Source organism: Chenopodium quinoa, unplaced genomic scaffold (assembly GCF_001683475.1).
Source record: "Chenopodium quinoa cultivar QQ74 unplaced genomic scaffold, ASM168347v1, whole genome shotgun sequence".
Lineage (NCBI taxonomy): Eukaryota > Viridiplantae > Streptophyta > Magnoliopsida > Caryophyllales > Amaranthaceae > Chenopodium > Chenopodium quinoa.
In genome coordinates this window covers 1,275,442-1,347,530 of record NW_018744093.1, presented here as the reverse complement: position 1 = coordinate 1,347,530, position 72,089 = coordinate 1,275,442, and the positions used below count along the sequence as shown (strand labels likewise).

Genomic DNA, 72,089 nt, shown 5'->3' with positions numbered 1-72,089 from the left:
TAAGGATTCCAATAAACTTCCTGATCCACACCCAAAATCAATCTGCAGCCATGAAAGGTCAATTTTTTAAAATAAATTAGTATTTCATACAATGTCAAATAGTTTTGTATAAATAATAAATTTTATAATCTGTATAATATTGATTGAATAATTGAATATTCAGCTACAAATCATGAAATTAGAGGGGAAACCATTGAGAAATATGTACCAAAGAAGTAGCAGAATATTCTTTAATGCACTGCAATGCAAATTCTACACGCTGCTTTGACAGCGGAGGGCTGAACAGAGCCTGCTCCATTCTATCTTCAAATGGTTCTGCTACTCGCAATACAGTGATGGAATATTCCAAGCAACAAGGTTCTGGAGGGAGAATAAACAAAGGAAAAATGATGAGAATCTTTGAATAATTGAACGCACCTAAAAAGATCGTAATTATAGATAATTTACTAAAAAAGTTGAGCAAAATCCAATCACATACAGGCATTACACATACCTAATTTCATTGAAATCTAACACCAGACATATATTTTAGCACAAACACTGTTTGCATAACAATAATCAAAGGAAATGAAGGGAAAATATAGAAGAGTAAAGGAAGAATGCAGAGGGAAGAGTGACCTTCCATTTTCCTTCAAATTTCTCCAGCAATGGAGATTTTTGGTTTATTTTAAAAGGGCAAGGAAAATATATACCATCATTTCATTTCCTTTCCCTTGAGTAATATCCAAAAATGCAAAAATGTATCTTTCACTTTCCCACTAAATATCTCTATCCAAACATAGTGTGAAGTCTGGTATGCTAGAAAACGTTTATAAACCAACTATTTGTTAATAGTGCACAGTGATTCTGAAGCTTGAACTATTTGTGGCGCGTGATGAAAGGCGTTATAAAATCATACATCCTCAAATAAAGCTAGTGCAAAAGAAAAAAAGAAAACTTACTTGAGGACAAAAAGGATAGAATTTTTTTTACAATCCACAGATGCAGCCATAACCATTTCAGTTTGTGGCATGTCCGTGAGGAAGCAGACAGATTGTCCAGCTGTCATACGAAGAATAGCCGCTTCAATACATGAAATTACTGCTCCTGTGCCAATCTCAAACTCAAAATCATCATTCTTCTCCAGAATTTCTAGGATTTCTTTTCCTTCTGATACCAGGAATACACCATAACTTATAGAGACAATATATCCATTGGAAGGTAATGATCCACAAGCTGTTCCTTGTAGACTTAATCGTTTATTCTCCATGCTGGTCAAACCATTAAATCGATTTATATGGTTAAAGTTTGATTTGTGGCCTCCTAGTAAATTTCTTGGCTGTTGAACCTTATGCATCAGTTGACAGAGAGAAAACTCCTTCAAGAAGCATGTGAAGTGGCAGTCAATGTTATATTTAGCACCAAGTGAAGAAAGCTCTTCTAAAGGCATATTTGGTTGCTTGAAGTAAAATTTCAAAAAGTTTAGGACTTTCAAAGAAGCATCCTGCACTGCATCCCCCTGTTTCGTGAAAGTATCTACTGGAGATCTTTGAAGGAGTAAATTGTGATTCTTCGAGACCACTTTTATTTCACAACTAAAGGATTCTGTTTCAACTTGATTTGGACTAACTGTGGCCAGAACCCCTCCAGGTTTAGAAATATATACCGAGCTTGACCTTTCATCTGACAGGTGTCTGCATGATCCAGGCAAGTCTTGGTCTGACTTGGTGTTACAGAGTACATTAAAAACAGGTTCAGAGAGTCTATGATGACGGCAAAATGAACAGAGTAGATCCTTTGGCAAAGAGCCTCTCCAATTAGTTTTTCCCGTGAATACTCCAGGCAAATCTGCTGTAAGTAATGCATCTCTAGATATCTTAAAAAGCCCATCAGGCATTCTTCCAATAAGCATCCTGTCATTTATTATCTTTGTCAAAGAACTCACCATAGAGGTATCAAATATTTTCATATTCGTTAAATGTAAAGCAAGTCAAACATCATTTTAAAAATAATTAAGGCCAAATATAAAAAAAAAAAAAAATAACATGCCTTTATATACTTAGCATACAAATAAAGACTTTTGAACTGACAACATAATATGCAGGAATCCAAGACAAAAGTATAATCATATACTTTGTATTCCACAGCAGTACAGCTTGGAAGAAAATCTACAATAGTATGGCTGAGGCCGGTGAGTCGCTGACAGAGCCCTCACAGAACGAAAAAGAGTCACCAGCAGCAAAGTTAAAAATTCTTCAAGGAATAATAGAAACATACACATCCTAGAAAAAATACATGACAATCTAACTTAAAATTTGCAAGTCAATTATAGCATCCTGTTGACAAATAAACCCTCACCATCTGATTTTGATGCTCTAACTAGCCACTAATATGAAAAACAAGATTATAGCCACCTATACACCGACTCACTGAGTAATTAGTAAGTCTCCAAAAAGTGCACAAACTTCCATTTTAGGTTTAAATCAATGTTATTGCAGGATATAACAATGCATATCATAAAAAAGGTTCTGCTGACACAATTAATAAATACATATGGTTAAAAACTTCAACTATCAGGGTCAAAAGTTGGTGAACTTCAGGAATCAAGTCATTTAGTAGCAAGTCCAGTACAAGTAGTAACAAATACTTCCTCTGTTCCACAAATATTGCAACAATTACCATTTCAAGAAGTTTCACAAATGTTGCAACATTTCCCTATTTGCATATGTTTTCATTCTTTCTCTCCCCTCATCACATGCGTTCCTATCTTTATTCCTCTCTATCTCTCTTCTTAAAAACAGTGTCCCATCCCCACGTTGCATTATTTAAGGATCGGATGAAGTAGTAATTAAAGGCCACTAAATTGATATTGCCTGGATTCATATTTGACAAATGTAATCAGATTTGTGACAATCAAAAAGGGAAAGTGGCCTATCTATTAACCGACAATGCCCAGAAGAAAGACTAAACAGGGTTCTGTAGATGTTTAAGGAAGCAACAATTAAAGATCCCCTATTTACAAAGCTTAAATCCGACTTCAGCAATAAAGTTCTTTGCTTGAAAATTGCATTTGAATATTACAGTCGGTAAACAATTTCAACAAAGTCTTTATTGACAGAACTTTGTGACATAATCCATTCTCAAAGTATCCTCAAATGTGGGTTTGGCAAGGAGAACAAGTGTAGTGAAACAAGTAGAATAAATTATTTAAGATAAAAGGAAGTTGAGAAAGAAAAAGAGAGAGAAACCTAAAATAGGTACGCAATGACACATCTTCATTAAACAACTCTGCCCCTCTCCATGTGTATCCAACTGATGCTAAAATTGCATTATCGTATACATGTTGTCCCAGCAAGTAACTAGCACGGATGTTGAAAGAGCTATCAAAATCGGGTTGCTCTATTGCACAAATAAATTCCGAGTCTGAATTCAAATTATGTGTCTCTAAAGCAGAAAAATACAGTCTTGACTCAGAAGAAGTTTTACCAATGGTCCTGCAAAGAAAAAGATGTAATAAACTCAATTCTAGGTTTTTTACGCTCAGATTCAGATATAAGAAAACTCTCTAGCCAACTGGATCAAAGATTTCATTAGGAAAAACAAATCAAGCTAGAACAAGAACTGATAGATCTACAATTACTCACCTAGAGATAAGGACCTTTGAAGCATCAACAACACCAAGCTCTGCAGCAATAACATCCAGGTAATAGCCTTTCAATGACAGATTCATATTGATAGAACTTACATCCTTATCAAGTGAAAATGGAATATATACAGCCTCAGTCAAAGATCCTTGTGTTAAGTCTGACTGTTGGTTGTCTAATACTGGTATAGCATTTGAGGGGAAAGGATACTTCCTCCTGATCCAAAGATCTTCCTCTGACATAACAAGTAATTCTGATAATTTGACTGCAGCTCTCATCACAACAGGTATAGATAAGAAAGGATTTGACTCAATCCTTGCGTCAATGGATCTGCATAAATTACTAAGCTTGGGATCACAACCAATTAAAACAGATACAGGAATAGATCCACTAAGTTCACCCTCTCTGAAATAAACTGCTTTCAGGTGACTGCTAAGCGGATGATGTGATGACTGGAACTACAAACAAATAAGCAACGGTCAGAACTAAAAATGTTCAACACACCCGTTAAAAGGTATAAAGCAAAAGTAGTATAGGTTTACGCCAAACTTAGATTTACTGATTACAAAGAGCAGAGCTATCAGTCCCCATAGGACAAAAATGTATACAATCTCACAATCAAAATGTCTTGACGATGACCTGTATTTTTGTGTCCTGTGCATTAATGCTCTCATAAAAGTGAGCAAGCATATCCTAAAAACTACAAAATTGAATAGAAAGGACATAGCTGAATTCAAGCTGTACGTTCAATGTTGCAAGTAATGAATTCAGGAGATCTGATAAACAAACTCAACAATTTTTGGAAAGAGCAAGGTGAAATTTTGTTAATAGAATATGTCATCTTATCTTCGAATTTTGGTACATAAACTTATATTCAGCTTTGCAAGCACAGAAATCAAATTGAAACCGTGGTGGTCCTAAAGCATATTATGTACATTAACTTAAAAAATGAGAATTGCCATAATGCCAATTAAGAGAAAGAGGGCAAGGGGGATGGGACTCAAGGGAGCACAACCTCACTTGAGAATATATGTGAAAGACGAGAGACCAACTCCTCTTCTGCATCAGATTCTGTGAGGCAGCTTTCAAGGGAATCAATACCAAGCTGCAACAACAAGATCAAAGGGAGAAGTTATTTAACAGAAATACTATCGCAACAATAATGATGAGAGTCCTCTCTTATCTAATAACAATTCATTGGACATTTTGTAGTTTTCACGGAAGAAAATGTACATATGACAAACTCAAATTCTACCACTTCAAAAGAGATAACTGTTGTTTCTAACAGTGTTTCCCGCTTGAGGCGTTAGGGGTTAAGCACTTTTTGTGGTTTAGCAATCTAGGCAAGACGATTTTGATGAGGCGCAACTTAAAAACATTTTCTCTTTGCCTCTCAAAATTTACTTCACGTGTCTTATCTAAATATCATAAATCAAACATTACCTAAGCCCTTATAGGTAAATAATGTTGCAATCCCTTGCATGTTACAGCCCCCATCTTGGACCTCAAATGCAAGATACATATTGGATATATAGATGCTGACCTTCACTTCATGTGAAATTAATGATTGAAAAAATAAAATAAAAACTGGTTTAATCAATTAAAGAACAGGCCACCAATCACAATGAGTGCATCAGTTTTACCTACATTGGCTCCATTCACTTACAACAATCAATACACAGATAAAAAATTCTTTTAAAATCTTATTATCCTTAATCACACATATAGCATTAACTCTTTTAACACTATAATAAATTTTGAGAGGTGAACCAAACTGCCTACAACCTCCAGCTTGGAAACATCCCAAAAGAGGCAACGAAAAGAAATGTTACTCATTGTGATCCTAGTTAATCCTAGTTGTCAACATTGTACGTGGCATTATTTGTAATTCATGTAAACAAGAATTTGCGTACAGAAATATTGATTTGTTCATGATTTTCAACATTTTTGCTAGCTCATATGAAGTTGGAGGCTAAGTTTTTATGCTTCCAAATTTACAAAACTGTTTGGCTTTGCTTACTGGTGCATCAACTTTAGAAAATATAGGGTATACAAAAGAATTTTACACCCTGTATGGCTTTTCCTAAAATCTAAGCCAATATCCTCTATTAATTCTTACCAAATCTGACTGAAACATATATTCTTATAAAAACACCAATTTATAATCACATGATATCACATCCATCAAAGCATTTCTTAATAGAAAACTAAAAATCACTTTATCTCTCTACCTTCAATTCATTTTCTTATTAAGTAAAAATAGTATAATATATAATATATAATATAATGCCTCAACAATAGACTAAGATTCCTCAAAACACATCACCGCCACAGGAGGAAGGTGTTATGATTTGTATTTGTGAAGGGACAATCAAATTTAATTGTATGATTAATATTCAACAAACCTTCATGGCATTTCTAGATTAAGCCTCCCCTCCATTCCATTTTACGAATTCTCCCATGTGCAACAATTGACATGTGTATACATACATGAGGTCTCATCAATCTCTTGATCAAGATTAACAAATCAATAATCCTCTTAACCGTGATATATGAAATTCGAGTTACTCAACAATGCAAATAAGCCGAAAAAAGTACACTATAAACTTCCAAATCATTAAATAAAAACCCAGAAGTAGCTACCAATCAAAGAAACCATTGTAAGCATAATATCATCCAAATTATAATCTAAACTATAACAATCCAAACAAATTATCTTCCCATAAAAAACTGACATACAATAGCAACAGATTACACAGTATATTACAAAATCAAATTCAGTTTAAAGGGTACAATGGAAAACAACCCAACAATTATATCATATCAAAAATGAAATTAAGCAAATGAAAGAAAGGACCTTCTGTAAAGCCATTAATGCAGCAGATTGCTCAGCTTCCTTCTTTTTCTTACAGGGTTCTGAAACAACCGAGAATTCAGGGAGTTCCAAGGAACATCGGAAAAGGGAAGGACCCTTTTGAGGAATAACCAAACCAGGGCATCCATTTTGAGAAGATTCTTCTTGAATTTCCTCAGTTTTATAGCATGCTTTATTCCCGAATTTCTGGTAAATTTTGGCTTTTGGAGTTAGCGTTGGTTTCTTGGTATTAACAAGAGAAGAAGGAGATGATGATGATTTCGCAGTTTCCATTGCAATGAAAGAGGGTTTCTCTGGTCTTTGGAAATGAAGACTGAGGGAAGACTACAAGTCTTTAATAGAGAAAGACATGAAGGAGGTGGGGGTCTGAGTGACTGTGTGAGGGAATTTTCAGGGGTTTCGAATTTTCGATATTCGGTCTCATGTTCTCAACAAAATGGGCCACCAAGATTCTTATAATTGTAAATCAAGTTTTTTAATTACTACTTATCACAAATTTCTCCAAAAAATGCGGATGTAGATTAATTTATCGTAAAAAGGTTAAAGTTATCATAAAAGTATTTAAAGTTATCTTTTATACTACAAAAGTTATTATATTTCTATTAATAAATTTTATCTAAATTTTTTTTATAATGTATTAGACTAATCATATTAGTATTTATATTATGTAATCATGTATCTATAAGAAATTACACATTAAAATAAAAATTCAAACCAACGATAAAATAAAAGTTATCCTTTAAGTGATTAAAATTACCATAAAAATAGCTAAAGTTATGCTCAAACTGACCGTTTTACAATAAAATTAACGTACATTTGTTGTACACAAGACTTATTCTTTAATTATAACTCCCTCTATGCCACTTTTGGCCTCCCGTCCCGATCGAAAGTGCAATGATGATACTCCCTTCGTTTTCAAATGATGTTCCTATTTACGTAAATCAATGCAAATTTTTACCCAACTTTGACCGCAAATATCTTTAAAATCACACTTGCAAAAATTATAAAAATTAGATATTAATAATGTACTCACCAAGAAAAATCAAACTAGATCCCACATGACTATATTAGTTCTTATAGATTGGGAGAAATTTAAAAGATTATCTCTTATATTTTAAAAGTCAAAGATTCCAAACAAGAACATCATTGTGAAACTGAATGAGTATAAAATTATGTCTTTGATGTTGGATCGAAGTGAAGAATGGTAATGGACTACTAATTGAATCCTAAACATATAAAACAACTATCTAAGCCTGAAACAAAGTAAAAATAATAAAATAATAATAATAATAAATAAATAAATAAACCTTGAAGCACTAAGCCTGATCAGAAATTAGGCTTAATCCATATTTAACAAAAAAATTGATGGAATTAGGGCGCCTAGGTTAAATTTTAGAGCTGCCGCTGAAAATTCTGCGCGCAACTCACTGATGTTTTTATTTTATATAGTGTTTTATCCACATCCCTCTGCTATAATTAGGAGTATTTTTGACTTTTCGGAGCTATTTTAATTACTAAGATGCATTTTCTAGTATTTTCGTAGGTTTGGTATTATTTTATAGGAAATTGTGGATTTTGAGGCATTTCGCAAGATTACTTAGCCGATACGAGCATTGGACATGGAGCGCACACATATGACCGGATTCCGAAGCCCATTACTAAGCTATGAGTTACGAGCCCGGTGATTAAGGGCTCGGCAAAGAAGGAGAACCCGAGACTTATGAACATCTTTAGTAAGTCGGGTTAGCTTTAGTAGCATTGAACCAAAATTCTAAGTCCAGGGGAAAAGTTGAGATTGGGCTAGGTTTATTGCAAGCCCAATAGACGAAAAGAGGAGAAAAGGAAGCCCAAGGCAAGCTTGGCTCTTACCAGTGCACTCGCCCGCCCGGGCGAGAAAAGCATCCCAGCATTAGAAAACCCAAAGCCAGACGCACGTATTTTAGCACTTTTATTAGCTTGTTTTATTAATTCTTATTTTAGAAACTTTTACTTAGTATAAATACGTTTTTACTAAGTGTAATTTAGGACGTCCTTTCATTAGCTTAATTCCATATTTTAGTTTTAAGGCTTTCTAGTTAATCATTCTCTCAACATTTTTCTTCCTTCGTTTATGCAATTCATAGTTCCTTTCCTTTCGGTAATTAAATTTGCACTTTTATTTCTCATAATTTTATTTCTTGATTTAATTATGTTTTCTTTAATTGCTTTGATTAGTTTAGATATAATTATTATGCGTGAGTAGTTTTCTATCTAGGGTCTTGGGAATCCATGAATAATATGAAGGAATGATGTATTATTGTTAATTGTTAATGTTTTATGTTAATTTCCTATTGATTTCTTATTGACAGGGTTCTTACTATAGCCAAAACTTGGACCTCTAGATTCTTGTCTTATGCTGGAAGACTCCAACTGGTCAAAATGATTTTGCTTAGTCCTCAATCGTTTTGGTGTTAAATCTTTATTATCCCTAAAAAGGCTATTAAGGAAATTCAAAGATATTGCAGACTCTTTTTATGGACTGGTAATACTGATGCTTCAAAGAAAGCCTTGGTCTCTTGGCAGCATCTTTGCTTGCCAAAGGTGGCAGGTGGCTAGAATGTGAAAGTTATGGAGTTGTGGAATAAAACTTATGTGTGTAAGCTCTTATGGGCTATTTCATGAAAAAAGGATAAGCTTTGGGTAAGGTGGGTTGATGCTTATTATGTTAGAGGCAAAAATCTGAATGAGGTTAACTATCAGACTATGTCTTGGGCTTTGAGGAAAATTTTTTACTGTCTGCATATGATTACCAGTGCTAGGGGCTGGGACTGTTTTATTAAAGGTAGTTCATTCTCTATTAAGAGTATGTATCAGTTTCATCAAGGCACTCGTGCCAAAGTCAGTTGGAGTAGGGTAATTAGTAACAATCAGGCTTCTCCCCGAAGCTTATTTATTACTTAGTTAGTTGTATGCAACACATTGCCTACCTTGGATAGGCTTTCTCCCTAGGGCATCACTTTTGATACTTTATGTAAACTCTGTGGTTCTTGTGCTGAATCTATTGAACACCTGTTTTTTCAGTGTAATTTCTCTGCTCAGGTATGGTCTGTTGTGTTACAGAAATTGAATTTTCAGAGAGGGCCTGGTCCCTTACTTCAGAGTTACAATGGGCTGTTAAATGTGGGAAGAGAGGCATTGCTAAACACAAGCTTTTTCTGATGTATTTTGCTGAGAGCTTGTATGTTATTTGGATCCAGAGGAATTAAGTTGTGTTCAATCAGCATCATATGACTGCTGATTCTTTGATGAGGGATATTTCCTTTAGAGTGACTTGCAAATGTAATGAAAGGCAGCGAGATATACTTATTGTAAAGTGATTTGCTAGGTTTGTTTTCTTGTTTGGATGCTAGCTTTTGCTAGTTTTTGGGTGTAATGTTTTTTTTCTCTTGGTGATTAATAAAATTTCTCATTTTAACTGCCAAAAATTCCTATTGATTGTTACAATGCTATGCAATTAGATTCGGCCAGATTTAACTGTATGAGTTATGCATATTAATTCAAAAGTCGAAAGATGAGTTGTAATATTAAGGCTGGTTTCAATAGGTTGAATTAATTGATGTTTTAACAAGTCAAAATTCGGGAGATGTGATTTAATACCGCTTAGATTAATTATGTGATTATGATAAGTTGCGGAAGCCCGTTATATTCTGGTTAATTCATGCATTGGTAGTTGATTGTTGTTTGTTATCCCGAAATATTACTCATTGGTGAACCAATGCCCTAGGCTTTTATTTAATTGCTATTCGCTTAGTTTTAATCGCTTTAGTTAATTATTCACCTTAGATTACAAATCACATACTTATTTCTTGTTAACAGTTTGGATTATAATATTTGATTAGAGTAAAAAGAACGAATCGTTTCTCTGTGGATTCAACCCTACTTCCCTATCTACTTTAGTTAGAGGACTTAAGTATTCTTTTGATTAGAGGATATGACTTTAGCCTATCAAAATTTGGCACCGTTGCCAGGGAAACATTTTTATTTTTATTTCTAACTGTTTTTGTAGTCTAGATTATTACTCATTGTCTCAGAGAACGCACGTTCTTTGGGACAAATTCTCATAATTGTTTGTTTTGTCGTATGTTTATGTCAAGGGATTTGAGATCAGGTTACATTCTATTCGATCCTAAAATCGAACGATCCTTTCATAAACAGAAGAATTATTATAGACAATTGAGATCCGATTATGAGAGAGACATACCCTTGAAATTAAATTTTTATTCTAATTCAGAATTTGTGTCTACTACACTAGAGCTAGAGATGAATAAGAAACTTAGTGATTACTCACAGCCGACTCTAATAGAGCTCCCTAAGAGCAATGCAACACCAAATATTGAAGTAGAAACTTTCGAGATTAAACCTACATTATTAAATTTGAACAAAAGGAAGAAATTTAGCGGTAGTCCAACGGAAGATCCCAATATGCATCATCATGATTTCTACCAATATTGCTCCACAATTATGCAGCAGGGAGTCACGCAAGACCAACTTCAGGAGTGTGAGGAGGGTGTGCCCATCGTAGGGGATCCTTCTCCATAAGACTTTACACTTTTTAGGGTATGTTAGGATTTGAATTCCTTACTGTGTTGGGGGACCTTGAATTAGAATTGATTCTATCATAACACCTTTTTATAAGAAACTAATAAGGGTCGCCAATGAGTTTTAGGAAAACTCATAAACCTCGTTCATGCCTTTCTCCCAAGTAGGGTTCAAGTGATATTTAGCATGAATCATAAGTTTACCCTTGCCCAAATTGGTCTACTTGTACCAGAAATGAGTTTGGGAGCGAGGATACTAAAATAACGTTTCTTTTAGGGAGGAATCGCTATTCTAGCCCAAGTGCGGCCTCTACTAACTCTTCCTTTTTCACAATTTTATCACCAAACAATATATGCAACGTGATACCTAAAACTAAGTTAGTTGATTTTATTTACATGTTAATCACATAAAGATTACATTAGTTAATGTCGTTATTCTTATTTAATTCAATTTCGTGAAAGAAACAAAAATAAACAAGATTCGCCTTGGCTTAGGTGATAAAACAAATCAATTAATTATTCAAATTCTAGTCTTGGTTAACGCAAGAATACTATGTGAAATTAGTTAATTAAAGTTTATTTAAAGTGATCAAACAACATTAATTAATTGATTAAAGGTTGTTTAAGCGAGAAAAGAAAAGTGATTCATCTAAGTGCTCGAGAATTTATCACTTTTCCTTGCTAAATCTTCGTTTAGAACACTTATGGACTCCTTCTTGTTCGGGAACCTCCACCGTAAGAACAAACAATCAAAGGTGAGTGTTTAGGACAAGAGGGATGATTAGTGCATAAGTTCACAAAGTTTCTGTTGATTTTTTAGGTTAATTTCTGTGTCTTTCAAAGCTCGTATTGAACCTCTATTTATAGGGAATGGGTGAGTTTAGGGTTTTGAACATTCTGCCGTAGTAGGTGGCTCGCCCATCGTAATGGGTCGCGCGCGGCTGCTGCGCGCAAGTGATTAAGTTGCACTGATTAGGGTAACGCAACCTATGGTCTTGCGCGTGGCTTTATGGTAAGATTTGATTCAGTATATTCATGAAATTCTGAATCTTCCGCAAGCGCACCACTGGAGGTTGCGCTCGGTAACACGCGCAACCTTGTAAGTTAGAGTGCTTCCTAGCTAACCGTATTTGCCTCCAACGGGGGGTGTTTGACCCCGATGGTTCGGCGTGCTTGTCGATTCATTTAAGCTAACGCCTAATGACAGAAATAGAAGTTCTACCGTTTTTGAACATGAGGGAAATCATGTTGCTAGTGCAATTTTACGCAGCACATACGCCATGCAATTTTACGCTGTATTTTTTTATGGACGCCAAAAATACGAAAAACGTGACATTTCTAAAAGGGCAGTACAGGAAAATGCCAAACTGTCTATGGGAGATTTTGCATAAACCACCACTACAGAATATTTTAAGACGCTTCACGACAAACATCCAAAACGTATGCTTGGGATAGGCACAAAGCACGGTGTGCATGCAGGATGATGCAAAAGACTATCAAAGAAGAAAATAAACTACAAAATGCAAAGAAATTTAAAAGGATTTTGATGGTTCGCGTGTTATTACGCCTGACAACACACGAAACTGTTAGAAAAAATTCAAAATAGATCAAAATCCGGATACCGGTCTTTTAAATGACCTGTATCCGCGTGCAACTCAGTGGGTCATGCTGGCCAGGCGCGCGCGAGTTTCTGAGTTGTGCTGGTATGTCACGCGCAACTTGGATAGTTGCGCGTGGCATTTAAATCAGTAAAAAGAGGATCGAAGAGCGCAATTTCAGTCCGCTCTCTCTCCTTCCTCTTTTCGCCATTTTCGACTCTTCCTCTCTCTACAAAGCTCGTTTTTCTTTGTTTTTCGAAGCTCAAGGAAGTATATCTTTCTCCATTTTCTCATTTTTCAAAACCCAATGTAAGTGTTTTGTTGTCTTAACTCCTTTTTTGGCCAAAATTGGGAAAAATCGAACCGAAGAACCCTAAATTTCAAATTTGGGGGTTTTCGTTTCAGTCCACTATTCTTGAAATTGTTGTTCCAAATTGTTACGCTATGTTTATGGAGTGTTTTGCAACAAATTTCATGAAAAATGGCTAAGTATTGCATTTTGTATGAGCATGTCTTTATTCAAGTTTGTGCTTTGCATTTTTCTTCTAATTTGAGTTCGAATTGTTTGTTTTGCTTGCTCATTTGGTCATTCTTTTTTATTATGAAGTGAATTATAGGGTTATGCCTACAATCATGTTCATGCACTAGTAGAAAATAGGTAATTAGAAGCCACTAATTGGAAGCGGTTATTGGAATCCGCTTCCAATTCCATACAAAAACCCGAGAAAAAAAAAGAGGAGAATTGGAAGCGGTTTGGGTTGAACCGCTTCTTAAAAGTAATTAGAAGCGGTTCAAACCGCTTCTCTTTTTTTTTTTTTAAAAAAAAACTAGCTTTTAAACTTTCTTCCTTCCCTCGTTATTTTGTTCATTCCCTCCTTCATCTATTCCTTCCTGCTGCTTTCATTCCCTCCTTCAATTCGCTTCCTCTTTCACTTTCACACATCGTCACACAGTAGCCCACAACCACCATTGTCGTGCTTCTAATACCCACCACAACAACAACCTTCAATTCGTTCATTGAGTGCTTGCACCATTGTCGCGCTTCACGGTTTAGTGTTGTTAGGAATAGGGATTGCTTCTCCTGCTCCGACCACCACAACCACCATAGGGTGCTGCTGCTGCATCGTCGTCGCCTCCACCATAGTCGCCCTCCGTCGTGCTGCTGCGTGCTGCCCCTGCTGCCTCCGTTGCTGCGACCCTCTGCGTGCTGCCCCTCTCACCTTCACACGCACCACCAGGCCACCACACCTCTCCCTCTCACCCCACATTCTTTCTTTTAAGGTGAGTTCATGCTTTATTTTACTTCATTATCTATATATTGTTAACAATTTCCCAAATTTTAGGGTTTCAATTTTAGTTAATCAAATTTATGTTAATTATTTTATTAATTATTTGTATACAATATGTTAATTGTTACCTTTATTGTATAATGTTATAAGTTGTTTGAATTTGAGTAGCTAAAAAGTGATGAATTAATGAATGGATTGTAAGTAAGCTTAGTTTGCTTGTAGGTAGTCCAATTAGCATTATATGAATGAATGAACTTGTGTTTTGTTAAATGTCAAACAAATGCAAATTATTGAATGCTTGCATCATCATTTGCCTAGATACCCGTTCGAGTCTTTCTCATTAGGAGGAAGTCTTGAATAGTCCCCGGTTGGGACTGTAAACATGTTTTTTATCGCATTTTCAGCTTGTAAACATGTATTTTTATACCTAATGTGAGTTGTTAGAAAGGATTAGATGTGAACTAGGAATGAAAATGAAGAAGTTGGGAATGGTAGAAGCTCATTTTTGCCATTTTCAACATATTTCGCTCCCATATTCTTGTATTAGCATGAAATGATTACCTTTATTGCATTTTCAGCTTGTAAACATGTTTTTTATACCTAATGTGAGTTGTTAGAAAGGATTAGATGTGAACTAGGAATGAAAATGAAGAAGTTGGGAATGGTAGAAGCTCATTTTTGCCATTTTCAACATATTTCGCTCCCATATTCTTGTATTAGCATGAAATCATTACCTTTATCGCATTTTCAGCTTGTAAACATGTTTTTTATACCTAATGTGAGTTGTTAGAAAGGATTAGATGTGAACTAGGAATGAAAATGAAGAAGTTGGGAATGGTAGAAGCTCATTTTTGCCATTTTCAACATATTTCGCTCCCATATTCTTGTATTAGCATGAAATCATTACCTTTATCTCAATTTTCTTGTCTTACTAATGACTAATTATTTGCGTTGCTTGTGGTGGTAGGTGTGTTCATTAAATGGGTCGTGATGCATACATTCACCACGAAGAGGATATGGATGATGAAGACCGTGGTAGTTCTCAATCTGGTGACGAGTTGTATGATGTCAATAAGGAGCAAGATTTGGGCGAACCAGAAGACCAAGCTCATGATGAGTTGCAGCGTAGGCTTGATGCTTATGAGATGGCAGCTGAATCTGCCCCTCCTATTGTGGATGGTATTGTCTCCGAGTTTGAACGAGATTCAAACGGAAAAATGCACATGCAACGTCAAGTGAAAAACAACAATGGTGGAAAGGCACCGAGGAAGAGAAAGGTTAGGGGTCCAACAAAAGCATTTAAGAAACCCGGGGAACACATGGTTCTTGAGTTTGACGAGTTGGGTCAACCTACTGGGCAATGGCGCAACAAATATTCAACACACATTGACATACTAACTCGTAAAATACTGATCACATTTGATTGGGCAGAGATTCCAAAAGGGTTGCTTCAAATGTTTTGGGATGATACAATGGTAAGTGTTTTGTATTTCAGTTTTGTTCATAAAACTTCGAGCCAAAATCATTGAAAATAACCCAACTTCGTGCCTACATAGTCGTGTGCAGACTGCCTACTTGTCTGTGCAACATGCTAGGGCTGGCTATGCAGCCGCCTAAGCTGGCTGTGCATCCTGCCAGGGCCGGCTGTGCAGTTTTTCGTTTTTTTTTTTGCCAACTTTTTTCTCCAATTTTTTTTTTCAATTTTTTCCCTTGACTAACATGGAAGTTTGCCATTCTTACAGAGTGTGTTTAATATTCCCGATGAGCCAGACAAGAGGAGATCGTTTGAAGGTTTTGTACAAGAGAGATTCAAAAACTTCAAAAGTTCGTTAAGAACAAGATGGATCCATAAGAAACAAAGGCATAAACCGAGAAAACTTTGATGGGTAATGCAAGAGAGGAGGAACTTGAGAAGAAACCGTGGGATGTATATCCACAAATAACGGTGAAGGACTGGGAGAAGTTCGTGGCAAAATCAACAACTACTACTGCACTTGTATGTAATCTTATATAAATTACAGTTGTTTCCTCAAATTTGCTCACTTCATATAATGATGCGAAGAATTGCTAATGTGTAGGAAAGAAGTCAACAAGCTACGCGCAATGCTGAGAAGAAAATGTATAACCATCATATGGGTTGTAAGACATTTGCGGAAAGTTGACAAAAGTGGATCAAAGAGGGTTTGTACCCCGCATCCAAAATATCTTCACCTGATACACCGATTCCCTCCACGGTAACATCTTTGGTGAGTCGTGCCAATGACTGGTGGTGTGCTATGCATGGGATCGACAAGAACACCGGGAAGTACGTCATGCACCCGGATACCAAAACAGTAGCAGATGCACTTGTAAGCACCCTAAGCTATGACATTTATGATAATATTTCAATGTTATTATTAAATATTTCGATAGAAACTACATCTAACTTAGAATTAACCAAATTTTTTATGTTGTTGCAGCTCGAGCATACGTCAGAAGTGGTTGAAGGAAAGCTCATTCCAAGCATTGAGAACGATCCTTTTACCTTGGCTTTGGGAAAACCATACCACCCCGGGTGAGTAATTGGAGCTGGCGGCAAACAACTAGGGTGGGAAAAGGTTATGGGTTCAGAATACACTAGATCAAGTGTTAATTCGCCATACCATATGGATGCCAAGGAAAAGGAATCAATAAAGGCGGAGATACGCAAAGAGGTGCAAGAACAATTGCAAAGTCAATTCAATGCCATTTTGAAGCACATGAACTTTCCAACCTTGTCTATGCCCCCGATAACCCCAGTGGACTCATGTAGTCACCCAAAAGATGCCGGGGACGATCCACTTGTTGAGAGCGAGGTACTTGAATTACAATTGAGATCATGAACTCCATATCATCAAACGAGGCCTTATGTAGCATAATTATTTTAAACTATTGCAGATTCCTAATCCTACGCATGCAGACTTAAGGGGGATTGCAAACCAGACACCTGATCCTTTTCCAGATGTTCAGGTAAATTTCAAGTCTCAATGAAATGTCCTTGTATTATGCTGACGCTGGTTAATTAGTTCACAACTTGTCCTAATTAAATGTGTAGGAAGAGACGCCTTGTGAGCTACTTCACCCCGAGAAAAACATGGATGGTGAGTTGGTGGGGTATGGTAGCGCACAACCGTTTGACAAGGTCCATTTCAAGTCTAATACTAATACCCACTACATCTCCGTCGGCATCAATTCCATAGTACCTGGGTTTGAGGACTTGCCACTACCGGTGCCTAGAGAGGAATATGACTTCATCACGCTACTTGATGCGAAAGGTAGCTTTGTGCAATGGGCATGTTAGTTTTAGGATATATTTTTAATTTTTATAGAGGGTAACTTATATTATTGAAGCTTGATTAGATATATTTTTTTTAGCTCTCTCTTTATAGTTTTTAGGGTTAGTTTTAGGATGAAGTAGCTTTAGAGGGTGAAAATGAGGAAATCAATGGTAGATTTTGGTTGTTGAAGATTCAAGAGCAACACTTGTATTGGAGCCTTCCATCATCAAGCAATGAGCAATTTCTTACCTTTTCTTCTCTATTTTGTTTCATGCTTTTGATTATTGTTTAGTTAATTGCTTTAGTTGCTAGTTTTTCTTGTTAATCATGTTGATTCTTGTTAATTTGATGATTAACCTTGTTGTTAGCATGATTAGTGAGTAATTCTCTAGCTAAGGGGCTGGTGGTGGTGTAGTGTAACCTTGAGCATGTTTAGGGTTGGAGTTGATTTATTGTAATCAATTCCAAACCCTAAACATGCTTTTGATTATTGTTTAGTTGATTGCTTTAGTTGTTAGTTTTTCTTGTTAATTATGTTGATGCTTGTTAATTTGATAATTAACCTTGTGGTTAGCATGATTAGTGAATAATTCTCTAGCTAAGGGACTAGTGGTGGTGTAGTGTAACCTTGAGAATGTTTAGGGTTTGGAGTTGATTTAATTGTGATTAAAATGCTTTATTTTCCATGTTCTACCAATGATTTCATTTGAGTGGCCAATCAATTGTTGTAATTGGGTGGATTGAACTAGATTATGATGATAGTGTAGTCTACGAATTGACATTGAATGATTTGTTTGAATTGTACCTTTATTCACATGAGCTTAATTATGACAATAGTAGAAGTTTATGCTTGAATTAAGAATTCAATTAGCTCCAATAGGTAGCTAGATTGTGTAATACTCGGTATTTTTATAATATTTTTATATACATATATAATTTATTTTATTTATAAATTAAAATGATTCATTTCATTTTTAAAGAATTAATTATTTAAATATTAAGTAAGTGAGTATAAAATAATATGAGTCATTAATTGAGAATATAAAGTGTTCTTAAATTGGGTCAACATCAATTAAATTGATGGATCAACTTGTTGGGAATTCAAAAGCAATTAAGAGCCCAACAAGTTGGCCCCAAAGGAGAAGTTAAGGAGGAGTAGGATTAGTAATGGCAGTTTTGTAAATAAGTGTTTTTGTTTTAAAAGAGGAGTTAAATTCTTTAGAACCTAAAGAATTTTACACCCTAAAATCATAATTGTCAGATTTCACAAAAACCCCAAAAGTTTTCCTCCTATTTTCTCTTTCCTTTTTCCTCTCTTTTCTTCGCCTTTCCACGCCTCTCTCTCACCGGCGCCACCACCGACCACCGGCGGCCAGCAGCATCAGCCGGCGACAACCAGCCGGCCACCCGTTCTCTTTCTCCTCCTTCCCTCTTTTCGGTTTGGTAGTATGTACAAAAAAAATACTCATTCCTTCTCATAATTTAACTCTAGTTGTTATATTAATTTAAAGCATGATTTTGGTTATGTTTTGGTATTGATTTTAGGTATTCAATGTTGTTAAAGTATTCCTAAAAATTTCAGATTTTAATTTAATCAAAATCCCCAATTTATAAACCCTTGAACTTGAGAATTTAATGTTTATGGTTAGGATTTGATCCTAAGTTGTTGTGATTGTTAAATTAATGGTTTAAACATGTTTCTAATGAGTTTAAAGCCCTCAATTTAATGCTAGAATTTTTTTATACACACTACTTTTTAATTATTGTGTTAGAAATTGATTACCCATAAAAGGGAAAACGATTTTAACGATTTAAATATGATTTCCTAGTCTATTAGTGATGTTTTATATTAAATAAGTACTTTGGAATTTTATTTAAGTCATAAAAACTAAGTCTTTTTGAAAGGATTTAAAGTACCCACTTAAAGAATAAAAGGTTTGATGGCTTTTATACCATTAAATTGGGTTAATTAGTAAAGTTTAAAGAGTATTATAGTTGCTGGAAATTTGTGAGAATAGTGGATTAATTATAGTTATGTATTCTTATTTGTAGGAAGCTTTGAGCTAGGTGATTTCTAGCGAGTGTGGCCAAGTTTAGGCACTATTTAAGGTACGTATGCACACAAGAATATTTGTGTATGCATAGTATCATGCTAGGATTATAAAGTATGATTTAAGTGATGTATTAGTAGCATATTTGGTTGATTATATGCTTGGAATTAATGTTTGGTTGAGCATGAATTATTATGCAAGCATGTGAATATGTTATTTGAGGCATGATACATGTTGAATATGCATGAATCATGGAAGTATGTTTTATTTTCAAGTATCAAGTAAGCATGAATTTAATAAGCAAGGCTTATGTATGTTTAAAAAGGCTAAAGTTAGAATTATTGAGCATGATTCATGAATTTATTTCTCACCCATATATTATTGGAGTTGACTCAAGAAAGTAGTTTATTTATTACTCAATCATGTAAGTTGAGTTTGAGTCAAGGAAGTTTAGTAGCGTATTTTATGCACCAAGGTAGTAATCGTGCAATTTTGTGCACAAAACTAGGCAAGGAACTTTAATTAAAATAAATAGTATGTGCTCACTAATTAATTTAAGAATGAATTGGAAGCATGTGTTGATTGTTATTATGTTTGTTCTTGATTGATTGTTTAGAGTCATCACAAGTTAAATTGGTAAATCACGTAAAGTGTAAGAGGATACGCACCAAAACTCTTGGAACATATACATCTTGAGTATAAACGCATGGGGGGAGTTATGTGACTTTATATTTTATCATAGCTTCTACAAGGGTACAAGACGCTGTACTTTCTTTTATTATTAATAAGCTAGAATTCCGTCACAAGGGACATAGTAGGTGCCAATTGGTGTAGCTCCCTAATTGGAAGCTCAATATTCAATGGGCTATTTTTAAGGAAGGAAACTCGTTCGATACGTAATCCAAAATTATTATTTAATAATTAATATTGTTAGTTATGAGTCAAAGGTAAGTTGACTTGTGATTGTATGGAGAGCATGTTTTAATTATTTTTATTGATGTTAGGATATTCATGTTAGTGTGGTACATATGTATTCAGCTTTTACTGATTCGTAATTTTGTGTTTGTGTTTAGCTTTCCTTTGGATTGGCCCTACTATGACCTATTTATATGGTGAGTAGAGGGGTTGAAATAAAGAGAAAGTGATAGGTACTTGAAGCATGAAGATCATGAAGGGAATGAGTGCAGAGAGTTACTTATTATGCTTTCTTAGTTTTATATTTTGAATTATTGGTTTATTGTTTATGGACTAACTTTGTTATGTTTATTTTTAAGTTGGTTTTTTAAAGGGCCATATTTGAATTGGTTCCAACATGTGAACGATTTATTTTACTTTTGTTTTGAGGTTGTGAACTCAAGTTTTATTTTGAAAGTTGGTTTTTATTTTTAGTCTTCCGTTGTGTAACTTTGAAAAATAGATTTAGCCGTTATCACAGTGGCAGTAATATTTTGGTTATTTCCTAAAAAGGGTTTTATTTAGAGTAATATGAGTATTTAAATAGGGAAATTTTTAGGTATTACAGATTGTGCTTCGAATCATTGAACATGAGATACTTAGTTCACATCCTAATTCAATTCCTATGCCTTAATCATGCTTGAGCGAGAAGCTACACCTAAACCATTTCCCCTGGTGCTTTACTTGTCTTGATAGTGATTTGTCTATATTTCTTGTTCTAGTTCCTTCTAGACTTTAGTCCTTTAGTTCACTTAATCTCCTATCTCGGGCTAGCTTGGTAGTCTGTAGCAATTAGTGGAGTTTACTTGTTCCCTATGATACGACCCTATGCTTGCCTTAGACTCATTCTAGGTTAGGTTAGGTTTATAGACTTGCCTTTTTTTGGCACGTACGTGCCTCATAGGAATTACATTAAGGCACGGACGTGCCTTGCTGAATACCTTTGAAGACTCGTTGACGCACAAACGTGCCTAGTCAATCTTTAGCACTCCTTCATCGAGGCACATCCATGCCTCCCAAAGGCATGGACGTGACTCAAGGATATCGATTCAAGGCACATTCCTTACAAATATTCACCTTGACTTGAATCCCGTTACAATAAAATTAATGTACCAGATGCATTTATCACAAATCTAGATGTACGTACCAGAATGGACGGATGTACTAGAATGAAAGGATGTACCACATGCATTGAAACACAACTCCAAATGTTTCAGAACATACAGATATAACAGAAAAAACAGATAACCAAAAACACACTATCCTTGCTTAGATTTGCTTCCCCTGGGCACCAGATTTGCCTCATCGGGCACCAAACCTGATTTGCCCAAAGGGCAACTAACAGCTTTGAATAAATTTTAACTCCAAACAACCTTGGGACTTACTTTGCGAAACCAAATTTGAACATATAGCTTACCAATGCTTCTTCCTAGCACGAGGAACACCTTCCTTGGACAGCTCAGATTTATCCACCTCTCCAACACCTTGTCTTCCTGACCGTGCCTTTGGGGAGATTTCCCAAAGCTTACATGCCAACCAAGAGCCAAACTAGGCTGACCTGATTTTGATAATGAAGACTATCAATGTTAAATGATCTTTTCCTAACATGGACCACTACTTCCACAAATAGACGATGTGACAACACCGGACTCAGAACCAGATGACGTAGACCCTTGAAACACATACATTGTCTCCCATTTAATACCCTTCAGAACTACCGATGAAACCCTATAGACATACAACCCTCAACTTCACCTTTGAGACTAAACCCTTTTCTATCTAGAAGACTAAGTGAAATCAGATTCCTCGTTACCAGTGGAATATGCCTAACATTGTTCAACTTACAAAAGTAACTGTCATGTGTCCCAAATTTGATGGACCCTATACCAACTGTTTTGCAGACTTCGTTGATGGCCATAGTAACACCTCCATCAACCTACGTGTAGTTTATAAACCACTTCCTACGTGAACACATATGATAAGATGCCCCTGAATCAAGAACCCACACATCTGAGTGATGCGCATGTTAATTAGCAATTAAGGCAAGATCCTCTTCTAAATTGGTGTTGTCTCCAACTGCAATATCTGCAAACTCATAATTTTCAGGTTGTCTCTTCTTCTTAGGACATTCATACTTGAATTCCCTTCTCCTTACAGTAATTACAAACATCAGTAGGTTTAGGACCCTAAGTAGACGATTTCTTGGATTTCCCCGAATTCCCCTGTCCATTACCTTCACTGGCTACTAATCCAGCAGCCTGGTCTTTTGTATCTGTTCTAGACGCATTATGATGCAACCCTTTAGTATGGAGAGCAAATCTTACCTCCTCTAGTAACACTTTCTCTTTACTAATAATACAAGACTACACAAAATTCTCATATGACACTAGCAAAGACACTGACAAAATTAATGCAACATCCTCATCCTCAACCGTAATAGCAATATTACACAATTCGAACAAAATAGTATTCAATCGATCTAGGTGCTCTCTAAGGGATGTACATCAAGAAATTCGCAGATCTAACAGACGTTACTTCAATAGCAACTTGACAGTAAAGACTTCATCATGTATATACTCTCCAACTTCAACCACAAACCCAATGTAGTATCCTCCTTTGCGACCTCGATGATGATAATATTGCCTGCCAGACAAAACATGATTATATTGTCGAGTGCGCTTTCCCCTCCAAATTGGCCATCTCAGTGGTATCCAGACTCAGTGAATTCTTTGTCAATGGGGCCTGTTTCAGGGTTTTTTGAGTGTCCTGCAGGAGAGTTACAACACCAAGAATGGACTCCGGACGCCTGTACCTGCAAAATAACGGAGACTCCGGTGGGTGGGAGCTCTACCTCCGACGATCAAGTTAGAACATGTACGGATGTAATAATGCAGAAAGTAGATGGGATCAGGCTCATCTTAGGAGAGGAGTGATCATTTGACTGTCTGAGACGGCCTCAATATCTGAGTGTTTCACTCTCTGATTTGTGTGGATTGAATGTGTATTCAATTGAGTTCCCCTTGAACTGATGTAAATGATCAGTATTTATAGTCTCTTGAGACAGGTGCCTCTTAGGTTATTTAACCTAAGTAGATGGGCTTCCCACCGTTTTACGGTGTTTCTAGGATTATGAGCTTGAAGCTTGGTTTTTCCCCTTTGAATGACACGTGTCATGCTTTAATTGACTCATTGGGCGCTGAGCTTTGGGACACATGTCGCAGCGGCGTTGGTTCATATGTCAAGGGTATTTCTACCCTAAACATTAGCCCCTCGGAAGAAGTAATCTCTCTTTTAAGAGGGATTGTTCCTTTCGAATATAAGACCCTTTAAGCCTCTTTGGTCGACATTTGTCTAGTTTAATAAGAAAAGGGATTTGATTAACTTGGAAAATTTTAATACCTTGAGCGGTATGACATTTTCTAAGTTAATCAATCATAATAATGATTGCCGCTGAACTAGACAGATGTCGACTCTTATTGCTTTTAGCCCCACTATGTTGATATCCCCATATCAGGTGGACTGTCGACCATCGAGCGGGGGGGTAAGCGTTCAATATTATCCGGCCATTGGCCTCTTTAGGTTGTTCTTAATGGGAACAACACTTAGCTGCTAAGTTTTTGGACTTAGCTTATGTCTGCTCATGTTTGGAGCAGACGGTTTTAAATATCATCCGGCCACCGGCCTCAGCATCCGGCCGTAGGCCTCGTAGAGTTGTTCTGAAAGGAACAACTCTTAGCTGCTAAGTCTTCAGACTTAGCTTATATCCTCAAATTTAGACGAAGGTATTGCTTTTGAGCAACAGCAGGCGGCATCTGACCAAGATAGTAACTGGGTACCACTGGTATTAAACAATCGGTCAGTTTTGTTATCTTAGTCTCATTTGATCAATTTGAATGGCTGGGAGCTTACCTTTTTTGACAGTCAGTTGGGCCATTTATTTTAAGTTTATAGAGTAATGTGCCACCCAAATAGGAGATGCTCTCTGCGACGAATTCACCCAAATGGATGTCGCCGGACGCCTTCTCATGTTGGAGCAGACGTATTGTTTGATTTATTAAGATCATCCGGCCATATGCCTCAATTTGATCATCCGGTCATGGGCCTCAATTTGGTTGTTCTAAAAGGAACAACACATAGCCACTAAGTTGTTTAGAATTAGCTTATATCTACCCATGTTGGGGTAGATGGTTGATTTAGATTTTGCCGCCTCCACATTGCACAGGAGGTGCTTCATTTTAAGCCATTTCAACATACTTTTTTAGACCTTTTTCGGTCAGTATGCTGCCTTTGGAGACTTAAACCAAATGCTCATAAAAAATCAAGTAGGATGCGGTCATTCTTAGACCGTCTAACTATTGAAAATTAATCAATAATAACAAGGAAGCACACAATACTCATACTGAGTTATTAGAATGGTACCTTTTGATGGAGGATTTTTGTCAATATGTTGGACGACATTGAGATGCCTCCGGCTTGATTCATGACACAGAGCACTTCAAATGGTGACAGGCAGCCATGAGACGCCGAGTAATTGAGCTCGAGAAACGAATTTGCTCTCGGATTATACAGCCGGCTCTTTATTGAGATGCCTCTTTTTTTTTTACAATCATAATAATGATGAACAAAACTTATGTTGGCAACCCCATATACATGCGGCAAGACTTCAAACTCTACCCATACGACAAGGCGCCAAGCCATATACATTTGGCAAACCCAAACAGTCATTTGTGTTGGGTTTCGTAGAGTCTGACTCTACGCGGAAGAGAAACCCGCCCAAGACCTGCCCACTAATTAAGGCAGCTAAGCATGCAATCACATATTAAACAACAATTAAGAGAGATAAGGAAAAGACATTCATACCCTTGGCGCGTTCTTCGCTCGATCCCGAGCTCTTACTTCAAAACCCGAACCCCGCAAATGCGAAGGTCTCCAACGACTTGTACCCACGAACCCGACCTGAACAATCCTAGTCCCGAAGGTTAGTCGGGATTTGACCAATAAAAAATAAAGTTTTACGAACTTAAGGTTTTCTCACTTTTCTAAGGAGATGCCTTTTTAGTTCCACTCAAGTGTTCTTCCCAAATCCCAAAACTTGGGTATTTATAGGGAAATGAACCTTGATTTTCATTCTCAATCAATGTGGGAGATTTGCAATTTCCCTATTTTATTTTATTTTAATCAAAACAAAATAAAATTGCAATTCAATCAACAAGTTACAAGTGGCAATTGGAAGAGAGGGAGAAGGTGAGGACCACCAAGGGAGGGGACCAACCCACCTTGCTCCCCAAGACAAAGACCAACCATTGGTCCCCACACAAGAAACCGGACCACTCCTCCATGTGGCTGGCTGGCAGCTTGCCTTGGCTGCCAGCTGGCGCCTAGTACCAAGGCTGGGCAGCCTAGCCAGCCAGCTAGCAAACACGCACAGCCAGCCCGCAATGCATGTGCAGCTATCGAGCATAAGGCCAACCAGCACGCATGCCTCGCTGCTGCTAGGCGCTGCTATACGAGGTTGCTGCCTGCTACCACACACGCACAACACAGCATGCCCAACACGCTACTGGCTGGTGTGTGGTGTTGTGCGATGTGCGAGGCTACTGCTAGCAATGCGCCAGGCCCTAGTACGCTAGCAAGCACGCACAGCCCAGCACGTTGCTAGCATGTGAGATGCTTGCAGCTAGCGATGGCTGGGTGCTTGGCCTAGCATGCTAGCAAGCCCGCACCATGCTTGCGATGCTTGCGGGCTGTGCTAGCCCATGCCTAGCACAATGCGATGGCTACGCCTAGCCACGCATGCACAACCACACCACACGCATGCACGCATCTTACGATGCTTGTGCAATGCGATGTGCGTGTGCTAGGGGATGCTAGGCACGCATTGCTTGGGACCTTGCCTAGCCTAGCACTCACATGGCTAGGCCAATGCGAGGCTACGGCTACGCTCGAACTTGTTACTTGATTGATTTCACATCTCGTGGAATTCTAAATTCGACTCGACTTGCGTCGCTCGGTCTCGACGCTCTAAGCTCAATATCCGACGCCTATGTTCGTAATACTCTGATGACTCATCAAATCCTTCGGATTGATTCGTCGTCTCGGATCGGTTGTTCGATTGGGTTCGACCCGAAGGGTTCAGTCAAGATTAAGCTATAATATTAATTGTACATTAATATTAATGATCGGAAGCGGCCTCCACCTAGGCATTCCGATCACTTGACCTTACTGAAGAATTAGCTTTCTAATAATTCTGAACCCTCTACCGGAATAATACACTTGTTGGAAGGACACCATTCATTTCAATCTGGCCTTCAACAATCATTCCACACTTGTGTTCACACAAGGCCGCCTTACTCATGCATGATAAGGCTGGCTGCTCTCAATTGCTCGGCCATCCGGACTATCCATGACTTCTTTCGTATACATACAGCCGGCTAGGATATTAACCGAATGCTCGCTCGGCAATGCTACCATTTGGATGCATGTGTAAATGACACCCCACACACACGGATCTTATTGCTAGCTGCATGCTTTATATATATATAATAATAATCATTATAATCATTATTGTTATTATTATATATAATAACTCTTTTGATTAGAAATTATTATATATTCTATATATCATCATACATCATAAAACCATTATAAAGGTAGCTTTATCTTTGTAGTATGATTATTTAAGGTGCCCGAAGGGTTGATCTTGCTCTTGCTCGGCATTTACCGTAATTCAGCCATCAATTACCGCTTATTGAGAATTACAACCACGAGTATTTGCTTGATTGTTGGACATCCGGCCATGAAACTCCGGCTGACCCCCTTGATAAACACCACATAAAGACTGTAACACTCATGGACAGTAATCCCGGTTGCTCCATGCTTAACCCGTATAAACACAGCTGGATTAATCATGCCAGATGCGTGGTTAGAGCTAGCCGGATGCTTGGCTTGTTAGAGCTGACCATGGCATTGTAGAGTATGCACCCATAGCCGGCTTCAATGGTGCAACCCATGCGCCACCCATCCGGACAGCTGGGCTCGCCTAGCCTTCATACAATCGGGTTAACATTTAGCTGCCTGGCTGGATGCTCGGTGGCTGGGATAGAGCCGGTTGTGCTTATCCATAACAACAGCATAAAAACCGAGATGCTCATGCATGATAATGCTAGTTGCACGTTGTTTATCCCGTATACACACAGCCGGATGCGTGGTTAGAGCTGGCCGGATGCTTGGTGGTTGGGATTGTGCCGGTTGTATCACCACCTTGGTGTAGCGTTGTGCTTTTCTCATGCCAGCTGCTGCCACCAAGTGCCGACTGGCATTACTGCCGCCTGCCAGCTTAAGAACCAAGAAAGGTACCTCTTATCAAAGGACTCAAGTATCCACAACCGACTTCAAAGGCCGCCTCTCCCTTGCGTGGTTATGTCAGGCTGCGTTTGCGAGGTTGGGGAGCTTTTTAAACTCGACAGGAGGCTCTCTATAATGCCGCTTGTATGCTGTCAAGATAAAAAGCGGACCAGCTCATGGCTCCCTCTATAATGCCGCTTGAACGTATATTTTGACCGTGTATTGCTAGGCTGGGAGCAGCCTTCATTTGCCTCATGTATACACGGCATCATAATGCTTAGCTTGAACAACACCCATGCGGCTTTCACCTAGGTAGTTGTCTAGCCATGCGTGCGTGAACAACATACATATGCTCATGTATAATGGCGCTTGAGTAGCTTATTTGCCGGCTGTATGTAATGGGCCAAGTCTGCTTATCTTATGCTTACCGAGCAGCCCATGCTCATACACATGAACAAACTCATACAATCGGAATTAGAACCGTTTGTATATAGCGGGGCTTCAATGCCGTCTGACCCATGTTTCATTGCTTGGCTTGATTACCGTTTAACTAGGCTCAATCATGGCCGCCTAAATAAGCATTGGAAGCGGCATACACTAAGTGTAGGTGAGCAAAGAAGTGAGACGGTCTTCATACACTAAGTGTAGGGGGGCGGCATACACTTAATAACACACTAATTATGATTGCCGCTCGCCTTTGCGGAGCTGAGGTTCCTCGTATCGATCTCGGAACAATAATTGCCGCTTGCTTTCTTATGACCATCTAGACAATATGGCCTAGCAAGCGGGCTATGGAGACGATGCTCCACTTTGCATGAAAGAGCGGCTCTCGATCATACCCACAACTGCTATATATGCTTGTAGCTTTATTATCATTATTATGATAATATATTACATGGGAAGTGTAGGCTAGCCGCTTAAGAATAACAAGACCCTTGGCTTGTTAGCTGCCTGCTTTGTCGGTTAACACTAGCCATCAATCCTTGTCAGTTGCGCATATTTCCGCCTGTCCCCCAAAGAGGGTCAGCTGCATGTATGGTTGTCCATACGACATGTATGGCTGCTGAGGCGCATACGGAGCCGAATGGATTATCTGAGAGCCAGTGTGAATGGACAAGCCACCTGAGTGACTCTCTCTGTTTGATTTGCGAATACCTCATGAAGGTATTCTGAAAGCTGTCTGGGTAAGTCGACGTTGAAGCCGACTTAGACATGTAGGATGGGGAGGAGGCACTCGGTCCTTGACTTCGATCGTAGGCCGTTTCCTATTAGCAGGCGGTACAGACTGTTGTGAAGCCATCTTAGTAGTACTCTCCCCACATACGGCGCCAAATGTTTCAGGGTTTTTTTAGTGTCCTGCGGGAAAGTTACAACACCAAGAATGGACTCCGGACGCCTGTACCTGCAAAACAACGGAGACTCCGGTGAGTGGGAGCTCTGTCTCCAACGATCAAGTTAGAACGTGTACGGATGTAATAATGCAGAAAGTAGATGGGATCAGGCTCCTCTTAGGAGAGGAGTGATCATCCGGCTGTCTGAGACAGCCTCAATATCTAAGTGTTTCACTCTCTGATTTGTGTGGATTGAATGTGTATTCAATTGAGTTCCCCTTGAATTGATGTAAATGATCAGTATTTATAGTCTCTTGGGACAGGTGCCTCTTAGGTTATTTAACTTAAGTAGATGGGCTTCCCACCGTTTTACGGTGTTTCTAGGGTTATGGGCTTGAAGCCCGGTTTTTCCCCTTTAAATGACATGTGTCATTCTCTAATTGACTCATTGAGCGCTGAGCTTTGGGACACATGTCGCAGCGGCGTTTGTCCATATGTCAAGGGTATTTTTACCCTAAACAATGCCCATAGCCCTTGTTGCCTCAGCAACGCCCGCATCTTGATTTGCCACAACCTAAAACTATCCTCCCCGTCAACTTATCAATTTTCACATTCAAAGCATCAATCTTTCTCACCAGAATAAACTCTAGGCCCCGAACCAAAGCTTTAACACCAATTTGTTATAACAAATGCAAGAAAGAAAAAATATGGAATTGAAAATTAATAAGAAAAACACACAGAGATTTACATGGTTCACCAACAACGTGTTGGCTACGGCCATAGGCCGGAAAGAGTAGTAGATCTTGGGGAATACAGACTACAAATTCATAGCAGATTTAAAACCAATCATAAATAACATATTGATTGTCTCTCGGATTTCTAATGTTATCTCTCTCGGAATTCACGGATAAAAAATGCACAAAAGACTCTCAAATTTCTTAATAATCACTCAATTGATGACTATTGCGGCTAGGAAATAACCTAAGGGTGTTTATAATAACCCATAGACTATAAAAAAAAAATAGACTTTATTTGAGGAAATAAATCCCACAAACGAAGTAACATCAAACGACCAAAACTATTGAGGCACAAACATGCCTCCTTTAGGCACCACATCCAGAAGCGCGGCAAAACTAGAAATCTGCTAGGGAACAGACATGCTTCCTTTGGGCACAAACATGCCTCTCAAAATATGTGTGTTGCCGAATACCTTTAAAGACTCGTTGAGGTACAACGTGCCTAGTCAATCTTTAGCACTCGAGGCACATTCATGCCTCCCAAAGGCATTGACGTGTCTTACCCCACTTCTTCCTAGTTCCCAACTCCTAGATCGCAACTCAAAGATATCGATTCAAGGCATATTCCTTACATCCTTAGTCTCCTCTCCTTGGTTCCCTTTCCCTTTAGCAAGAGATCTAGTGAACCCTCTAGAAGCAAGAAGGGTACTAGCTACTACCTTTGTCAGAATCACTTTGGGTTGATCATGTTGATCCTTACCAACAACCTTAGAAAATTCTAGAGGCATATCCTCTATGGTTTGATTGAGGTTTCTCATAATCTTCATAATAGTTTTCTCCTCAACAGTAGCTTTGGTTAACTCTTTTAGAGTTTGTGGTGTTTCAAGTAATGCTGATTTTTTCTTTTTAAAGGTGAGTGTTTGGTAAAAGTTGAAATAGACTCTTTCGGAGGAGAGGTGGTGGTTTAAGTAATTTCTGGTTTAGAAATATCTTTTTCTAGGTTAGATAGAGGAAAATTATAGGCTTGAGGAACAACCTGATGATTAGTGGTTGTAGTGTCCTCCAATGTAGGATCAGATTTTGGAATTTCTTCACCAACAGAGGGGTGGAGACTCTTCTCATAAACTTCCTACAAAGCAAGATAATAACTCCAAGTATTGCAAATGGACTTCAAATTGCTTGAAAACGAATATCAAACTATGTTATATGATGATCGAAGGTTAGTTTTAGGGTCGAATTCTTCTGTTTAGCTACGTATTATTGTGTGTTGCTGTCAGAAAACCTAAAATTAGGGTCATCTTTATATGATAGGGTCCGAAAAAGAGGTGTCGTGCAAGAAATAATTGCACCGCACAAGAATAAAACAAATGTCGTGCCACGATGAAAGTGTCATGACATGGTGCATGCACTATTGCGCGGTTCATTTTCACCGTCGCTCGACGCACATGCAGTTTTGCAAAATGTTTTAATTTTGTGAATTTTGCAGGATTATAAAGATAATTATGCTTGACTGTCACTCTAAACGCGTTTTTAGCCTAATACCAATTAAGGTTAGGTTAGGGCTTAGGTGGTTGAGCTTAATGGAGGTTGCGTTGATAGATTTGCACGGGTTTGGGCTCAAAACAGGAGGAAGAAAAGGCTTGGATTATGATTTGTGCTATAAGGGAAATGGTTTAAGAAAATGGATTGGGCTAAAAGATAGATTTTAAAGCAACTCTTATTTTTGTTACGCAACTTGACCAATTAGTGATAAAAGGTCATTTATCACTGAGTATTGGTTGGGGAGACACGATTAGGTGCCTATAGAAACCCTCGGGGTTTGATCAACCGTTCATGCCTAGGACTGACAATAGAGCTTCAAGTATAGTATCAACGTCTAGGATTACTTGGAGGAGGAATTGTGAAAGATTATTATCAATTAGAAATATATATGACTAAGAAAAGAGAGAAAAGTAGAATATGAATGTCAGAAAACGGTATTCAACTCTACTTATAACCCTCGACATACAACAGAATATATATAGTTAAAATTGATAATAAGATATCAATTGCTGGAAAAATTAGCGCGTGTAAAGTAGGTTGGCGCGTCACGAAGGAAACTATCGCGACGCAACGCACCTTAGCACGATGCGACAATGCTGGCAATAGCTTGCATGGCGCACATACCCGGGATTCTCAGGGAATATGCAATTTTATGCTTTACACGTTATTTGATGATTTTTATCCGTTTGAGCGGCTATTTTACGCGTTTTAGGAGTACTAAAATTTCTTATTAAGTTTGGGTTGGTTTGCAAATTAAGTAGTCTATGGATTAGGCTAAGGAAAGGATTAAATAAAATGATTGGACTTAAATGGAAGTAAAGGTAGGCTTGGAAAATGAAATGGAATGGGCTTATTAAATAAAATCAAGAACAATACTCAACTCGAACCAAGTGGCGATCAAAAGGTTTTACACATCATCGAGTTTCGGGCAGGAAGGCATTTTTAGGTGTCTCCGGTAACCTTCGTTTTAACTTCTTAAATTATGTGCACTCCCTACCGTTGCGATTATTGCAATGAAGGGAGTAACTTTCAAGATTCTCAGTGTCATTTTAAATTCGATTAAGTGTATACCAAAAACAATGTTACATATTCCTCAAGCCCATTCCCCATGTAGGGGTTGGGGGGAAGAGGGAGTTGTCTTGGTCTTATAAGATAAGTTTAAAAAATACGTTCCAATATGGTTGGTTATCACTTTGAATTTACATATATAATAATTTGATTTTCATCCATTAATTTCAGTAAGATACAATAAATACATATGTACATATATCAAAAAAAATAAATAAATAAAAAGAAAAAAAAAAATAGTTCCGTCTAATACACCTAATTTTCCTATAATCTATGCCAATATCACATCCTACAATTAACAACTCTACAAATATAGCCAGAATTAAAAAAACTACATCAGCATTATAATAACTAAACAAAAACTTCACCAATCCATTTCTCAAAGAGGCGGCCTAGGTCTATCTATGTGATAAACAAAGATATTTATCACATGGCATTTTGATAAATATATCTACTTTATCCAATCATTCAACGATTTTAATGAAAAAGTTGTTAATTTATTAAGGAAAATGCCATGTGATAAACAAAAATTGTTTATCTCATAATAAACTTGTATTTCCTATTTCTCAAAACCCCCCACCCCTTTCCCAAAAATTAAAACAATAATAATAATAATAATAATAATAATAATAATAATAATAATAATAATAATAATAATAATAATAATAATAATAATAATAATAATAATAATAATAATAATAATAATAATAATATTCATCATGTTAATAAGTTTAATTATGCATCCAAATTAATTTAAATGTTTTCAGAAGCATCTTCTTTCTTTCTTCGATAAAATAGTACATACGCAGCATTAGTCTTCACCTCATCTTCACCGATAGCCGATATGTGGTTATCGTCAAAGCTATACCACCTGTTCTCATCTAAGAGCTGTAAAAGAAAAATATTGAATCAATACACCTTCAAGTCAACAGAGCATATAACAGGCAGCAAGATGATTCTGATTCACACAAAATAAAACGCAGAGTTCCATCAACAACAGAATAAGCAACTTGAATACAAAAATGAAGTGAGTTTCTTTTGCATGGTTCATATAATCACACAGGGTGTTACAGAAAGGATAAATAAGTTGATAAAAATGTTCGACCTTTACTTTTCCCTTCCCTTTCTTTAATTACACATTGGATTCCTTTAATACATATAAGCAATGGGTTACGAAAAGCATCAAACAAGCAACAAGAGTTGTTATGAATAGCACTCAGAATATAGCAAGCATAAGTAGAATCTAAAAAACCAGAAAGCCCCACCTGCCTAATTTATGTAATGCAAATGAACACAGCAGTAAGTACTCGGAGCTTTGTACAGAAATCTTAGATTTTACAAGATTTTTGTTTTTTGAAAAAAAATAAAAAGAAGGAACCATAAGCAATGCCTTTTGTCGAAAAGGATGGGATTGGCTGCTTGAACAAAAAATATACATGTGGGCATTGAATCCTCTACCTTTAGTTTTGCTATAATTCTATAAACACTACTCCTCGAGCAACTAGGAGTTGAATTTTTAGGCAAAACGATAGATCATTTATTCAAAGAAAGGCTATAATGTTGTTAGATCAACATCACAGCTAAACATGGTAGCATCATCATCCAAATTAATCTAACCTTAGCATTCACTAAACATTAAATACTCATCTTGGGCCAGGGGAATATGAGCTCTAATAAGTGAAATAAGAGGATTTATAAGAGTTGTAAGGCACCATCTAAACATGAATCTTAAAGTTTAAAGTGTAGCATATAATACGCCTCATTTGCCTCTCATTGATGACCACCATGGTGACCGACTTTAGAAACTCGGTCAAGACAGTTTATAGGCTATGGAGCAAGCTTAGAAAATTGACAAAATTTATTGGGCAGTGGAACATGAGAAATAGGTGTGTACATGGTGACTCATAGCGCTCTAATGTGGAAGCGTTGAATATGGATCTCTAAATCAATTTTAATCAGTAGTTAAGCTCAGTAAAATACAGGTGAAAAGAACAGGACCTAAGTTAGGATCTTGTGTAAAGCAAAGTACATTTCAACAGATATGCATTATAGTCTTAGTTTTGAAAGGCCAAGGCGCAAAAGTCCTTGGAGCTTAGGTGCAAGGCCAAGGGGAAGGCGCGCCCCTTTTGTAGGTGAGACATTCTTTTTATATTAATCTCTACCTCATATTAAGTCTAAAAAAGGAATTCTGGGAAAAGGTAAAAGGTAAAAGGGCCATTTGATCAATAGCTAGGGTTCTTCAAAAGGCATTGGGGATATGGGGTTTCTCTCCTTTAAAATTAGTGTAAACCTAACCATTGCAAAATCATGTGGTGGGATTTTTTAAAAAAAATAGCTAGCACATTGACCATTGACGCTTTACAGCATAAGGCAAGACATTAGGTGCAAAGGCACCAGAAACAACCTAGAAAAAAAAAAAGCACATAGGCATGTGCCTTTTGTAGGTCTTTGCGCCTCACAGAGCTAAGGAGCCAGCTCTCACGCCTCACCGTGCCTTGTGCCTAGGCGTGCTTTTAAAAGTAAGATTATAATATAGCAAAAAGAAATTGTCTCACAAGGCTGAGTGTGTGTCAACTACCAAGTTGGAAAGCAAGTTCCTTAGTTTCCTAGAGTGACTGATCTTCGGTGTTTAGCTCAATCATTCAGAATTGGAAAGCAAGTTTGGGAATGAGAATGTCCTCGGGAGTTATATTAGAAATAATGGCTCAAGAATGGTGTATTTGTTACTCAATTTGTTTAAATATGAGGTTTACCCTCCCTTACCCATGAAAGAGAAAATGCATGTCCATATATTATGTAAAAAATAATGGTACCCGCCAGCTTAAGATGGGAACGTAATGTCGTAATCCTGTAAATAGGAAAACCACTACATAAAATTCATTGGTCAAATTAAAGCATACACAGGTTACTATGGATATATTTATAAATACCAACCAGCATAATATTGTAGAAAGAGCTGAGATTCACCTTGATGTGTGCAGTATAGTGCCCACTACCCATGCTCCCATAGTGGTTGATTAAAGCGTACAGTTCATAAAGCTGAGGATCAGAATTGTTCTTATTTGCTATGTACTTCGTAATGTCAAGATCATATATAGGGAAGTTGACAAATGTATCCAACTTGTGCTTGATTGACCTGTTATATGAGAACCGTTTTAGATGGATAACTAGAACCTTTGGAAGCCTCCACAAATCCAGCTTCTTGCTTGCCTGTCGCCGCTCTTTACACTGAGGACATTTCCTGCATTGATAACAAAAGACTTTGTATATTACTCTGTCCTTGTAGAATGTTGTTCGTTCCCTGCCAACTGAACTGTCTGAAAGTACAAATATAATTGCCCCTAAAAAAAGATAGTAAGCAGCTACAGACTTATCAGGTATTCACAGGATACTGGAAGAGTGGAAGATACTAATTATTTTATTCAAACTTGAATATTGTCAAAGTGATGCAATAAAGGGAAAAAAAAAAAAGTGCAATCTTTGTTTTAATGAATTAATATGGGTTTTAATGTTTACAAGCAAATTTAACATTGTAACATTATCATGGTCGTAAATTCTGAACAAAATTTAATCAGACATAGTGACTCGGTTTTGTTAAAGTAGGCAATCTCTTCTGCCCAGTTTTCATCAGCTTTATGGATGGGGCAACAGACTATAGGTCTAAGGCCTCAATCTGATCAAACACAGTTCCTGAACCGACCTAAAGCTCTCAAACAAGCACTGTCAAAATTAACTAAGCCTACTAATGCGCATGATGGAGTTTATTTATGGCCACAGCAAGACAATAGCTTTAGAAACAAAAAAAAACACTTTCTAAGATGTGTAGCTCAATTGTTAAGCCATAGTATGATACAACACTAAACTATTAACCAGCAGATTAAAAACCTCAGAAAAACATGGATCAACTATGATTTTATAAACAAATAAGCGTACTAAGATTACGTACATCTAAGTCTCCCTAGACCCAATCATAAGATGAGATACCTCAATTATTCCGGTCATGTTCCACAGAGAAAACAAAAAAGGACCAGGAGGCCACCAAGAAAATGATTATGAGTCCACCATTGTATACCCATATAATAACTCAAAAAATTAACTAGGAAAATTTTCCAAAGAACCAGTACATGGAAGTACTGTTCCTTTGCAGCTAAAGAACTAACTTTGAAAATTGCTATCAGCCCTTACCAGCCACAGATTTCACAAGACAATCAAGCATAGAATTCAATGTCTCTTTTCCGAAGCATATCCTTAGTAATATTCAAACTCTAAGTTTGTCCTTGAATATACTTAAAAGACATCGTAGGTGGCGTGACACATGGTGCTACTTAAAGATACCAAATGTATCTCATGAGCTAACATGTAGACTCTGCTATAAATATTATTTTATATGATAATGTTAATTCTCTAAATTCAATGCACAACGCATCTAAATTTCCAAATGTACCTTTACATCTAATTATATTTCATATAATCCACGTCTCATTATATATTTATTTCAGTCCTTAATTTTGTGCACATCCTATAACGGCACTTGTTCAGAAGCAAAAGTTACATTCAGTGACATGAACTTTGGCCCAACTACAATTATTAACACCAAATTGACAGTATTATTAAAGGACCTCAAAAACTGAACATAGACAACCTTGGCAAACCATTCTTTAATAAAATATATAAATAAACCCTAAACAGGATTTTGTCCCATTGCTACAGCCTTCGTGACTTCTAACAGCCATAATTAGTCTAACTTCTATTAACTTCCCCATACTGATACCCTCATGTTTTCAACTATGATTCCAAACTCTTGAGACCATAATACACTAGCTTTCTAATGATGCCAAGTTCATGGTGTTTTCAGCAAGAATTTCAAGTTAACGTCAAAGATTGCAGTTGGATTATTGAATAATATCCCAAGTTAAAATATAGGATACAAGTCTTCAGCAAATGCACAAGCAAAAGGGATACGATGTACAGACAACTACTTATTCAGTGTATACCTTTTCTAGGTCTTGAAATAGCAAGAATATTGAACAGGATATATTTTCAATAGGCCGATTTGATTTATTGTATAGAAGATTTAAAAGAGAGAGGGGGGGGGTGGACTAACCACATATCAGGTTCAGAGACCAAAGGCTCTTCACGCAGAAAAGCTTCCAAGCAGCTATACAAGGATAAAGGTTCAGTGCGAGCTTTCTTTGCTGGAAGTCCATTCTTGCAGACTTCAGGCAAACTTTCCAAGTAAGATGTATCATATTCCTCCAGAAGTTCTTTTGACCAATTAATAAACACTAGTAGAGATTTTGATGATGAAGAGATTTTGATAGGTTTCTCTTCTCCTACAGATAGGTCAATGCATACATTATTTTCATCTACCAAGTGAAGGGGCAATTTCCCTGTTCCGTGAGTTGCATCATTGATTCTTTCTGTCCATGATGACGATTCAGAAGATGGTTCAACTGCTGATAAAATGCCATTTTCTGACATATCATATTTTTCTCTATGCTTTAATAACGGAGATAGCATAGTCCGAACCATTGATTGAACATCACCCCTTGTAGTTACATCATCACATGAGATAGGTGAAACAAGTGGGGTTCCATACGGCTTCCATCCCTTCACACTCTGAGCATTAACTGTCTCCCTGGAAATTTTAAACACGTAAACAAATTTATCAAAGCAGGCATATGTCAAGTTTGGATCATTTCGGTAGCTGACTGCACTTGACATATATATGAAATATATAAACTGACCAATAATAAAACAGCATTAATGGTCTATGGGCCACTTGTAAGCCCTTATCTAACCTTCAGTGTGGACAAAGTACACTGGCTAGGAAGACATCATATCCACCAAGGAAACTAATGTAGTGTTAAATAAAGGAGCGGGAAAGTACTTTATCCTTACCACACAAAGGAACTATAATTTGTCAATTAGACTGGATTATATCTAACATTTGAACTGGATGAAACATGTATACACGGCCTTCAATATTTAGAAAAAACCAGTCCTAAATCAGCTCAAACACTTATTGCGTAACTTATCCAAAGAAAGCTAAATCACATAGTCTTAAGTCATAAGTGGGAATTCTAAATAACTTATAAACACTTTATCACCCAAACAAAGAAAACAAAAAGAGTGTTACAAAGCAGCTCTAAAACATGCCTCCTAGGCAAATTGTTCTTTATCACTTTGCCAAAGCTCATATGGGGCAGTATGGTTGTACACAAAGGGCATGATTGTGGACCACATTGACATGACTGGAATTCAAAGAACATCGTAACATGTGTCAACCAATGGAACCTAATCAGTATTTTTAGGATTGGGAAAAAAAAAGCCAAGCAAGCGTGCTGAGAGCTAAAAGGGACAACTATGAATAGAAAAGGGAGTAAATTTTAGCAGATAAAGGACTATACTCCCTTTGGAACAATTTTATAAAACCCAAAATGATACATTTCTTTGTTCTGTATTTAGCAATAGCATGACCAGACTTGAAAAAATCAGGCAGCTGGGAGCAATACACATATGCATAATTCTTACAAACTCGTTATTTAAATTTTCCCAGCCAATGGACAGTAACCATTGGACCGGGAATCATAGGATTTACAGCAGTACTATCGTACACTAATTCTCATAAGATAACAAGTGTTTTAGTCATTCGATGTAAATACAGTATAGAATATTTTCAATCCAATGGTTGGACAAGCACACATTAACAATTACCAGGATCTAATAGCTTCATTCTGTTGAAGCCACGTCTAAACAGATGAAATAACAAATATCTACAGAATTGGTTCAAACCTAGATAACAATGACAATTTGTGGGTTGAATGCGCTGAAATTTCCAGATACCAATTTAGCTTCTGACTTAAAAACTAACCAAGAAACTGCTTGAAAGCTTACATGCTTAGTTATTTTAGAAGTTGAAGTTAGGGTTTATTGTCTAACAGTACGAGAGGAAGGTTCAACTGTTCAATGATCCCAAATTTCCACTTAAATTTAGGTGAAACCATAAATTTAGTTTTATTAAGTTCATCCATGCAGCGAGTAAGAAATTATTACCAATAGTATCTAACAATTTAGCAGACAAACCAAATAATACATCATTACATACTTGTCTTCAAGACGGTGTATAAGCTGAAGAAATATTATTCCCTTTGCAGGCTGAGGGATCCTGTATGCAGCAAGGTGATCCTCATCTTTAATGCTGGACAATGATGTCAAGGGATCTTCAAAGAATCGATGGATCAAGTTATTCTGTATCTGCAGACGTACTTAAGGGATAAATTACCACAGATGAGCTTTAATAAAGTATCAAAATCAATGGTAATAAAAACCGAAATTTTAACCTCTGCGAGTAGAAGCTTCTCATGAGGCTTTAAAGAACAAACGGCACTTAATGCTTGGATCAAATCCCTACATCGTCCTTGCTTTGGAATAGTCACAGTGCACACATTAGGCAGTAGACTTCCATCACTGCTAAAGATAGTTACAGTCAAAGGGCGTGTAGCAGTAGACTGTAGAGGCAACGAAAGATACATGAAAGGATCAAATGTCACAGAAACTTTTGCGCACACAGGACAGACCAGTGTCGACTTGTATTGGCCCTGAAAAGGAAAGTGTAAGAAGTTGCAACAAGTCTACTCAAAACATCTAGTTCAACTTTGATATCTAAGCATTAAAGCTACTCATACAATCTAGTTCAACTTTGATACCTGATGGTAAAGCTACTCAAACCATGGAGATCATAACAAGTATAGCAACAAAAGTCTAAGACTGTTTAACAGCTTCTATGTTATGCAAAATCTGTGAATTAACTTATGGCCTTCAAAATTCCTTTATTTTTTTTAAGTTAAGATGAAGGACCCTACTGAACCAACACCTCTCACAGGTTAAGCCAGCTAGCTCCGCAGGTAAGGGAATCCCCCTACCCCCAAGCAATTGTAGTTGGTGGGGCTCGAACTTGTGACCTCAAAGTCACAAGGTGAGTTCCCCACCAACTCCACCAAGCTTCTTAGCTTGGTTTCAAAATTCCATTGTTGGATTAAAAAAAAAAAAATAGTCCACAAGCCAGCAACCAACAAATATAAAAGAAATAGAATTAAAAGCTTGGTGGCTGAGATCCAATCTCCCAACTACAAGGTTTAACAAGATAGTAATCTCTTAATTGAATCTCACATACAGTCCATAATTTTCCTTTGCTCGCTCAATTTGTGGTGCAGATATTCTGAACATTATTTCTTTGAATTGCTTATGACATTAATCTAGTTTTCAAACTCAAAGTACAATCCTATAGGCACACATAGAGAAATATAAGTTACAAATATGGCCAATTAGCCTTCGTCACCACTGGCACCAAATTACATGATATGGTTAAAAGTTCAAAAGTTCTAGCTCCATTGTCAAATAAATTCAGGTCCACTTCAGGGAAAGAATAAATAAAATATATTGTTTGCAAGAATCAAGTGGATTAATTTTTGTAGATTAAAGAATCGGCACAAGGCTAGCAAGATAAATTGTTAAAAGCTGAGTACCATGTTTCTTCAAGCTGACTGCATATGAAGTACTATTGTGATTTAGTGAGCCTCCAAAAATGGAGATTCATTACTACATTCAATGTTATTCTTCCAGTTTCACTAGTTTACCTATAAATCTATTGTCAACAGACCCAGGTGTGTTGTAAGCAGTCTTTGGTGAAGCAAGGACCCCAAGCAAGAACAAGAAGTTTGTTGGGGGGAAGAAAAGTAGAGAGAAGAATGAAGATTAAGTACTCACCTTGCCAACTGCAGCTATATAATCTACTCACTTTGTCAATTGCGGCCTTTTAGAAAAAAAAAAAAAAAAAAAAAAAAAAAAAAAAAAAAAAAAAAATTGGAAATTGTAGCCTAAAAAGCATTAACAACTTGTTATTTGACAACCATTCCCATTTTCCGGCCAAAATTACCTGAAAATGACGTCACATGTTTTCTTTTTCCCCTCCCTAAGCCTCCACGAGGCCCACAACAGCTTTCCAACTTCTTAACTTTCATTTTCCCACCTCTGTTTCTCCTCTCTCAAGCACAACTACTTCTCTGGCTCAATACTATATATGACCGCATTGATCTACTTCTCACAACAACTTATAAAATCTAATCGCACGATATTAACTATTTGACCCAACTTCTCACAATTTGTTTGGAGGAGATTGCATTTTCCATCAGGTTGCATCTCCACAATATTCAACATTTCAACAATTTTTTTTAAAAAAAATTAGGTGATGAACTAACCAAATTTATCTGTGTTTTCCCAAAGTTCTCGTCTTCCATTACTTAGCTGCAAGGAGGTTTTCGACGAACTAACAAAACCCGAGAATGGCGATAAAATTGTGACATCATTCTCTTGCAAATTTATCTAGAAAAAGAGAATGGTATACACTGTAATTAACAAGTTCGTGACACTTTTTAGGCTGCAATTTGCTAATTTTTCTAAAGGCCGCAATTGGCAAATTGAGAAGATTAAAGGGTTGCATTTGGCAAATTTTCCTCCAAGATTGAACATGTTTTGAAATATGATAAATGCAAATATTTCGAAATATAATTGCACATTAAATATTATCATCCTTGGAGATGACTGTCAAACATTCAACGAAGAGATAAATGTATTTTCAAATATATCAAACTATTAGTTATAAATTATAATGGATACGTTGGGTTTCACTATACTTTTCGTTTTTTAATATTCTCTCAATTTAATCCTTGAAAAAAAAAATGGCCTTTAGGACCTCCAAAAGTACTATCAAAGCTGCTATGGCAATAAAGTACTTTAATAGAGAACAACATTTGGTGAAATTGGTTCCATTCAGAAAATAAAGAATTGGTAATAATCCTTGAAAGAAATTGACATTCATGGCATATCCATTTTTACATTTTGGTCACCATGTATGGATTCTGAAAGAGGCTAATGTCAATAAACAATTGGTAGAAAAGTCCATGATTTTTATGGTGGAGTTTACCTGGCATACATCAACAATAATGGAATCATTACGAGCTTTATGGTTTGCCCAGTATTCGTCAGCAACTTCTTCATCAGGTCTTCCATTTGCATCCTTAGAAAGTATGTAAGGTTTATCTTTAACACGATTCAAGTCTTCATGTAATCCATCCAATAGAAAAGCCAAGAGTTCCTGGTATTCCCCACTAATAAGTAAATAAACTATAAGAAGAAAGACAAAGTTGAGACAATGTAGCTACCTGTGAATCATGCTGGTTATATCCACTGAACTGAGGGGCAAAGCGAGCCAGCTTTGTTTTAAAAGGCCGAGGAGCAATTGGTGTTCGTCCAGCAGCCCAAATTTTTCTAAGTAATTCACCAAATGAAAGAGCCAGCTCTCCCTGAAAAGCGAAACTTACTATGAATAAACAATCCAAATAAGGAACAGCAAATTTTTTGCATATGACATGCAAAGCAACCTGACAGCTGGCACCACTCTAATATTCAAGATTTCCTAGATCATAAAGATCAATAGAGATATAGTATCATTCTAAAGCAAAACAGAGGACAAAGCTATAGGACCAGAAAGTAAAAATGAATTAGAACAAAAAATATTGCAAGACTTTTAGAACTTAACATTGATGTCCATAAGGGTTATAGGCCAAGAACTCAACATCCATGATAGTGTAATCTTAGAACTTAATAGATCCACACATCCACCACACATATTACATAGCATAACATACAAAAAAGTTATAAATCAGTGATTATAAAATGATGAATAAAATGTGGAATTTAAACATTTTTTTATTGTTATCAGCTAGTCCTATGGCCTTGTAAATCCATAATCCAAGTAATTATCGCCTGTGATGTTTATCAAATCATCTAACTCTAACAAAACCTCTCATTCATCTTGGTTCTTCTTCTATTCATACCATGGAATAATTTACATGATTTTGATCACCATAGTGAGAAAAATCGCAGGAAAGGAATGATACATTTGGTGCTGACTGTACAGAAGTTGTCGCGTTATGAATATGATATTAAAAAATAAAATTAAATTTAATTAAAAAAAAATAAAAGAAAAAAGAAAAAAAAGGTTTCATATTAATTAAAAAATGATTTAGGATATTTTTATTGTAGTGCCCAGCTGCTTGAAAACATTTAAAATTAAAACAGTTCCTGAAAGCCACCCACTGTTAATAAAACAAGAAAAATCCCACCACCCACCAGTCCCAAAAAACACCATAACGACCTTTGCAATTTAAAAGGGAGAAAAAGAAAAAAAATAATAAAAAAAAAACCATATGACACTTTCTACTCTCAAATCTCAACCTCCAGTGCCTTTTTTTTTTCTTGTAGTATTAGATCTCTCTCCTCTGTGATTTAAGCGCTCTTGTTCCTTCCCCCAAATGTTAATGGTGATGTCCTACTCTTGAGTTTATCAATTTATCTCAGGTGAATCAGAATTGATAGGAGTGAACCGGCCAAGTTATCAGGGTTAAAAAAAGACCCCACTTGTACCAGAAAATTCTGTTTCCCAGTCTCAAAATCCGTTGCAACAATGATGCATTGCGGCAATATGGCCACATTTTAATTCCATGAACAAACAAATTGAAGAAAAAAAGGTACCAAACTATCAGCCAATTCTCAATATCACCTATGCGTCAACCATGTATAGAAAAGGATTTAAACTTATAACATGTGGGACCAATACTTTTAACAATCAAATAGCAGTCATTGTGACTTTTATAGGATACATAAAGGAGCAACTTGCTAATGATCTTCCTCATTTTGTTTCCATTAAGTTCCTCGTCTTCTAGCAAGTTGATCAATAGTAAGACAAATTTCCTCAAAGAGTTCAAGGATTTTAGTTGACAAAAGACCAACAGGAGAGGGAAAAATATAACTAATTACAAGAGTAAAGGAAGACCAATAAAAAAGACAAAAAATACATTGAGCTGAAGCAGTATGATAGCAGCCTTTCAAAATTAATCACTTCAGCATTTATAGCCAACCAAAACAATCCTTACAGGCATGCAATATGAATAGAAAATGCATCGTAGAGAAATAATCATGAACTTATATCAAATAGATACTCACAACCATGCCCATTGGATTCTGCCAGTTAATTTCTCCGAAATAATCTTCCCTGAAATATCTAGCAAATTCTGGTGTATGAACAAGACATTGTATAGCACTATTCATATAACAAGTATTTCCAAGATTAAGTAGCCCAGTGAGCCCTGCGGTAGCACTTCTTGTGGTAACACCACTTGACTCTTGCACATTGTTTGATTCCCGATGCGGGGAAACCTGATTCTGACCTTGTGAGAGATCCATATTGCCGATTTTAGATACACCTTTTGTAGCAGACAAACCTCCGGCAATTGATAAGCCTGACTTTGAGGGCTCTAAAAGAAAAGAATTTGATTGTTTCCCCACAGGGTCATTGTTCTTTACATAATTTGTCATATTCACCTCCACAAGAATCTGTAACAAATAAGGAGATCGTTAATAAGAAAAGGAGAAAAATTGCTGATGAAGAAGAAGAAATTGAAGATATATATAACAGAAATAAAGCAAAATGGCATTCTGTATTTAGGTGCCCCCAATAGGGAATAAACCCACAACATCCGAGAGTGATTATGTACTCTATCAATGTCATCACAAGATAATTACCTCAAATGTCAGATTGCTTTTCAAATACTATATATGTCTATAAACCTCAGGAGCCAATGTTAGCAAGATCGATATCAGAATATTAACAAAAAAAAATATATACATATACAGGATAATTTGAAAGGCATTGAACTGCCAAAGAAATAAAGAGCGAGTCGTTGACTTAAATTTTGGAACATGTCATTATCAATATATGAGTCAAGTTTAGGCCTTGTTATATGGCAAGTTCAGTTTAAGGTTTGACCATTTTCTTGTGTTTATCAAATCAAAATCTGGTTAGTTTAAGATAGGAAGCTCAGGTAAAATCAGCTTTGAACACTTCTACCCATCTAAACTTCATAATAAATGAGCATCAAAAAAAAATAATCAGTAAGCAAGTATTGAGTATCACTATGCAGAATATTCAAGGCTACTTTGTAAGGGTTACTAGGTATTTTTATTAAGTAGAAGCTAAAGGATACTCACTTCCTGATCCATCTGTATGTTAGCATCATCAAGTGTTTTGTCCAGATCCATCGGTAATGAATGTTTCTTCTGCCCATAAAAGTCATAAATGCGAATCTGAGGCAGTAAAGGGCTCATCAGTTTTGAAAATATAATCAACCATACAATCCATATTTTCATGAAGTTGCATAAATTGTGAGCCAATAGAGAAGTAACGTAATTAAAAATTTCAGAAGACAGAAAATAAAATAATTACTTGCTCAGGGTCAAGGTCAAAAATCTCACAAACTCGTCTGTAAAGCTCCCTAATGGTTTCCTGCAAATGTTATGAACAGAAAAGCATTAAAGGTATTGTGCAGACCTTTCCTCGATTTGTTTTGCTTGAACTCAGAAGACATTAGGGCTCGCCAAAATGATTCTATACTGAGAAAACACAATTAAACATAATTATAGTAGAGCAACCACCTTTTTGCTTATTCGTATGGTAGATCGATCGCCTTTTGGCTTTAGAAGTAGCTCAAGGTGCAAAGGATACACTTCTACAGCTAATTCCATTTGACTAAGACCAGAATTGATAACTTTTCTCGCCAATGTTGGTCCCCCTCCATACCTACAAACAATAAAGCAATTTAAATTAAGCATATGATCCTCAATTTTAATATCACTGACACAATCAAATACTTCTAAGGTTGCAAACTGCCACATGAAACACTTGAGATATACCTAAACCACTATGGCATCAGGCTGCCAGTGCGAGCAACAGAAAGCACCAGTTAGTCAATGGAGACGATCAGCCATAGCATATTAGCATGTGACAGAAACTTAGTCAGCAATGACATTAACTAAGGAGCACAAGTTCCCAAATCTCGAAAAATTAGATTTGACCAATGTATAAAAAAGCTCAAGGCGTGCTAGAGTGAGAAAAACTCTGCTGCACCTTAAGCACACTAAAAAATTTGACTGCAGTGCACTTAGATGCACTTAATACTGCCGAAGAGCCTCGCCTAGAGAAAGAGTAGAAATGCGCTCTACCCTAATCACCTAGCTCCTCAACACCTAGGCGCTCATTTTATACACTGGATTTGACCATGGACTAGTAACAACTGACAAGGTCATTGAGCTCAAGCAAAAGATTAATGCTACAAAGAAAATCGCATCACCGATATAACATCCTAATTGGCATGTTACTGCCTTCACATTAAACAAACTTACAATTCTTTCTCATGCTGAATACATACACGACTGGAAACATGTTATGCTTTGAGCATCTATTGATTGCACCATTTCCTTATTTGGTATGCTTTATTCACATTTTATTTGTGTTCACACACAAAATACCCTAAATACCCTTAGTCACATGTGATAACAACCATAGTTCTCTCTCTCTCTCATTTGTTTGTTTTACATGGGCATATATGACAGTCTCCACCTTTTACTATTTTTCTTAAAATTTGTACCCATACCAAATGGTGCGATTTGCTCATAAAAAAATTAAGGAAGTATAATATATAGAGGTAACCAGGAAGCCAAACAACTTAAGCCAGTTTTGCACCATGCCTATTTCTAATGTCAGTATACTATAAAAATAAATATGTGTAATACTTCCTCCATTTCTTTTTAATGGACACAATTGACTTTGTGCACTATTCACATAACCTACTCTGATATCGTTTTGTGATTTAGTGTTCAGAAAAAAAAAAAACATTGTCATTTACGGTCAAGTTAGATTCGTCTTTATGTCTATTTTTCTAAAATCAAATTTTATAACTTTTGCTAATACGTAATTAAAGAAATTTACATTTGAAAATGTGTTGGCAAACGTGCTGAAAGGAAATATTTTAACTAATATGAAACGGAGGAAGTAACTTATTTAATCCACATATTACCTTTCCAATCCCTTATTCCCACTTTCACAAAAAGATCCATACATACCAAATGAGCCATTAATATCCCAACCTGATTACATCGACTCAAAATTTGCAAATGATGTAAGAAATAAATTAGGCAAAAGTGAAGTGAGAAAGACAAGTTAGAACAAACCATAAAATCAAGAAAAAGAAATACAACAATTATCAAAGATTTCAACTAACATAAAAAAAATTAAAATTAATTTTTTTTTTTTTTTTTTTTAAAAAAACAACACAACAAGGACCAAACAGAGTCCATCCACATAATGCCAATAATTTTTTAAATTGCTAATAAGAGCAACACATAAAGAAGAATACAACATAGGCCTAAGCACCCTCTTGATAGAGACCATCCTAAATAGAAGGATTAATTTATGTAGTGAAACTGAATAACAAAGTGGAATAATAAAAAGGGATAGATCTAATTGCTCCATGAAGTAGTGATATGTTGCTTAACTTAGGATGTTTGATCAAAAGACCCTCAAATGCTTAACTCCTTATTGTAGGTTCTGCCAGGAACCACTTAGTTCAACACATAGTTATTGCAACAACACCTCAGCTATTGCTTGTTGAGCTATTGATACATACACACCACACGACTCATTAATGGTCCACTAGAGAAATAAATGGTGGAAATGATTTTGAGACTATATGTACTATTGCAAGGAAATTCGCATGCCAATGTCCATGGTAACAAATTACTAATCCAATATTCTTCTTCATCTGTATATTTCATTACCTTTTAAAGAGGCGGTATTGAGTAGTAATGGAAACCTAGGAAGAAAAACATGTAATATGAGGTAAAGATGCATTAGCATGCACATTGACATGGGACTTTAGAAACGAAACTACACATACAATCATTACCAGTATCGCCTACCAAATGGGCCACACAATAGCTAGACTAAAGAAGTACATGCCAAAACAGTCTTAGCAGAAAAGAGCAACTTATCAATAGCTAAATCATGTTCTACTGGATGACATATTCTCATTTAATACCTAATTAGTGTCAATCAATCAATCAATCAAAGCCTTAATCCCAAACGTGGGGTCGGCTACATGAAATATAAGTAAGTTAATAGCAAGAACATTATTGCAACGGCAGATAAGATATTAGGACGAGTGTGGCTTTTAGGTTGTTATTGTGGATCAGCAACTTACCAAGAATAAAGCTGATTCCAGACTTCCTCCGGCAACAAGACATAATCACGTCCTTCCACCAAAGTGTCATGAAGTTCCGCTGCACTGCAATCACTTGTGGTAGATTCATATATCAGAACTTTATTATCAATATTGGATGGTCTCTTTGATACACAAGCATCTGCAGAGTCTAAACTGTGCGGAGAAAGTCCATCATTCAATTGATCTTGATTAACATAATCAAGCCAGTTTTGCCACCATCTGTGATAAACATGTCAAAGACATAAAGGTTAGGTCCTTACGACAAAATCCAACAGAAGTATTCTAATTTCCATGTAAATAGAAAAAATAATTTACAAAAAAACTAAAAAAACAAAAGTTAAAAATAAATAAATAAATAAAAAAAAAAAAAAAAAAAAAAAGCATCTGATGTCTTGTTTGGAATTTTGAACACAATAGGTATTACTACTTAAAGTGGGAAAGAAGCTGGGTGAAGTGGAAGCATAGGTATTAAAAAAAGAGCATTACTTCAATTTTTTAATTTTCTTTGGCATACAAATCTCAACCTGTGTGATGGGTTAGTGCTAAGCCATTTTGGTTCTACTCTACTTTGTTTACAATGTGGCGATTGGCTAAAATGAGTTGCTTAACGTAAATACTGAACTAGAGCCATTCAATTAGTTTTTGTTTGCGCACATAAAATTGAGCTCAACAAACCCTATGCGTACTCGACACCCAAGTAATTTGCACTAATCTGGTCTAATATATATGTTAGCTTTTGGGAAGAAAAAAAATGTGTGAGAGTTTGTTTTGGAAGAGAGAATGTCTTCTTGGGAAGCCCACCCTCTTGCTAAGGTTAAAATTAGGAATTACACATCCAATTTTGGAAGATTTTCGCATAGAAAAACAGCCGTTATGTAATCATTATCTGAGTCTAATTGGTTTCACTACTCTACATAATGCTTCGGTGACAGATTTTTATTGTGCAATGAATGAACTTTACATTAAAAGGCCTATTATGTTATACTTTCATCCAGACCAGGTTATAGACAAAACATGACTTAAAACACTGAATTTTTTTTATTTTTTACAAAGCCAAGATACAAGAGTATAAGGCACAATCAATTTAGTAGAGCCAATGTAGCAATAATTTAGATACATTTCTTTATATGAAATAGGTTATTTGCTTCAAGAGCTGAAAAGGATAAGCAAGTTCAATTTGCTATTAGTATCGTGAATTACCAAACAAAAGGAAAATATTAGAAAACCTACACCATAAAGCATAAATAGCAAGCAGCTAGAAGAAAGACCTCCAAAAATAAACAAGCACTCCTAGCGTCAAAAGCATGTCAACTTACTCATTATAATGTCAAAATTACAAATAAAAACATGTATCAATCATTGAGGTTGGACAAACAAGACAAAAGAACAATCTTCACCAGATATTGCTCTTCACAGATACAGACATGACATTGCATCTTAAAAACGGAACCAAAGGAAAATCTGTTAGAGCTTCCTCCCCTAAAGTATATAATTGGTAGTCAGTATACTTAAAACCAGTGTGTAAGCATAAAATTTCAAAGGCCCTTTGAACAGTCAAATAGAACGGAGGGAAAGAGGAAAGTTGAGATGTATAAATAAATGTTCACCGGTCAAAAGAACAGTACATAAGTGTCGTCCCATATTACAAGACAAATAGAGCTCTGACCCCACACACACTACAAGTGCCAACCTCTTCTTCTTCTTCCTACTCTTCCCAAACCCCTGAAATTTAATTTGCAACCAATCCACAACCTCTACATGAAAAACCCAAGTTTCCTCCTGCAAAGCAAACAGCTTCTTGTAGAGACATCTTGCCATATCACACTCTCAACATGGAGATATCATAAATAATCAAACCCGGACTCTTGAAATTTGTCTTATCAATATTAAAAGAGGAAGGTGTCAAACAAATCAGCCACAAGAAACTTTTTCTCAATTCTACCGGGTGAACACCAAAAGTTACCTCACTTTAGGTATATGCACCAATATCTATTATATACGTAATCTTTATTGTCTTCACAACAAAGTCAATCGCTCATGAAACTCTCAAGCCATTTGAAACAAGTATCTTGAGCAGTAATAATAGTAATCAAAGAGGGCTACTAGACAGTAAGATGAAGCAAAGTGCTTCAACTGACTATGCACAATTACGCACAAACAAAACACTAGAGTACATAAGAAACCCATCGTAAGCTAAAAAGGTAGCCAAATAGACACTGCAAACAATGTTCCTCTTTTTTTTTTCTTTTTTTTTTTTTTTAAAGTCTCACACTCTCACTTCACATCCATTTGAAACGTATTTACCCAAGTACAGCCCAATTGGCCTTTTTATGGGTTCTGAAACAAATTGCTAGCGCAAGTAGGTCATCATTTGTCATCTACACCTTATTATATGTGACGAACAATCCTTCAAAAAGGTCCCGTGATTCCTTGATCCAAACAATATCAACAAGAAACAATGACGAAACATCTATTCTCATAAGTCATAACAGTATGTAATTCCATTAATTAGATTTTAAGATAATTCTTTACCAACAGATATTCTAAAACACCTTCGGTTCCTCTCCGACATCCACTTTATTTTGGCTTTCCACAACAGTATGTAATTCCATTAATAAGATTTTTAAGATAATTCTTTACAAACGGATATTCTAAAACACCTTCGGTTCCTCTCCGACATCCACTTTATTTTGGCTTTCCAGTTTCCACAACAGTATGTAATTCCATTAATTAGATTTTAAGATAATTCTTTACTAACAGATATTCTAAAACACCTTCGGTTCCTCTCCAACATTCACTATATTTCGACTTTCCACAACAGTATGTAATTCCATTAATTAGATGTTAAGATAATTCTATACAAACAGATATATCAATCAAAAAAGCTTTTACACTAAATATCTTCGGTTCCTCTCCGACACCCCCATTATTTCGGCTTCAAGTTTATAAACACTTGATTTTTGCCACCAAAATTGCAAAAATCATTCCAATTTCAAAACAACTGCAAACATAATATTCCACTATATTATAGCCTTAAATAAATAAATAAATTAGCTGTTTACAAAAATTAAAAAAAAAAACCCTTTTCACGGCTAAAATACCATTTTAATTTGATAAAAATAAAATTAAACAATTGAAGAAGGTATGAAGTTACGGAAGAACAACCGTTGAGTAATGATATAGAAAGTATCGCCCTCTTTGCTTTGGGATTCGGCCGCCAACGACATGTCACGTATTTTCAACCTCTCTTCCTCCGGCGTTGGCCAGGCCCGTCCCTGAGCAAGGGAAGGAGGTCTCGGCTCAACAAATGGAGTCATGGATTTGCCCTGAGATTAAACCAAATTTAACGATTGATTAATCACTGGATTGTGAAATTGATTTTCGAAAATCATAGAAAATACAAATAAAAGTTAAAAACATCTTACCTCAGAATGTTCAATGGAGGAGAGAAAGGTCGAAAGCTGATTCAATGGAGGATTCAGAATGCGCTTCAACGGAGGAGAGAGAAATGGAGGGGGGGGAGAGAGAAGGGGTGTGCAGTCTGTGGAGTGACTCAGTGAATCAGCGAAAACGTGAAATAAATGTAACGGGGAAAAAGAAATGTCACCCCTATAATGAGGAAGGGGTAGGGGCTGGTGTTTTGGCTTTTTTTTATTTTCACCTTTTGGGTTAATCTGATTCGGAGCTCAGTTTTGAGTGGTTACATTCCAATCCCCTTTTAATTGTTCTTCTCCTTAAAAAAAAAAAAAAAAAAAAAAGAGAAAAAATACACTTTGATAATCTCAAATGAGCGATTTATTTCTAATAATCTCAACTAAGGTTTATTTTTTAATAATCCTAACTATTGGGTCAGTTTGCCACTAGTAGTCTCGAATGGTCGGTATTCCAGTAACCTGATAAACAGGTTAACTTTTTTTTATATATTTTTGATTACATGTGTCGCATTTCTATTGATTTAGAAAAAAAAAGTTAAAAAATAAAAAAGTTAAAAAAGAATAACCAAAAGACCAGCCCCTCCCCCTTCCTTCACCAGCACCTCCACCGCTGCTCCTCAATCTCGTCGTCGGCCCTCCTCCTTCCCTCTAAACCCTAAACCCAATCTCGTCGGGTCGTCCCTCCTCAATCATCCCAGCCGTCATCCTTCCCCCGTCCCTTTAAACCACCATCCCCTCTTCCCTAAAACCACCTCCCAACTTCTCAACAATAAACCAAATCAAAATCACAAAGATCATAGTGAAATTCAATCAACCCAAAGAATGCATAGATCATCAAGCAATAATACAAGAGTAGCAGATGAATATTCTGGGAATTCGTCTTCCTTCTTTTTGCGAGCAATACAAGAGGTTGGGAGGGTGGTTTCCCGAGCGCGGTGGCTACGCGAATGGCAGGGGGTTGTTTAAGGCAATTTTGAGGGTGGGGGGAAAGGAGGGGGCAGTTTCGGGGAAGCGCTGGGGAAGGTGGTTGTTTTCGGTGGATTGGAAGGGGATAAGGGAGGTTTCCGGCGAGGTGGCGGCGGATTCAAGCGGCTAGGGGGATGGGGGTGGTAGGTAGGGAGGATAGAGTTTTATTATTTATTTTTCAGTTTTTTTTTTAATTTTTTTAAACCACTCATGTGATGCCACGTGTCAAAGCAACATGTTATATTAGGTAGATGACCGGCTGGGACTACTAGTGGCAAACGACCTAATAGTTAGGATTTAAAAAAATAAATCTTAGTTGGGATTATTAGAATTAAATCGCTCATAATTGGGATTATTAAAGTTTATTTATCCTAAAAAAATATTAAGTAAAAATAATTTCAGTTTAGTAAAAATCAGTTCTAATTAAGAAAAATAATTTAAATACAATAATTATAACTTTAGTTCAGTAAAAATAATTTTTGTACAAAAAAATAATTTCAGTTCGGTAAAAATAATATCAGTTCAGTAAAAATAATATCAGTTCAATAAAAATAATTTCAATTCAGAATAATTAATTTAACATCAGCAAAATTAATTAAGTTTAGGTACATTGATGCTTTTATTTTAGGGAAATTCTACATGGTGGCCCTCAAGTTCCGTAATTTCTATTTGGTGGGAAAAAAAAAAACAACATAGTCTCTAGTGAACCACAACTTTTGTTAACCTCTAAATAGTGGCCCAATCTCACTTAAAATAGGTTAATAAGTGGATTATGGCTAACATTTTAACCTTATTTGCTGCAATTACTAACTTATCCCTATTTTAACACTTCTCTCCTAAATCATTAATGATGACTTAAACACTCACTCCCCTCTCAACCTTTACGCATTGATGATCAGAGCAGCAACTGCTCATCTTGTCTCTCAAATTTGCGATTTTAATCTGTTAAAATAACAAAACTTTTGATGAAATTGATCAATTTGTGGCGATTATTTGGCGATATTTTGTAATTGCGCACAAACTCCCTTTATTCTTACCATCTGACATAGTCACTGTAACACCCCCAAATCTCCCTCTACAAAAATACCAATATAATACATATAATTATACCGTAGAGATAGACTTATGCGTATTACCGCCACGTGATTACGCAAGTCTACCAAAACTACTAACCAAAACCAATATATACTTTGCAGCGGAAACTCAAACTTCTTCTTTATTAACAATAAATAGAACCATTTCATGAGTACTCATAAATAAACAAAGACCAACATTCCTAATTCTAGGTGAAGAATATCTCGGTACTCTCATATGCTCAAATATTGACTCCATCTGAAAATAGTCAACACTGCTTTGAAAGGAATGGTGTCCTTCCAACAAGTGTATTATTCCGATATAGGGTTCAGAATTATTGGATAGCTAATTCTTCAGTAAGGTCAAGTGATCAGAATGCCTAGGTGGAGGTCGCTTCCGATCAGTAATATTAATGTACAATTAATATTACAACTTAATCTTGACTGAACCCTTCGGGTAGAACCCAATCGAACAATCGATCCGAGACGACGAATCAATCCGAAGGATGTAATGAGTCGTCAGAGTTGTACGAACAAAGACGTCGGATATCGAGCTTAGAGCGTCGAGACCGAGCGTCACAAGTCGAGTCGAATTTAGAATTCGACGAGACACGAAATCAATCAAGTTACAAGTGTTTCGGGTGTTTTTGATCCCTCGGGAGAGTTACAATATTGGGTATGAGTGCCTACCTCCTGTACCTACAAAACCACGAAATTCCGGTTGGGTGGAGTTCCGCCTCCGAAGATCAAGTTAGAATGATTCCGGATGAGTAAGAGTGCGGAAAGTAAAAACGGTTGTTTCTCTCTGATTCAGGGAGATTCCGCAATAAATATTGTTCGGGATTTTTGTATGTATTTATGAATATTTGTGAATACCAATAAATGAGGAGGATTCCTATATTTATAGCAGATGAGAATCTGCTCCCCCATTGGGGGGTTCAGTGCCACGTGTGATATACACGTTTTATACATATATTTTCCCGACTTTTCACTACGTTTTTGCATGGTTTTAGGCTCTTTTGAGCCATTTCCCGCTAACATTCTCTTCTCTAGTGTGTTCGGTGTACTTTTATGAGTTTTACAGGAATTTGGAGTTTTCCGGACAATTCGGACATGTTTAGAGCGATTTGGAGATGTTAGTGGACGAGAACGTATAAGAAAGCTAAACAACTAACCAAGACCAAGAAGAAAGAGCAAGAAAAGCGAAGTTTATAGCTGTGCCCGATCGGGCTCCACATGCCCGGTCAGATCGGGCGCAGCAGTGAACTCAGGTTGATGGAAGCTAAGAAGAAAGAAGTTGATTTATGGCATCTGTGCCAAGCGCCCGACCGGGCAACCCATGCCCGGTCAGACAGGGAGCGTGGTAGAAGAAGCTTGGCATTGCTACAAAGCTCAAGATAAGGCAGCCAGAGTAGGAGCTGTGCCTCGCGCCCGATCGGGAGCTACCTGCCCGGTTGGATAGGGCGCAGAGGAGAAAGAAGAAGAAAGAAGCGCCTGTATTAGTGCCATGTGCCCGATCGGGCATGTCAATCCCGGTCAGACCGGGCACAGTTGTGCGCAACTTCGAATTCTAATTTTATTATTTTTAGGTCATTAAGGGTATAAATACCCAGTGTAATTTTCATTAATGAATTATTCAGGTTTTCCTTAAGTCCTCTTTCTCTCTCTAGAACTTTAGTTTTATTTCTTTTTAGCAATTTAATTCTTAAGTTAGATTTGGGTATTGTTGATTAACAATTTGAGTAATTTCAATTGAAGCATCGTTGGTATTCATCTCTATTCCTTTCTCTTTCAATTATTATTGTTTTCAATTATGTTTTCCTTGATTATTTTTGTTATTGCTTATTTCAATATGTGTGAGTAGATTTCCTATTCCAAGATCTAGGGTAGCCCAATTATGATTGATGCATGAATTAAATCTTTAAATTCTCTAATGACTTTTGCAATTGCTATGCTAAATTGATTGTGATTATGCCAATACTAGGTTAGACGTAATTGTAGTATTGTGATTATTCCATTGTTTCTATCACAACGAGAGTTGGGTTTAAACGAATTTGAGTAGATTAATTTAGGGTTTGATTTTCAACATGAGTATAGTTGGGTTGATAATTGGGAAGTTAGAGTAATGTGTTTAATGTCTCTAATGTTCATGATACCATGAGAATAGGCTTGATTGTATGTTAGGGAAGCCATTGATACTCAAGAGAGGTCCTTGGTATTGATTAGGGTTTACTTTTCCCCGTTCAATTGGAATCGTATGTTAGGGGTAGAAATATAATTGCATCAAGCGTAATTGTGGTGATACTAGATCTTGGATGTTTTAATTATTTGATTATCATATTCCTTAGTTTATTTTCGATTTTCCATACATTAGTTCTTTAGTTATTCGATCATTGTTGATTATTGCCTAATAAGAATTTGAGTCTACTTAATTAGTTGAACCTTAGTCTCTTGGGATTCGACCCTTACTTGCCTGTCTACATAGTAGTGGTTAGTTAGGTTAATTTTGCTAGGTGTGCGACCGCCTATCAAATTTTGGCGCCGTTGCCGGGGACTAACGGTTTCATTTGATTATTTGTGATTCGTTTTTGCTAGGTTTATTTCGTTGCTTCGGCTATTTTCTCTTTTGCTTTTGATACTTTTCTCTAGTCTTCTTGTGCATGCCCACACAACGCTCAGGTTCGGAAGATCTTGAACCATTTGAATCTGAGATCGAGGCAACTATAAGAAGAAGGAGAACAAGAAATTGACGTAGAAGAAACATGGTAGAAGAAGGAACAAAATCCCTTTTGGAGTACGGTATTCCTGATACGACTACCAGACTTCTTTCCAGCATCGTAAGACCACCTATAACAGCTCAGCACTTCGAGCTCAAGCTGCAATTCATTCAATTCATCTCCAACGATTCATTCGCAGGACTACCACATGATTTCCCAGTAAGTCATATTGATAGTTTTTTGGAGAAATGTGATACTATGAAAATGAATGGTGTTACAGATGACGCGATCAGACTACGCCTTTTCCCTTTCTCATTACGGGATAGGGCAAAGGAGTGGTTGAGAGATGAAGGCGCTGGCTCGTTCGATACTTGTGACAAGCTTGCGAAGGCCTTCTTAGTGAAGTTTTTAGGACAGGAGAAGACTGCTAGGTTGAGGAACGAGCTATCAACCTTTCGACAGTCAGATGATGAGTCTCTCTATGAGGCTTGGAGAAGGTTTAAGAGGCTGCAGAGACAATGCCCTCATCATGGCATTCTAGAGTGGATTTTAATGCAGACATTCTATAATGGCATGACTCATGAGTTCCGGATCTACATCGATGCTGCGTCAGGAGGCTCTCTCTTGACAAAGAACCCCACTGAAGCAAAGGAACTTATAGAGAAGATGGCAGCCAATGATAACTATCATCCAGGAGGCCGAAATACTGTGAAAAAGGGAGGTAAACTTGATGTTGATGCCTTAACTATGCTAATCAGTTCTGTGCAGGCACTAACAAGTAGGTTTGATAAGTTCCAAGCTGGAACCTCTACTAGCCCACAAGAGTTGTGTCAATTGTGTAATGTGCAGGGTCATATTGCACCAGATTGCCCGCATATTTTGCAGAATACAAAGGAGATGTCAACCAACCAAAAGGTTTTATGACCCCTATTCCAACACCTATAATGAAGGATGGAAACACCATCCTAACTTTTTATACAAGAACACCCAAGCACAACAAAATCCACCACCACCTAAACCCAACAACTACAACCAACCACCACCTGGCTTCCAACAAAGACCACCCAACACCCAACAACCAATGCAACCACAACCTCAGAAATCTAGCCTTGAGGTGACGTTAGAGAGCTTTATAACTGCAACAAATAGTGCCATCCAACACCAAAATAGCTCTATCCAACATTTGCAGGCCCAGAGTAAACTCATGGAAAACCAGATAAGTCAACTTGCCAATCAAGTTAGCCAATCTTTAAAGATTCCAGGAACTTTTCCGGGCCAGACAGAACAACCTCAAAAAGGCTAAATGAATGTTGTTACTTTGAGGAGTGGAAAGCAATTGGAAGATCCTCCTACCAAGGAGCCATCAAAGGAGGTCGTTGAAGAAGCAGGTGCAAGTGAGAAGGAAGTTGACAACTCTAGGGTCAAGGATGAATTAAAGGAAGCACCACCAAAACCACTTGCTCCGTATGTGCAGAAGGTTCCTTTTCCTCAAAGGTTAGCCCAAGCTAAACTTGAGAAAAAGTTCAGTAAGTTTCTTGATATTCTTAAAAGGCTTCATATTAATATTCCATTTTTAGATGCCATATCTGAGATGCCTTCTTATGCAAAATTCTTAAAAGATATGCTATCTAACAAGAAAAAGTTAGAAGAGAATACTACAGTTGCTTTGAATGCAGAGTGCAGTGCTATTTTGCATAACACTCTCCCTAAGAAATTAGGAGATCCAGGTAGCTATTCGATTCCAGTGAAGCTTGGGGATATCGAAATCAACAGGGCATTGTGCGATCTTGGTGCAAGTGTGAGCCTCATGCCACTGTCCATGTGCAAGAAGCTGCAAATGGGTGCTTCTTCAATCACTCATTTAGGTACCGTTTGACCTTTGATTTTCTCTTGATTTAAGTAGAACTACAGACGGTTTTACACTGTCTGGGGCGCCTCAAGGCCTCTTTTTGATGTCCTGCATTTAGTAGACCTTCAGACGATTTGGATCGTCTGGGGTATCTTAGGACCATGGACTTTTAAATAATGCATCCCATAGGCCCACGGGGAGTGATATACCGCCTGTGGCATCTCTAGTCAATGGTCTTGAAGGGGTTGCATTCAAAGGACCCACAGACGGTTACATGCCGTCTGAGGCATCTTCAGACTTCTAATATTTTGCATTCAGTAGACCCTCAACCGAAAATATTCTGCCTAGGTCATCTTCAAACAATTGAATAACCAAACTTGCATTTCATAGACCCTCAGACGGCTAGGAGTCGTCTGGGGTATCTTTAAACAAAAAATCTTCCAATCAAGACCCACAGGCGGTTTTGTACCGTCTGGGGCATCTTTGGGCAATTGCTTTTCGAAATTAGACCCACAGACGGTTATGGACCGTCTGGGGTATCTTCAAACAATTGTTTCTCGACTTAGATCCATGATACCCTCAGCCGGACTTAATTCGTCTGGGGTATGCTCGAACAATTTTCTTCATAACTTGCTCATGATCTGCTCTTGTAAAACCCTCAGCCAGAAATAATCTGCTTGGGCAGTTTCTGAGTAATTTCCATCATATTTTTATTTGCATTCATAAGACCCTCAGCCAGTATTATCGCCGCCTGGGGGGCTTTTGGGCAATCTTCATCGATCCCGCCTGGGGGGTCTTTGCACAATGCTCTGCAACCTAATTCATTAGAACTTCAGGCGGCCTTTATGCCGTCTAGGGGACTTCTGGGCAAGCTTCCTTGATACCGCCTGGGGTACCTTTGAGCAATATTTTGTGATACCGTTTGAGGTATCTTTGGGTGATTTTCTTCCAAAATGCCTTACTGTTTGTCTTTGTGCTTCAGGTTTTTAAACGCAAACTGACTGCTCCGCCTGTGGCGTCTTCAAGCCACACTTTGGAATCTCAGCCAAGTCTTCTTCAGATGTCTTCATATATTCAAGGTATCGCCTTTGCCCCCTTGTAACCTCTTGAGTTTACCGGTTGTATTGGTTAGAGAATAATGGACTCTCCCAATACACACACGGAACGGCCTAGGGCAGTTATCAACCGGTCACCGGATACGGCTGAATCTAGGACTGGGGATGCCGTCTGGGGTGTATGGAACACCCTTACTTTTCTGTGAATCCGACCGTCTATGTTCATGTGCAGGACATAATGGCTCGGACAAGGAAAACGGTTGTTGACTCCGAGTACAAGTCAGATGATTCAGCCGGAACTCCGGTTGAAGATGTTCCCTTTGATCAACCAGGCGTTCCAAGTACGCCTGGTGATGAGATTCTAGAAGAATCCGGGAGCTCAAGCGGGGAGGAGACCGATCAGGAGGCCGGATTTACTAAGTCCACCATGACACCGGATGCCCCTCAAGACAATGAGGAAGCATACAACTGGCCTTCAGTAAATAATCCTTTAGAGGCGCACATGAGCGCCCGGGATGTTGTGACGCTAAACGCAACACTCCCGGCATTTATGGAAAAGCGTCCGGTAGGGGACGGCTAGGAGGTTGGCGTCCCGCCTGCTACTGCAACCGTCGTCTGGGAAGACGACCTAGAGCATGCCGACAATTACTTCGGTTGTTATGAGGCGGCATTCAAAGCCGGCGTCCGGTTCCCCCTTCACAGAACAATTAAAGCCATTCTAAGGGGCTATGACCTTGGAATCTGGCAGCTCACACCCAACTCTTGGGTGAATATCATTGGATATATTGCCGCCTGCGAGATGTAGGACGTGACGCCTAACTGGGAGGCGTTCGCGCATATGCACTACTTGAGCCGTGCCCCAGGCGGCTGGAATGCGTGGTACACTCTCACCACGCATCCAGAATATATGATGACCTTGGAGAAGCCCTCCAAGTGGACGAGCTGGAAGAGCAAGTTCTATTTTGTCTCTTCCCCATCAACGACTGCTAATCATCGGATGCGCCGTTACAATAAGAACCCGGCTCTATTGGGAAAGAAGTGCGCCCTACCAAGGGTGCCGGCTGAGGCTTAGGATGCCATTATAGAGCCGGGACTATTTAAGAAAACCACTGAGCCACTGGATGATGGGATACAAATCATTGTCCCCCAATTCTGGGTCCCTCATCCGGACTGGTTCAAAGACCAGGCGTTCCTCTCCGCCTGCGGTCTCAGCACCTTTTGGGACAAAGGTTTACTGCTTTAACCGGAGTATTATGCTGCCTGTATGGTGTTTAAATGCTATTAACATTTTCCTTGTTATTTTGCAGAGAAAGGAATAGAAATGACTCCCCCGGAAATGACGCCGGCTAAGTCAGCTGCCGAGATAAGGAAGGAGCAGCTGGAACAAAAACGAGCCCAGCTTGCGGCCCGAGCGAGCGGGGTAAGAACCGGCTTGTCTTATGCCGTCTGTATATCTTGCAAATAACTTTGATACTGACTTGTTGATTGCTTTTACAAATGGGAAGCCAGAACATTCCTCGCTCCCTGCGCCAGATGGTGAGGAGGCCGGGTGAGGAGCTCCCCCAACCGCCTTCGCAGAGGCGCAGGTTCTCAGGCGGCCTTACCCCAACTTCAGCCGACAGAACACCGGCTCCTGAAAGGCCCACGACCACAGGCAAAAGTCTGCAAAGTCTGGGCTTAAGCTCAGAGCCGGCTGAGGCTGGATCTAAGGAGCCTTCTCCTTTTAGCCGGGTGCTAGCTATTGCATCCGGCTCAAATGCGACTGGGGGTGGTGGCACCCCTCAGCCTGATAACTAAGGTATGGACTTCACCTTTGACCCCCCGGCCGCTTGGGCCAGTTCGAGTCAAGTCTCATGCTTCTCAGTCAGGGGACTCGGTCGGGAACCGGCTGAATATAGGAGCCGTTTATTCCCAACACTTAACCGATATCTCTCATGATGCAGATATCGCTTCTCGTTGGCCGGATATGCAAAACTATGCCTAGAGAATGCTAAGGACCCTGACCCGGTCCGAGAAGGAGGCTGTGCCGGGCATCAGCCAGGTTAACCTTGACCGGATTACCTCACTGCTGGCTGAGTTAAGTTAACGGATGGAGTATTTTTGTGCAATCTACTTATTTACCGGGTGGGGTATTTTTGTGCAAGATTTGCTAGCTGACAGTTGCTTTTTAGTTAAATTTTGCTAACTCCATTACCGGCTGATCTTGCAGGCGTTGCTGAGGGTGGATGGGTTGAAAACCCCCTTGCGGAAGAAGCAAGAAGAGGTAAGGGATGCCCAGAAACGGGCACCCGAATTAATAGATGTCTGTCAATACAACTCCCTAATGCTTGAAATCAAACTAAAGCCCGGGAGATGAAACAAGAGGAGCTCATCCAGCAGTTGACGGCTGCTGCTGATACAGCCAACAAGACGGCTGCCGACCGACAGCTCCAAATCGACCAGCTCAAAACCGACATCCAAGCTCTGAAGGATGCGGAGAGGGAGAGAGCCGGGTTGAAGAGTGAGATCACCCGGCTGGGGGAGGAGCTGGACAAAGCTAAGAATGATCTGGTTAAGTTCAAAAAGGAAGCTCTAGACCAGCTGTTGGCTGAGCAGACCCGGCTGGTCACCGAGAATAAGCGCGACTGCGAAGCGCGCATGAAGATGGCATGGTCCATGATCCACCCGGACACCGACTATGCCTTCTTCGACTTGAGGTACAAATACGTAACAAAAGTATTTGATGCTCGAGTACTCGAGCTTAAGCAGCCGGCGCCTTTCAAGGAGTGGGCCGGCATTGGGGATGATCAGGCAGAGGGAGAAGTGCCGGGTGAGGAAACTCAACCTCAGCAGACCCAGGATGCCCCTAATGCCGGTCAAGGTCAGCAGCCGGAACAACAGCAACAACAACCTCAGCCACATCAGTAGTAGGATCTTTAAAACTTTCTTTTTACCGGCCTGCGAGCCGTGAATTTCTTTATCACTTTCCCGGACTGGGGTCCGGTTAACATTTGAATTTAAAATTTTAATATATATATACCGACTGTGTCAGTTTGCTTTGCATATTTTTCAATTTTTACAACTTTTGAATTATTGCAATTTTGTTTTGCATGCTCTTGTGATATGCCGGATGTATCAGCTATGTATGCCCCTGGACGGTTGGTTGCCCCTAGACGGTTGGTTGCTTAGCTACTAAGTCTAAGTAGGCATCCGTCCATAGTTATCCGGATAAATGAACAGGAGATCTTTGACTTTTACAACGGGTTTGCCCGGCTGCATACAGGCGGTCTAGGACCGGACGTATGCTTTGTAGACACTTGGGTATGAAGCAAGGTTTGGCCTTGTATCTGACATCGTAGCCGGCTGTAATGCTTTCTTGCAAAAGCCGGTTGCGCACTGAGGTATAGATTGCAGCCTCTATTGCCTTGGGGCAATAATCGGGCAGAGGCTGAGGTCAACAGGGTCGACCTTATCAATGTCGATATTACTGTCTGTATTGCGTTGGGGCAATAACCGGTTGCGACCTATGAAGCTATTTTCCTGCTGTATTGCCTTGAGGCAATAGCCGGTTGTAATATGACAAAATTTGCCGGTTGTATTGCCTTAGGGCAATAGCCGGTTCTAATTATTAAGATGTGATTTTGAAGTTAATTAGAGATAACTTCGAGATAGAAGCGGAGTCCGGCTATGGTGCTCTTGGGAAAAGCTGGCTGATTAACAAGATTTAATTCACCGTCTGTATTGCCTTAGGGCAATAGCCAGGTGTATCTTGTTTGCGATAGGTCATTCGAACGGACATGGGTTATTTTTAACCTAACCGGTTAATGCCGTTTGAGTTTATGATGCATAAAACAATGTACCACCCGAAAGGGAGATGTTCTCTTCGACGAATTCACCCGGATGGGCGTCGCCGGATGCCCGTTTATGGTTAAAGTAGGCAGTTTAGATTATGTTGGCTTTGTGCCTTTAAACGTCTAAGTTAGGTACTTAGCATTTTAACAGCTAAGTTAGGTACTTAGCATTTTATTTGGTTGAGCAAATAGGTGCCCGGTTGTGCATCGCACATGGGACTTAGAAGGTGCCCGTTTGTGCATTGCACATGGGACTTAGAAGATGCTCGGTTGTGCATGGCACATGGGACTTTAAAGGATGCCCGGATGTGCATTTCACATTGGGACTTTAACACACAAATTGAAATAAAGTATTACTTTTGTTCATTTACTCTATTTACAAAAAATAATTACATCTCCTTAGAAGTAGTACTTTTTCAAGTTATCTACATTCCAGGTTCTGGCCAACTTCCTGCCGTCTGGTATTTCCAGGCGGTAGGTGCCGCCTCTTACTTCTTCAAAAATCTGGTAAGGGCCTTCCCAATTGGAAGTTAGCTTTCCTTGTTCATTTTCCCGACCACTTGCCTCCATTTTTCGCAACACAAAGTCCCCCACTTTGAGGGGCCGCTTGTGTACTCTTTTGTTGTAAGCCCTCGTCATTCTCAGGCGGTATATCTCATGACGCAAGGCGGCATTGCCCCTGCGCTTCGGGAGTGAATCCAGTGCTAGACGTATGGCCTCCCAATTAGCTTCTTCATCATAGAGCATGACTTGGAGTGTTGGCTCATAAAGTTCAATAGGCAAGACGGCTTTCGTGCCATATGTCATGAGAAACGGGGTTTTACCAGTTAACCCCTATTTTGTTGTTCTGATGGCCCAAAGGACGTGAGGTAACTCATCCGCCCAAAGACCACTGGCTCTCTCAATCTTCTTTTTTATGCCGTCTGAGATGAGCTTGTTAAAGGCTTCAACTTGACCGTTTGCCTGGGGCCGGCCAACAGATTCGAAGCAATGCGAAATCCCCTGATCTCCTAACCAATCCTTGAGGGTAGAAGTCTCAAACTGAGGACCGTTGTCAAAAACCATGGACATTGAAACCCCAAACCGGGTGATGATGTTTCTCCAAATGAAGGAGATAACGTCCTTTGTCTTAATGCCTTTGACCGCCTAGGCCTCAACCCATTTGGTGAAGTAATCTACAACCACCAGAATGTATCTTCTGCCGCCTGTGGCAAGCGTATAAGGACCTAAGATGTCCATGCCCCATTTTGCAAATGGAATCGGGCTGTAGATAGCCGTAAGATCTGTTGCAGGACGGTGTATGAGCCGGCCAAACCTTTGGCACTTGTCACATTTCTTCACCAATTCCATGGCGTTTGCCTCAAGGGTGGGCCAAAAGTAACCTTGCCGCCTGTCCCTCTTTGCTAGAGACCTGCCGCCTATATGTGAAGCACAAAAGCCCGTATGCAGATCCTTTAGCACCTCTTTTCCCTTTTCTTGGGTAACACACTTCAGCAACGGCTGGAGGTAACCCTTTCTGAAGATTTCCCCCTTGTACATTTCAAAGCTCGTTTTTTAAGTGCAGCCGCTTCTGAAGAGGCATCCGGCAAAGTGCCGTCTACCAAATAATCCCGGATGGGATCCATCCAGGTAGAGCTTCGGTCAAGAATTCCAATGGGGTCATGTTCAATACTTCTTTTTTCCATGACCTCCCAGAAGACTGACCTAGGCGCATCACAAGTGGCGGATGAGGCCAATTTGGACAAAGCATCCGCCTGATTATTTTTTGACCGGGGCACTGACGAGCGCTAAATCGGTCGCACAATTTAGGCTCATTCAAACACATTTATAACAAACACCTCACTCAAACAATTACAATGGCAAGCAAAGGTTCGGTCCACGGAGAACGGGAATCAAATGCTAAATAATCTTAATGCTCAAGCTAAATCGAAATCAAGGTATAAGTGGTGATTAACTAACAAACTACAACTAAAGGTTGAATTCAAGGGATTAAAACACTAGGGGAATGGGATTCACTCAACCAATAACAATTAGGCAAATAGGGAGGAATGAGGGTAATGGAATAGCAAAGACCACATGTAAGATCAACATCAAACGATATGAAAACAACTCAGATTACTAAGCTTAGATCCCTCATTAACTTAGCAACAAAAGATACATAATCATATTACAATAGGTAATGAAACATTCAACTCACATTTCCATGTCGAACCAAACATTTCATGCCATCAAGTTCAATAATCTAGGTTAATTACTCCTATCATGAAGAACTAACAAGCAATCCCATATAATCAAGTTTAGTCGCAATCCATCATCAAAATCACTCCCAAACTCACATAATCACCAATAGGTTGAGTTTCACACAACCCCTAGCCAAGAGGACTACTCACAATTCATTGTGAGTACATGCAAATTCCAAGCTTGGATTATAAGCGATTCTAAGATTTGGAAAAACAAGTGATTATCTATGGACAAAGCTAACATGCAACAACAATATATCAAGATTGAGAGAAAATGAAGTGGCTTACAAAACAAAAAATAAAATCAGAAAATAATGAAGGACAAATGAAAGAAGTTACTATTGAAGCTTCAAAAATGTTGGATAATTGCTGAAATTCTTGAGATAAATCTTGAAATTTGCTTCTACAATGATTAGATTTGAGAGTTTCTAAAACTAAATCAACTAATTTAATGAAGTTGCTAACTAAGAGAGAGTATCTTTTTTGCTGAAAACTATTCTACTGTTTTTCTTCTCTCTCCCCGAAAAACGATCTCAAAAGGACCTTAAATAGTCCGTACAAAATTGGCTGAGATCGGGAAAAGGTCCGACCGAACTCTGGGTAGTTTCGGTCGGACTCAGGGTAGGTTCGGTCGAACTCTGTGTAGGTTCGGTCGAACCTCCCTGATCCTTGTTTGGTCGAACTTTTGAGGTTCGACCTCTCCTGCAAAATTGCTGAAAACTGGTTTGACACTGCCTTCACTGCACCCAGGAGGTTCGGTCAAACTTTTCAAAAGTTTGACCACACCTAGGTTCGACCGGACCTTTCAGAGGTTCGGCCACACCTCCTCTTGCACTTCCTTTTCTTGCTTCCTCTCCTTCCCTTTTGCTCCTCTTGCCTTTGTCCATGGCTTCCATACTTGGCCAAGGGGCCTCCCACCGTGCATAGGACCGTCATGGAACCTGCAGAAGATACCAAAGTTCACGAGAGCATGGGGATGATAAAATAATGCATAAAGATTATCAAAATAAGCGCAAATAAGCATTACTTTTCATAAATACATAAAGAAGCCATAAGAGGATAAATGAGGTGGAAAAAAACTAAGAAAAATAAGAGGAAAAAGACCTAAATGCTACCCCTAAGAGTGACATATATGTCACTCATCAGGCACCTGACTCAGATGGAATTCGTTAAGTGTCCCCGCCTCACCTTTGACCGCCTGAAAGTATTTGATCATTGCCGGATGGGTGGCCTTATAGTCACCATTGAATTGGCTAACAATCAATTGAGAATCAGAACAGGCGTAAACTTTTCTTGCCCTTGCCGCCTTACACATGCGTATACCGGCTAGCAGGGCTTCATACTCAGCTTCATTGTTTGAAGCTTGAAATTTGAACCGTAGTGCATATTCATACGTATCCCCTTCCGGAGATTTACAAATTCCGCCTGCACCACAACCGTTCAAGGTAGAGCTTCCGTCTACGAATAACTTCCAAACCTGATCGAACTAGACGAAAAAGGTAAAAAGGCACCGGTTCAAACCCCCCCTTTGGCACCGGTTTTGAACCGTTGGGGATTTAGGGGGTGCCAAATCCATGAAAAGTTGGCACCGGTTCAAAACCAGTGCCAACTAAATCATTTAGCACCGGTTAACCGGTGCTAACTACTTGATTTGGCACCGGTAAACCGGTGCCAAAAGTGATTGCCGCGCTTTTTTTTTTGGTTTTAATTACAATTGGTGATTAGGGGATTTTTCCCCACCAATCACCATCTGACAAGTGGACCAATCAGGTTCCGCCATGTGTCCGTCACATGGGCCAATAGGAGCCTGCCACGTGTCAAGCAATGATCCGTCCACTATGGACCAATTACGACACGACACGTGTCCTTCCCATGACACCTGGGATAACCGGTCACCTAGGCCCAACTTCCGAGGGAAGCCCAATCAGCCCAAGTTTAACCTAAACCTAGATTGACACGTTTCCCGAGGTTATAAATACCTCCCTTAATCCTCATTAAGGGAGATAACGCTAAAAACGCAGATTACACACATTAAACACTCTCACCTAGAGAGACCCAATCACTTTAATTTCCGCATTAATTACTCCTTAATCAAGTACTAACTTGACCGTCGGAGGCGGATCTCCAATCATCCGGAGCATCCGTTTGTTTTGCAGGTACAGGCGTCCGGTTCCAGTCTCGGAATTGTAACTCTCCCGCAGGACATCAGAAAACCCCGAAACATCTTGGCGCCGTCTGTGGGGAGAGTACTTCTGAGATGGCATCCACGTTTGTACCGACTCCTGAAGAGAGACGTCCCCTGGACGACCCTCTAGTTCAGTCGGCCCACGATACTGAGAATGAATTTGAAGTTGAAACTCACACAGCTTCAGACGGGACCCTAAGGGCCCGACGTACCCGTCATACCGAAAAGAGGGAACGGGAACATCTTCAAACTGGAAGCGAGCCAGCAGGCGCACCGCCTGTTCGGCAGCAGCCGACTGATGAGTCTGCTCCCATCACAAGGAACGAACTCATGACCTTCATGAGGGACTTTAAGGGAGAAATTCAAGAGTTGATCAACAAGAAGCCGCCTGCTCTGGACAAGGAGCAGTCGGCTAAGAAACCCTCCACTTCACTGAAGAGGAAACCAGTTCAAGGGCGAGAGGCGACCCCTCATCCTAAATCTAGGAAGTGGGAGCCACCTGCCCTTGACTTCACAAAATACCGTTTTCCTACTCCAGGAAATAGGAAACATGTTCGTCATATTCAGGCGGACGGGTCGAGGAAAACATACACAGACGCTCGGCTACTGCTAGAGCAGAAGAAGAGTAGCCGATTGTCAGAGTCGGCCTCTACTTCAAACTTCCAAGACAGTCTGCGAAATACCTCGATGAGGCATACTCAGTCGTATCATGAGAGTCAGTCAGGCGGCACCTCCCATCAGTCCGGCTTTCATAGCGACCAGGCGGTACCAAACTTACCGTTTGTACCGCAACAACAATATTTTTTACAGCCACCTCCGTTTGGTGGACATGCAACAAAAAATGTCCAACCTATGGACTGGCAGCTACGGTTGCTTATACTTGGTGAACAGCCGTCGGCCTTCTCCAAGGAAATTACTGAAGCCGCTCAGCCGGCCAAAGTGAAAAATGTATTAGTAGGCGCCTATGACGGCACTACTAACCCAGAAGACCATCTGATGGCATTCACCAACCTGATGTACCTTCAAGGGTTGGATGATCCCACTTGGTGCAAGTGTTTCCCAGCGACTCTCAAAGGAATCGCACTACAATGGTTCGGCAACCTGCCGACTGGTTGTGTAAATAACTTCAAGACGCTTGCTTACTTATTCACCTCCAACTTCGCCATGAACATCCCTGCGAAGAAGACGACCCTTGATTTAGGAACAATTCAGCAGGGCAAGAAGGAGGGGCTTCATTCTTACATCAGGCGGTTTAACCTGATGAGAATACAGATTCAAGGGTTACCGGATGAAGTAGCCTATACTGACTTTTTCAGAGGTCTCAAAGACGGGTCGACCTTCAAATTTGATTTGGTCCGAAAGAGGGTGGCGACTCTTCAAGAGGCCTTGATTGAAGCGGAAGCCTATGTACAGGCGACTGATCTTTGTAGTACGGTAAAACAGTCAGACGGGAAAAGGTCCGACAAAAGAGAAGGACGACAGAAGCAGTCGTCAAACAAAGACGAGAAGAGAAAAGAGGTCTGGGCGGCTGATTCCTCTAAACAGCCGGCCCAGAAAAAGAAAAAAGAATTCAAACCATACTCCCCAAAGTATGCGTTTAACAAGGATAGCCAATTTATCCTAAAGGAAATCAAGGGATGGATCTCAATTGAGAAGCCGGTCCCCATGAAGGGTTCTGCAAACAACCGGAACCAAGAAAAATTATGTGATTATCATGAAGATGTTGGTCATCACACCAATGAATGCATTAGTCTCATGCGGTATCTGGACCGCTTGGCTGAGCAAGGTGATCTTGACACTTATGTCAAGAAATCTACGAGGAACACTTCCTCAAAAAAGCAGTCGACCAAAAAGAATCAACAGGCCGACGGCTCCGATATAGATGATGCAGTCGTCTACACCATTGCAGGCGGCTTCTCAGGAGGCGGCCCCACTATTAGGGGTAACAAAGACAATATCAGACGGTTAGATGTAAATTCCGTTCACCAAGAACGGCCCTCCAAATATTCATTTCCTGAGATTGTCATCACTGAAGAAGATCTAGGAGGGGTAAGAGGGCCGCATGACGACCCTATCGTTATTGAATGTAAAGTGGCCAACCAGAGAGTTGGCCGAATCCTCATAGATACCGGAAGCTCCTCAGATCTCATCAGTAGCAAATGTCTGTCGAAACTAAAATATCAGACTGATTGCATACATCCGGCATCCCACCCTTTAGTAGGGTTTGGAGGAGGAGTCGTCCACCCAGTGGGACGAGTGGATTTACCCATCCGCCTGGGCGAAAAAGGGGAAGGACGACACATGGTAGTCCGGTTCCTGGTAGTAGAAGAACTCTCGGCCTACAACATGATTCTGGGACGACCAACCCTGAATAATTCCAAGGCTGTTATAATCCCATCTCTTATGTTGCTTAAGTTTGAGAGGGATAATGGAACAGTCGGGTCCCTAAGGGGAGATCAGAGGATGGCCCGAGAGTGCTATCTCTCGGATGTCAAGCCCACTGTTATGGCCACTGGGTCGAGTGGTGGAAAAATAGACCTTGACAATGTCAAGGAGAGTGCGTCTGTTCAAGAAGCAGGCGGCAAGAAGAGAAAGGCAGCCCAGACAGGGGCCGCACGAAAAGACAGAAAATAGCAATCATTGGCAGAGGAGCGGTCGGATGAATTCCGCCCTCAGCCGGCTGGTGAGAATACGGGCTTGATCTTAGACGATTCACGTCCTGAGCGAACAGTCAAAGTTGGGACCACTGCTCTGAGAGTCCTGGGTGACGACTTTCACAAACTATTGAAAGAATACAAGGACATCTTTGCATTCGAAGTCCATGAAATGCCAGACATTAGTCCTGATCTGGCGGTACATAAACTGGCCGTGGATCCGAAAAAGAAGCCGGTACGGCAGAAGAAGCGGAACCATGGCGAAGAAAGAAGTCAGGCGGCAGCCGCCGAAGTTAAAAAATTACTTGATGCAGGGTTCATTCGGCAATGTTACTTCCCAGACTGGGTTGCAAATGTGGTGCTTGTTAAAAAGCCGAATGGCACCTGGCGAATGTGTGTAGACTACACAGACTTAAACAAGGCGTGCCCCAAAGACAGTTACTCTCTGCCTAAAATTGATAACCTGGTCGACTCAACAGCCGGCCATGCTTTGATGAGCTTTATGGACGCCTACTCTGGTTTCCATCAAATTCCTTTATGGAAGAAAGATCAGGAGAAGACGGCCTTCGTCACTGATCAGGGGTTATACTGTTACACGGTCATGCCGTTTGGTCTTAAGAATGCCCCGGCCACTTTCCAGCGAATGATAAACACTGTGTTCTTTGATCAAATTGGGAGAAATGTCGAGGCATATATTGATGATATGATTGTCAAGTCAAAACTTCAGAAAGATCATCTGTCGGACCTCCGAGAAACTTTCGCCACACTCAGGCGGCACCATGTCATGCTCAATCCCAAGAAATGTGTCTTTAGAGTTGAGTCTGGGAAATTTCTCGGATTCCTTATCAATCAGAGAAGAATAGAGGCGAACCCTGAGAAGGTGCAGGCAGTCATTGACATGCAGTCGCCTTGTACCATCCGAGAGGTTCAGAAGTTAACAGGTTGTCTGGCGGCCTTGGGAAGATTTCTAAGCCGATCAGGCGACAAATGCCTATACTTTTTCCAGGCAATTAAGAAAAAGGCAAGGTTTGAATGGGGGCCGGATGCTGAGGCGGCCTTCCAGAAATTGAAAGTTCACTTGCATTCCTTGCCGAGGCTGGTCAGCCCTTTGCCCAAAGAAGTACTCTACATGTACCTGGCCGTCTCTGATCATGTGTTAAGCGATGTTCTCCTTGCTGAAAGAGACGGCTGTCAGCTCCCGGTCTACTTTGTCAGTCATGTACTGAAAAATGCCGATTTGAGGTATCCCTTAGTGGAGAAATTTGGTCTTGCACTCTTCATGGCTGTTAAAAAATTGAAGCCCTACTTTTTGGCACATGCAGTCGTCGTGTATAAAGACCAACCTATCAAGCGGCCACTGACCATCATGGAGTCGTCAGGCCGAATGATCAAATGGGCTATAGAAATACAGAGCCTCGAAGTTACTTTCGAGCCTAGAAAAGCAGTGAAGGGGCAAGCCTTTGCTGACTTTATTGTTGAGATGACTCGTCCTCCGGACTCTCAAGTTACAGACCAAGTCTGGAAGGTATATGTGGACGGAAACTCTACTTCAAATGGTTGTGGAGCAGGAGTCATATGTCAGTCGCCAGAAGGCGACAGGTACGAGTATGCTTTACGCTTCAG

The 72,089-nt window shown here is 38.7% G+C and overlaps 3 protein-coding genes across 3 annotated transcripts in view; 1 reads left to right on the top strand and 2 right to left on the bottom strand.

Moving 5' to 3' along the window:
• LOC110692121 (small RNA 2'-O-methyltransferase-like) overlaps positions 1–6,925 on the bottom strand; it is an 11,331-nt gene extending 4,406 nt beyond the window's left edge. Inside the window, 8 exon segments of the mRNA XM_021869111.1 lie at positions 1–42; positions 209–360; positions 942–969; positions 971–1,892; positions 3,228–3,473; positions 3,624–4,081; positions 4,639–4,728; positions 6,481–6,925. The exon segment at positions 1–42 is cut by the window's left edge and continues 75 nt beyond it. Coding sequence (XP_021724803.1) covers positions 1–42; positions 209–360; positions 942–969; positions 971–1,892; positions 3,228–3,473; positions 3,624–4,081; positions 4,639–4,728; positions 6,481–6,771 — 2,229 coding nt within the window. The 5' untranslated portion in view covers positions 6,772–6,925.
• Positions 6,926–16,544: 9,619 nt separating this feature from the next.
• LOC110692193 lies at positions 16,545–17,281 on the top strand. Its single transcript, XM_021869193.1, has 3 exons — positions 16,545–16,796; positions 16,879–16,950; positions 17,036–17,281. The coding sequence occupies exons 1-3, from the start codon at positions 16,563–16,565 to the stop codon at positions 17,279–17,281; spliced, it is 552 nt and encodes a 183-aa protein (XP_021724885.1). The 5' UTR covers positions 16,545–16,562.
• A 15,723-nt stretch (positions 17,282–33,004) lies between these two features.
• Positions 33,005–52,183, bottom strand: LOC110692119 (ubiquitin carboxyl-terminal hydrolase 5-like). The gene is made up of 14 exons (XM_021869110.1): positions 51,889–52,183; positions 51,629–51,789; positions 48,443–48,682; positions 45,840–45,984; positions 45,631–45,690; positions 45,396–45,491; positions 44,352–44,741; positions 42,509–42,649; positions 42,271–42,441; positions 39,629–39,886; positions 39,394–39,542; positions 37,390–37,923; positions 35,253–35,526; positions 33,005–33,173 (listed from the first exon to the last, which is right to left on the bottom strand). The coding sequence occupies exons 2-14, from the start codon at positions 51,778–51,780 to the stop codon at positions 33,039–33,041; spliced, it is 2,745 nt and encodes a 914-aa protein (XP_021724802.1). The 5' UTR covers positions 51,781–51,789; positions 51,889–52,183; the 3' UTR covers positions 33,005–33,038.
• Between the last annotated feature and the right edge of the window lie 19,906 nt (positions 52,184–72,089).

Excerpts from the sequence above, each read along its gene's own strand:
- LOC110692119 (XM_021869110.1), bottom strand. The coding sequence starts at position 51,780 with ATGACTCCATTTGTTGAGCCGAGACCTCCTTCCCTTGCTCAGGGACGG. Across the intron at positions 39,887-42,270 it reads TTATTGTTGATGTATGCCAG|GGCCAATACAAGTCGACACT; the intron begins GTAAACTCCACC and ends TTTCCTTTTCAG. Across the intron at positions 37,924-39,393 it reads ATACACCGTCTTGAAGACAA|GGAGACAGTTAATGCTCAGA; the intron begins GTATGTAATGAT and ends TAAAATTTCCAG.
- LOC110692193 (XM_021869193.1), top strand. The coding sequence starts at position 16,563 with ATGGGTTCAGAATACACTAGATCAAGTGTTAATTCGCCATACCATATG. Across the intron at positions 16,797-16,878 it reads ATCCACTTGTTGAGAGCGAG|ATTCCTAATCCTACGCATGC; the intron begins GTACTTGAATTA and ends AAACTATTGCAG. Across the intron at positions 16,951-17,035 it reads ATCCTTTTCCAGATGTTCAG|GAAGAGACGCCTTGTGAGCT; the intron begins GTAAATTTCAAG and ends TTAAATGTGTAG.